General features: G+C 48.4%; 2 protein-coding genes across 2 annotated transcripts in view; one reads left to right on the top strand and one right to left on the bottom strand.

Moving 5' to 3' along the window:
* The window catches only part of OTUD7A (OTU deubiquitinase 7A), a 43,659-nt gene extending 32,422 nt beyond the window's left edge, over positions 1–11,237 (top strand). The window contains exons 9-12 of the mRNA XM_044439031.1: positions 440–589; positions 6,633–6,747; positions 7,202–7,286; positions 9,474–11,237. Of these exons, the coding sequence (XP_044294966.1) occupies positions 440–589; positions 6,633–6,747; positions 7,202–7,286; positions 9,474–10,898 (1,775 nt within the window). The 3' untranslated portion in view covers positions 10,899–11,237. The remainder of the gene's footprint in view (positions 1–439; positions 590–6,632; positions 6,748–7,201; positions 7,287–9,473) is intronic.
* A 23,519-nt stretch (positions 11,238–34,756) lies between these two features.
* Positions 34,757–68,465, bottom strand: KLF13 (Kruppel like factor 13). Its single transcript, XM_044438713.1, has 2 exons — positions 67,624–68,465; positions 34,757–42,626 (listed from the first exon to the last, which is right to left on the bottom strand). Exons 1-2 carry the CDS (start codon positions 68,165–68,167, stop codon positions 42,334–42,336), a joined length of 837 nt encoding a protein of 278 aa, XP_044294648.1. The 5' UTR covers positions 68,168–68,465; the 3' UTR covers positions 34,757–42,333.
* Between the last annotated feature and the right edge of the window lie 2,232 nt (positions 68,466–70,697).

The raw sequence follows: 70,697 nt of genomic DNA, 5'->3' as shown, positions 1-70,697 counted from the left end.
GGAAACTGTCCTTTATTATTGATGTTCATGTTGTGATATAATAAAATGCACAGCACCCTGCATTAAAAGGATTTAAAAAACAGGCAAGCAAATAAATAAATAGCCATACTCATGATCAGACAATGCAAATAAAAAGTCAGCCACTTGGCAAGGTTATCTTGTCTGGTCCCTGACGCATGAGTGTGTGTGGCCAGTGAGTTGCCATTTGACTCGGTAGGACAAGTCCTGCAGGTAGCAGATTCCAGATGTTTTGGCATTTTGGAATTGTGTCCTTCTGTGTTTGCTGATTATCATCTCTGAGAACCTTCTGGCAGGCAAGAATGTCACTCATGTGCGACAAATAAAATGTAACGCCCAGCTTTGAAATAAATGTAATTCTCTTAATTTGCTCCTGCAAATTGTACGCCTTGTTTGCAGAATCTTGGTTTCTCTTTCACAGCATTTGCGCCAATCCCGTTCGGCGGAATTTACTTGCCTTTGGAAGTCCTGCCTAACCGCTGCCATTGTTCGCCCCTGGTCCTTGCCTATGATCAAGCACATTTTTCTGCTCTCGTGTCTATGGAACAAAAAGATCAACAGAGGGAACAAGGTAAGTCGAGGATGGAATCAAATGGCTCAGTAGTCAAGAGGCATTCAGCGATGTGATCCATGAGGAAGTCTACTTTATGCATGGACTTCCATCCGTGGCTGAGCTAAGCTGAGCTGATACCACTCGGTACCTGACCTGTAATCCTGATATGTAGGAATCCCGGAGAACTGTGGCAATATGTAGGCCTTTGTAGGAATCTCGGAGAGCTGTGGCAATATGTAGGCCTTTGTAGGAATCTCGGAGAGCTGTGGCAGTATGAAGCCAGCCAGGGATCCTGCAAAATATTGCCTGGGCGGAAACAAATTTCTGGTTGTGTCTTTTCCATGCTGGCGCTTTTATGTATCAGAAGATGCTGAAATCTCCCACTGAGGTGTTTTCTACCTTCTGCCGGTTTTGTCTTTGAAGGTGCTTTCCCATGCAAAGCACAAGCGTGCGCCTTAATTTCCAGACCCTGCTGTATAAAGTCAGCAACTGCCATGCCGAATATCTATTTATTGAACTTCTGTCCCACCCAACAGGCACAGCTCTCTGGGCGGTTCATCGGTTTTAATCATGGGCTCCTAGCCGATTCATTTCCAGAAGCCTTTATTCATGAATTTGTCAGTTCAAAGGCACAAGTGCTTCTTTCTGTCAAAGGATGGTTTCTCGTAAACGGGGGCATGTGCCATGGCTCTCCTCCCAGTGTTGCTCAAAGCATCCTTTGATTTCAGCAGCACACGCAAATTCTCTGAACAAAGGAGAGGTTGTTATTGTGAGTTGTCTGTTCAGTAGACATTTCCAAATCCATTTGGAAAGATTAGATTATATTTCCTGGCAGTTGTGGGAATTGCAAGGCAAGAACAAAGAGTGAGGGCAAATGAACTGTACCTTTTTGTTGACGTGTGTCCATTTGCAACCTCGGGGTGTCTGGCTCTTTCTCGGAGTAAGAGCAAAGGTGCATCTCGCATGGGTAAAAGAGCCTTTCCATGTTTGAATGCAGCCCTCAAGTCGGTCTTTCCAGCTGTAATCTTCCTTCAAATGCTATAGATTAAGCTTTCAAAGTTTCGCCGCTGCTTTGCTTGAAGATGGGTAGTGCCTTCCAGAATTTATCTTCTGCCTGACATAATTTAGTTCAGTGGTGTTGATCTGTGTGGTTTTGAAGCCACTCTGACATTTGGTTAATTCTCAAGGATGAGAACTCCTCTAGCCGGCTGCATCTCACTGATTAGTGTAATTACCTTCGTGCAGGCGCCACTGAATATGCCTAAGATTAAAAAGGGAGGCTGCTTTTGAGCTTCCAGTGCCTCCTGGTTCTTGCGTGAGTACACACACACACACACACACACACACACACACACACACACAAACGGGTCTGCAACTTGCTGCTGCCCTCTCATCGGTCGCTAGATTGAGCAATATGCAACATTCGGAGTTCTGTGGTGGAAGATTTATTGATTAATAAATACTGATTTCTGAAACTTCCAGGAGAGTTGTTATAGGCTTTTATGGGAAATACAGTACACTTCACAGAGTCCTGCCAGATTGGAACATAGCTTGGCTTTTGTCCTAAAGGGTGAGGGATGGAAGTTATATATGCAAAGAACAAAATGGAAAATGCAGCGCACTCTCTTGTGCACCCAGCCAAGAACGATCCAGGGCATCCCTCATAATCGTAAGGTTTCCAGGCAGGTGCAATGTGCACGGTAGGTTTTTGGTATGCTCTGCTGTCGTTTTCTTACCGGGTGCTTCAGAGCACCTTCTAGTGCATCGTGTACCATGTGAACATTAGAGGTGCAATGGCAGATTTATTTTACTTTATTTTTTACTTTATTTATCTATTTTTATTTATTTATTTATTTTATATTACTTATTTGTTTATTTATTATTTAATTTAATTTAATTATTTAATTATATTTATTATTTTATATTACTTGTTTTATTATTTAATTTAATTTAATTTAATTATTTTATTTATTTATTATTCTATTGTATTTATTATTGTATTTATTTATTTATTATTGTATTTTATTTTATCATTTCATTTTATTTTATATTGAAAGCTTTCCTAACCCGTCCCCTACAAATGTCTCTGGACGGCTTACAATAAATGAGCAGAATAAAACAAACACCCCAGCATCCGGCAGTTAACATGCTAAAACCCCAGTTAGTGCGAGTCCTGGTGCATGAGGGGTTAACCAGATGCCCATGGGGAGTGCACAGATGGGCAATGACGGCAGTGGCCCCTTCTGCCACGGTTCCTGAGCAAGCCGGACGCTGGGGCTGGCACCTCTGAAACCGGACACTCCCCGTCGCCCTCACGAGAGCTCTCTTTCTCTGCCCGCCCCCCAAGCTAGCTAAACTGGTGGCCCTCACCACCTTCTGGGGTGCTGAATCCACCCGCCCCCCGTTGCCTGTTCTGATTCCCCTAATGCTCCACTTCAGAGCGTGACCTCAAGTCCTCGTAACAGAGGAGAAATTCCCTCCACACCGTGCATCATGTTGTTAATTCGTTTTATATTTTTAGTGTATTATATTTTAATGGATGTTTTGTGAGCCGCCCCGAGGCTTCGGCGAATGGGGCGGCATAGACATTTTCTGAATAAATAAATACATAATAAATAGACCTCTCCCTTCTTAGAAAAAAAAAATTAAAAGCTCCAGCAGCTGTAACTTTCCCGCGCAATGGCGTTCCTCCAGGCCTGAGATCACTGTGGTCGCTCTTTTCTGCACCTTTTCAGCCCCGCAGTGCCGCTTGCGCAATGTGACAACCCCAGGGAGCATCCCAGACTGGCAAAAAGCGCTAGGCTATTGGTATCCCAACCCTTCGGTTCCTTGTGCAATGAAGTGATCCTGTGCATCGAGTTAGTTGTCACAACCCAAAATTCCCTCCCATGGCCAGTCTCTGCTACCTTAGCGCCCTTCAGTGTAATTTGAGCTGCTTTGTTTTGTCAGCTTTATTAGTAATTACCAAGATAGCAAATATCAATTCACTGTTCTTTCTCTTTCAGCGTTTGTAATTGCTTATGCTTCTACAGTCAAATGAGTAAAATTTTACCCATTTTCTTCTTATTCTTTCTTTGTAAGAATCCAATCAGTAATGGACCTTTTCTGTTCTTGTACAAATACATAATTTTTGGGAGAACAGGATAAAACATGTGTTCTGGGGACAAGCCAGGCTGAGTATGGATTTCCATTTTTCCTTTCTCCCACTGTTTGGGGTGATTTTGTTTTTTACGTAATAAATAAATAAATAATGGACTCGGGTGGCATTTAAGCGTGGAAGAAGAGTGAGATGCTTAACCTTTTACCCTCCTGCCGTTTGCCTTTAAACAGCCGCTTTCCAGCAACTTGTCTTCCTTCAGCGAAAAAAGTGGTGGTAGAAAAACAGTGTAGGTTTTCGAGGCGGTTGCCTTGGTGTGGCTTTGGGGCTTCAGCACGTTCACATCAGGAACGGAAAGTGCCGTGAAGCTGCTCCCCCATCTGCCCCCACTCTTTGCATCACCAAAACAGTGGAAAAAGGAATCACATGACTGAGTTTCACGGGCAGGTTAGGTCTCAAGACGACGGATTCTATTTGGCGGGGTGAAACTTTCTGAAGCTGGCGTTTAATGTTCCAATGTTGCCATTGAACTCTCTTTCTGATTTTAAGTCTTTCAACATGGCATATTTCCCAGCAAAGCCATACTCGTATCCCGCTTTGCAGGTCATAATTGCTCCCCAAAGCATCTTATGTCGTTAAAAATGATAAACCCTTTCATCAGGCTCACAAACGGAAAAGTCAAGACATAAAAGGGAAGAGAGTAGAACGAAGAAGAGGGAGGAAGTTGTTCAAGGCCAGAGCAAGGTGCTGTGGGAGGAAACCGCTTCCCTCGCTGCTATAGCAAATGAGGCCGTTGCTCCCCAGGCCAGTGGATGGAGCCCTGCAGGTTTTCCTCCTCCTTCCTCCGGGAGTTCCATGGTGGACCCCTGTAGGAACTGGGTGCACTTTCTGGCAAGGAGCAGGGAGGCGAAGTCCCTGCTGAGGTTGGTTCCCCTCTCAGATCGATTTATTCCAACAGGTAAGGAAGCCCCCCCCCCCCCCCCGGTCCCAGTGGTCCTGGGTTCCCCAGCTGATTGCAGAAGCCAGAGCATGGATCCCTTTGGTTCTCTGGTTCCGTGCAGCTTTTAGATTGCAGGGTACTAAGATTGCAGGCTTTATTAAGATCGGTTAAAAATAATAATAAAACCCCGTGTGACAGCTTTGGGTTGCTTTTGCACAGCTGGATGAGTACTTAATCCAGACAGGAAGTACAACCATCGAAGGATTCGTGCTGCATGTTCTCTAAATTAGAGTGCGTTAGTGAATTACGCATTCTGGTGCCATCTAGTGAAAGACTTTCTGTGCTACAACCTGATAGATCTTTTCTGTAATAACCGCAAGCTGTGTTAACTGACTCTCCAAAGTATTTAATGTTTTTGTGTATGGATGGCTGCTATTCACTGTTTTCCACTACATGTGAAGTACTTTGAACATTTGGAGGTACCATGCAAATCTTGCTGTTGTTCTCCTGTACTTTTGCAAGTTCTGGTGGTAACTGGCAGATAAACAGGCTGGTACGTCACTCTGTCCCAGACCTAAAGCTCTGCCTGGAAGAGTGTTTTTCTACCCAGCATCTCATTTTGGATTCAGCACCACGCCGTACAGGATTTTAGGACAATCATCCTCCGGGCCAGAACTTTCCCATCTTCGGTCCCAAGGTTGGCGTTCACAGTCTGCTTTGAATTTCTGTTTTTGTCATATGGCCCCGAGAAGCAGCGCTGGCCTGCCAGGATAGACAGTTCTGTAGAAGCAAGAACTGCTCCGGGACGCTGCATCGTGGCCACCTATGTGGAGGTTTCTGCCAAATGGCTTCTGCCCTCAGTGCCTTCCCAACCATCCGCAAAACGTTGGCTTGCAGCCTGTCCCAGTGTGTGACGAAACACATTAACTGGGAAAAAAATCCAACTTCTTGAAGCAGATTCAAGCTCCGACTCAGGAATGTAAACTGAATGCATTTCAGGCAATGTTTGCTGTTCGCATTTTTATGTTTTTTTGGTGCGAGGCACACCACTAGAGGGCGCGACTCAAATCACGAGGCCAGGCAAACGGCATCTTTCCAGTCACAGAATGTGCCCATTCACACAAAGCAGGAGACACTTCAGTGCCCCTCTGTTTATTGACCCATCGTTACAATTAAGGAGTCTTTCCTGATACCCACATGGAAATGAACTTTGTTTTTCTGCAGCAGTATTTTGCTTTCACAAGGAAGTGTTGACGTCGGCACAGGGTTTTATTTTTTCTCCCTGCTTCCGCTGCATGTGCAGGAAGAGTAAATAGTACCCAAAGGGGGAAGGTCGGCTACACTATCATCTTTGCTAAAAGTCAGTTTCTGATTCCTTGTAATCAGGTATGAGGAAATGTGAAATGGGCTTAGATAGCAGGCTTAACACCCCTCATTGGCACGCTTTCCCCAAAAGGGAAGGCTTGTAGTGCTTCTGCAATATGCTTAGGCTGGGCAGGCAGTGAGTCTGCAGCTGGACCAAACGTTCAGATCTGGGAGTCTGGCTTTGACCATCTCACGAGAAACCGAGGAAAGCAAGGAGACACAGAGCAAAGTTGGAGACGGTCAATAAAATCCATATCCATTAAAATATAAGAATAGCCACCTTGGTGTCTGGTAGTTTTCTTCACCATCAATATGTACCATGTATGAAAACATCGCTGTTTGCAAAAAGAAACATTCCTTCTAAGTTTGTTTGCTTGCTCGCTCGCTCACTTAGTTTCTATTCCTCCCAATAGCCAAAGCTCTCTGAGCGCTTTGCAACAACAGATGAAAAACACAATATAAAATCCACCCTATTCAAGCATGGTTTAAAAAGTTCTTAGTCGCCTAAGAGAAGACAAGGTCTGCCTTAAATGCAGCCTTTTGAACGTGAGCCTCTCAAATGCTGGTTTTCTTTTTCCTTTCTTTGTACAGTTCGTATTTCTCACCCTTTCCTAGCCAAACTAACGCCTTCACTTCTGGTCTTCTCTTCTCTCCTTCAGCGGTGATTCCTCTGACTGACTCTGAACACAAGTTACTGCCTTTGCATTTTGCAGTTGATCCAGGGAAGGACTGGGAGTGGGGGAAGGATGACAGTGATAACTCCAAGCTGGCCAAGTAAGACCTCTTTTTAATAACGAAATTAACTTGCCTTGAGGACACCCGTGTCCCCACGATGCTTGGTAGCCCTTGCTCAGTCCGTGCTTTTGCAGCCGTTCGAGGACGCGCCGTCCCATCGCATCTGTGCGCCATGCACCACTTTTGCATAGCTAGTGGGTCGGCTGTGAAATGTTGCGTCTGGTGAAATTCTGGTGGGTTGCTTTCCCTTGCGCAGAAGATGCTTTGACTGACAAGAACAGGGTGAACTGTACTCTGTATGTAGCTGGTTTCTCGCCGTACATCCAGGAGGGGAAAGGAGTGCAACGTTTTCCTTGCATTTTTGCTGTCAAGAGCACGGGTGTTTATAGCTGATACAATGATGTACTTTCTCTTGATTATGTGTGAGTGATCTACAGCTGTACCTTTTGAGTAATCACATGGTGTCATCTTTCCTTCTTTTCTCCTTTCTCAGTTTGATTCTCTCTCTGGAGGCAAAGCTTAACCTTCTACACAGTTACATGAATGTAACCTGGATACGCATACCATCGGAAACACGGGTAACCCTTTTACTCTGTATAAGCAGCTTGAGCAAAATAACTCCCAGCTTGTGCTCAGGGTGGAGCTCATGAAAACAGGCCATCTTTGGATAGGTTAGCTTTAGCCATTTTGGCTAAAGGGGTGGGATAGGAGTCTAATAAATAGACAGGTTCCCAGCACAAGAGAATGGCTTGCATCCTTGCTCTGTTCCTTCTGCGTTGCTTTTGTGGCGGTGCTTATGGAAAGCTCCCGCGGAAACCTCTGGACAGGCCAGGCGTCCAAATTCTGCTACGGCTAAACGGGCGACATAGGATTGACCTATTCGTCACATAACACGCATGAAGGCCACAGAAGAGAAACCAGTGTGAAATTCGCAGTCCTCGTCTATCGCTGTGTGATGTTGAACGCTCCAGCTGCCTCCCACTCTGTTCCTCTCGTTCTTCATGCCCCATCTGTAGATCACCCACCTTGTTTGCCTAGCACGGAATGGCTCCTTTATCCAGCGATGCCGCGTCCTTGCTTGCAAAGCATCCCTCGCTGTGGCTGAGCAAACTGGATTCCCCGCTCGTGTGTACTTTGCATTTTGTTAATGGCAGGGAACCGTGTTGATTAAGCTGGAACATCTTGGTTAACCAAAATAGGTAGTGCAGCATATGGAAACGTTTAATGTCACAACAGCAGCTGTCTTTCCCGCCCGCTCTTGGCTGGGAATTCAGTCCTTCATCTCGCTGCACGAGTTCAGCTGAGGCAAACAGGGTTCAGCTTAGTGCAAATGTGCAGCTGGGCAAACCCACCTGGTCTTGGTTAGGGAGAAGCGAGCAGCAGGGACCTCTCCCTCCGGCATTTGGGGTCTCCATGCGCAGGCACGAATATCGGAATGTTCTACACCCAGATGGGCCCAATTTGCACCAGTGGGTATTTTTAGCGTACAAAAAGAAGCCAGGCTTTGGGGACACCAAAACTACTCTCTAAGCGGCCCTCACAGCTTTTTCCTTTATACCATTTTGTTTACGTTTGCCAACCACTCTCAGAAAATGTGTTGGCACATATAGAAAGCAAAAGGTGGCATGTTCCAGACAATCAGGAGTCAAGTATTCGTTGTGATGAGATTGTAGTGCCAACCAGCATGTCTTCAAGGTGCTTGAGGCATCTTGTTCATGCCCAGTGTCTGTTGGCTTGATGTGGAACGAGGGCAGCACTTCCTGCTCTTGAGCAAATGGGTGGACTTTTTTTTACCACATTGCGGAGGCCTCCCTCTCTCTCTCAACGCCTATCTATCTGTCTGTCTAGAGAGAGAGAGAACAACCCTTCCTTCACCTCATCCAGAACCATTTCCACAGGGTTTTCAAATGATGCTGGAGCTGGGGGTCAGACTAGATGGCCCGGGAGGCCCCTTCTGACTCACTCTGTTTCTATGTTTCTATGCATGGCTATTAATCAGAGCAAGTGTCTTCATACTGCTTTTGCTCAGATGTCTCGTGCTGAGTGCAAACTTCCGTTGAGCTTTCCCTTCCCATGTATGGAAGGGTCATTTGGGGAAAAAAGCGCCCCCACAAACATTAATAATTTTAATGATCCCCTTGCATGACATCAGCTGATTTGTGCAGTCAGTGGGTGAGCAGAACTGTTTGAAGAACAACAGATGTTTCCATCTAGAACGATATCTGAGTGTCCTATCGAGGAGGTTTGAGATGCATTCAATAAAACACTTTCACGGTTAGAGGAGGAATTGCTTGCAGGACGTTCCGTGTTTTCTGATATACACAGAAGTACAATGATTCTGTTGCATGATGTGGAAGAGCTGGAATATGGCTACATGTTTTTTCACAGTGATTCCTGTGGCCTTCAGATAGGAAAATATATGCAAAACATCTGTGCCCTTTTTGGATTTGTTCACCAGCACTTCTGATGTGATCTGGGCATCCACAATCTTAATCAGCAGCACCTCAGGAGAATAACTTCCCAAACGTTCAGTTAGGAAAGTCCTTCTGAAGATCAGACCACCTGTAAATACCACTTTTATCTTTGGACTGGCCTTGTATTAACCTTATACAAAGAACCCTAATTTTAAAGGCTTCCGTTTTTTCGAATTCGTAACTTCCTGAAAAATGCACGTATTTTTTTGGATATGCAGAGGTGTCTTGCTAAGACAATTCACTGCGTGCGAATGCTCGTCGTTTCTAATTGTCAACTTGCTTCCCCATTAGGCTCCTCTAGCACAGCCAGAATCTCCTACGGCATCCGCAGGAGAAGATGTCCAATCTCTAGCTGATTCCATGGACTCCGATAGAGATTCCATCTGCAGTAATTCCAATGGCAATAATGGCAAAAATGGGAAAGAGAAAGAAAAGCAAAGGAAGGAGAAAGAAAAAAACCGGGCCGATTCAGTTGCTAACAAACTAGGAAGTCTCAGTAAGACGCTCGGCATCAAGCTGAAGAAGAACGTGGGTGGGCTCGGAGGGCTAGTTCATGGGAAAATGAGCAGAGCAAATTCCGGAAATGGGAAGAATGGGGAGATCCTCGAGAAAGGTAAGGAGAAGAAGTCGAAGTTGCGTAAAGGAAGCAAAGAGGAGTCTGCCCCCTCCACAAGCACTTCTCCCTCTGAGAAGACCACCCCCTCCCCCACCGAGAAGGCCAGTGTCTCACCTGTCGAAAAGACGAACTCCAAATCCCCTTCGGACAAGCAGCCCGACCCGTGGAAGTACAGCACGGACGTCAAGCTGAGCCTCAACATCTTGAGGGCTGCCATGCAAGGGGAGCGCAAGTTCATTTTTGCTGGCCTCCTCCTGACCAGCCATAGACACCAGTTCCACGAGGAGATGATCGGCTACTACCTGACCAGTGCCCAGGAGCGCTTCAGCGCTGAGCAGGAGCAGAAGAGGAAAGAGGCCGAGAAGAAGGCTGCAGTCCATGGGCCGCTGTGCAGGAAGCCGGAGCAAGAGGCGTGTTCGAGGGAGAAGCTGGACTCCTCTCCTCAAGGGCGGGCATCCCCAGTCTTGCCCCAAAGCCATACGACTCAGCTGGTTTTAAAGTTTAAAGACCGCACGAGCCCCATCCCAGGAGGCTTTTCTTCGCCCAGCAATGGCGGAAAGAAAAGTGGACCCATCCCAGTATCTGCCCACTACAGCCATACTCCTCCCATCCAAAGGCAGAGCGTCATCCACTGGCATGAAGTCAACTCCAAGCCGTCCAGCTTCCAAGACGATTCCTGCAAGCCCGTCGTCGGCACCCTGAAAACATGTGCCACATACCCCCAGCAGAACCGGTCCTTGTCTTCACAAAGCTACAGTCCAGTCCGGATAGCAGGCATCCGTACTGTCAACACGGTGGAGTCCCTGACCTACGCCATGCCTACGGACCACAAGTCACAGACGTACACCAATGGGTTTAACACCAGTGACATTAGAGACTGCTTAGAGTACGCGGATGAGGACGCACCTCAGACCTGGTTGAACAATGACAAAAATCGGGGCCGGAGCACCGTTTGCCCGATATATACTCTGCAGCAGAACCGGTGCAAGAAGGAGAACTGTTCCTTCTACGGTCGCCCTGAGACTGAAAACTACTGCTCCTACTGCTATAAGGAGGAGCTAAAACGCAGGGAACGAGAAAGTAAAGGCCACCGGCAGTGAAGACGGTGGATGGCTTCCCACGAATATTTATTTTCTCCATTTTCTTACGTAGGAAGTATGTGGCAAAGAATTACAGGGAGAAGGAGAAGGAGCTCCTATTGGGGGATCTACAAGGAGAAAAGTCTAGTTTATTTTTTTTTCTGGGGCGATACAAAAAGGATTAATTTATCATAAAGAGTTTATTATTTTCCATTTTGTCAGAGTCTTTTTTACATACTCTGGTAAGCTGAAAGGTTGTTTACTCTTTTGTCAGTGCTGTGTTATGTGCGGTCAAAATTTTACTAATGGTGCCTGAATTTACACTGACATCACTCAGGTAGTAGAAAGATAGGGAAAAAGTCATAATAAGTGAAGATTTGGTGTTGTAATAAGATTGTGTCTGCCTCATTCTATAGAGCCATTAAAGAAATTTAACTTTACGTAGCTCATCCCCTCCAGAAACACAAGCGTTTTTAAAGATGGGGAGGAATAGTTGTTTTCCATCTTGTGCAAACTAACATGCTAACACCTTGCTATCAACTTTTCTATTATTTTAATACGACTGTTTTTCCGCAGATACATGAATGAAGGTCTGGATTCATGAGCACAACTTTTCTTACGGAACACAAACCCATGGATGGGTTCCGTGATTTAAGCAAGCGCTACTTTGGCACTGTGTGTTACCAAGAAGGAAAGATCCATGCACAAAATGGCATGCTCCTGGGCAAAAGGTGCCCGGGGGGTGGGGAGTTAATGGCACTCCAGCCCTCCTGGGTAAAAAAAAAAAGCCCTTTCCAGTTTCACAAGCGGGCCGTCCTTGCACAACCCTGGCATTGCGTTGGAGTCCTGTCCTTCAAGTGCAAATCCCTCAGTACTGAATGCACAGCCAGTGTCCTGTACCTCGTCCACCAAATCCTTGGCGTGGTAGTTTTGGTCCCTTGAGCAAAGCTTCTTATTAAAGCAACGTCACTTAGCACTGATTCCTAGGATACCTTGGAATGAGGGCGTATGTACAGACTTCGAATTTTTGTTAGTCCTGCAGCCCAATACAGAGCTGTTGCCACTCCATAAGAACAGCTGCTGTTCATTTGTGTATTTGTTTTAAATATCAGCATACTTAAGAAGCTTCCCTTTAGATTTCTTTAATATATGCACGGCTTACTGTAACATGTCTGCTCATAAATTTGGCCCTGTGAAACAAAGGTTAGAAAATACAGAGGACGCATTCTGAGTTCCATTAAATAGTAGCGCAAAACAGCTAGATAGTCTGGATAATATTTAGAGGTTATTGAACTATTTTGGCATAGATCTAATACTGTATAAATGTAGCACTCAAGTTTGTTTGTTCGTTTACTTACTTAAGAAAATGCCATCTTTTTTCCAAGACTGCGTACAACATATAGTAGCAACAATTTTGAAACTATAGCATTCTTAACAACAACACGACAGCAATGAGGAATAAAACCAAACCAATTGGAGATCACATTCATTCAATTTTAGTCTCTTTCAGCCAGGCAGATTCTTAAAACAGGGCCGATAGTTTTTATTTAAGTGCAGACCAAACAACTACTGCCGTCATCTTTGGTTCCAACTGTGCTTTCAGGGATATTGCAAAGCCCAGAAGGATCCCCAAGATTCAGGGGGCATGTGATTCCACACAGAACCAGTTGAACCTCCTATTGGGAGCAAATAAAATTCTCCTACAAAAAGCATCTTCATCTTCCGGAACCTGCAAAGGCCCTCTTCTCCCCTGTCCATTAACTTAATCCATACTGCTTCAGTTACTGTCACTTTTGCATTCATCCCGACCTTTCTTCCTCTTGGAAGAAACCCAGTTGGAACAAATAGGAACCTGCTTTGCCCCCTTTCTTCTCCCTCCCTCTCCGAGGCCATTATGGACGCCCAATAGCATGGTCCACCATTGGGGCCCTACTTTTTAATTCCTATGTTCAGAGGTTCACTCATACATTTTGTGGATGGTTCTGCACCCTTGAACTGAGATGGATGATTCCTCTTGTCCCCTGAGCATTCACCCACAAGTCGAAATTGCCTCACGGTGGAGAAGTGCAGTTGGAACTCCTCAGTGATACACACCCAAGGACAAAACGAGTTGAGAGGTGCCCCTCAACATCTCTCCGAGAAGACTTTTAAAAAGCCTTTTCAGTTGAGTTGAGTCCTCACCAACATGACTTGACTAGCGTTCTTCATGAATCCAGGCCTGATGTTTATGCATCTTTGGGAAATTTACAGAATGTATCGTATTCCTGAATGAACAGTGCTTTCCCCCAGCTGAAGCTCTGTTACCGCACTCACAGCACCAGGTGTGACAAGGGTGTACACAGAGGTACTGGTTGCTCATCTGTCATGGGAAGTGTGACCACCACCAACGGGCTTTGCTGTCCTCTTGACCAGCTGTGCCATCTCTGTGCTTTCACGCTGGAATCTCGGCACAATGCTGATTCGGTGAGTGGTGCCCAGGATTAGTACGCCTGTAACCTTTGCTGTGAGTCGCTTGTCAAACAATCCTTCAGCATCTGGATGTTCTTGGCTAATTGCGGTAATTGCTCGTAGGTTTCTTTGGCCAAAGAAATATGTGAAATGAGATGGAATTACTTGTGGTTATATTGTTACAGAGAGAGAGAACAATCAGGCATAATTTGGAAAAGGGTCTGGAAAGCAAATTTTGGTACAAATGGATTAGAATAAGGATAGCCTTTGATGTCCCCATGAATGCTTCTCTAGGTGAATTTAGGAATAAAACAAGTGCTATTAATACTTTCTGCTTTCCCCTTTGACTCAACTAGGATGCATCTGAATGAAAAGCTTTTTGTAAAATGGTTTTGTGAGGTAGAATGCTATTTAAAAAAATAATAATATAGAATACAGCTGTCCTCATTGGGAGAGTAATTTTTGCAAATCTAGTATATTGTTTTGAAATAATAAACCATAACTGGGCAGAAATAGATTCAGCCCAGATAAGAGTATCAAATGCACTGATTATCTTTTGAAATCACATCAGTGCTACCCAGTAGTAGTTGTGAAGTAGCAATTCTATAATTTGATCTTTGGTTCCATAGCTAAGCAGTGAAATGTTTCAGGGAGTGTTGTTATAGTCTCTGTGAACAAAGAAACTTTATTATTCGTGGAATAAGAAAGAATGCAAGACTGCAGCAATTCTCAGAAAAATGGCATGGACAGATTCTCTGAGTTTCATCAACTACACCTCAGAGTAAGACCACAGCCAGATCCAGACATGGAGTGGGTCATTTCCACTTCAGGGTTCTAGATGTCAGTCACTGGAGTAAGAGTAAAGACTGGTGTTGAAGAGTCCAAAGATAACCTTTTTTGATTTAAGGGCAGGAAAGAGCAGACGATCAAGCTTCTAGGCTGTGCATCTCCTGATTTCTTTTTGTGTCTGAGCAGGATTTTGAGTACCTGGTAGCTTTTGAGTTCTGATCCAAGCCTATAAACAGACTAAAAGTTTTTGTGGGGCACCAAAAACCTCTGGCTTATCAGCCTTTTGAAGACAGACGTGTAAGCTGACTTTAGTTCATGACAAAAGGGGCAGAGAACATTTAGTGGGGTTGGTTACTGGCTCGGCTTGATCCTAGACTGAAACTCTAGGGTTCTTTTTGAAGCTTCTTGCCTTCCTGACAACAGATGCAGTTGCTCAGATACAACTCATCCGGGGGTGAGTTTATAAATTTAAATTCTCTGTCCCATTATCACTGATCATTATTTCTTGCCATCAGAAGATGGAAGCCAGTTTCATATAATTATGGTGAAGGAACCATGCAAACTACCAAGGTAATTGGCAGTTATGAGTGATCTTGCCCCCAGTAATCCGTTCCTTTCTCTCTTTTCTGAAGCATAAATAGCCCCTTGCTTAAGGCCTGAATGAAAACCAGTGAAAAGAGTGATATAGGTGGCAACTTCCTTCTTGCCAAAAAATTAGCGTCTATGGGATTCAATGCTCCAAAGCTAAAACATGGTTTGATTATGTTTATTCTCTCTCTCTCTCTCTCTCTGCGTGTGTGTACATACACACATGACGGCCATCTCATCCAGCTCTGTTTGTGCCAATGATCTCTGGGTTGGTCACCTGATGGGGAACAGGTGGTTATTACAGACAATTCAGTATATATAAAGGGCTAAGAGGGTTGTGGGAGGTTAAATCCAGGTCACGAAGGTAGGGCTGTGCAAAAATGATAATGATAATAGTAATAATAATATCCGTTGTAGAGGAGGTAATTCAGGGGTTCCATCAAAGCGTGTTTTGCCAAGAGGAGGCTGAGGTCACTGTGGTGTCCTTCACGGGACCCGCTAAAACCAAGAGGAGCAGCGTGAGAACCTCGGTGTGTTGGCACAACTTGGTTTTGTTTCCGTGGAACTTGTGCAAGAGACTCTCTGACGGATTGCCCCTGTTGTTTGGTGCAGTGCATCAGAAACCCGAAACATGGAACAGTGGTTGAATGTAATAAGTGTTGCTAACTTTTCTGGGGTACAGTGTGCTGTTTTTACAAATGAACAATGCTTAATTGTTAAAATAATAAATTATACAGAGATGTTGCTATTATACACTAACAGACATTGGGAAGTGTGGGGGGGTGTATGCGGGGGTGGGCAGGACGTGTGCTTAAATTGTTCAAGCCACTAATCCAAAACTTGTTCGAAGACAAGGAAATATGCAAAGGTTGACTTGTGGAACAAAGGCTCTTAGCTAAGGGTTGTTAAGAAAATGGTACATAGGCATTCTCACACTTTGTAATAATACATTTAAAAGAAGTATAAAAAGGGCTAATGAATGAATAAAACATGGTACGTGTTTACAGATGTGTTGTGTGTTGTAGGTGGCTTAAGCAGGTTTGCAGAAGGTTGTGCAGTTGGTCACTGCAAGCAAACATTTGGACTCGCCTCGAGTCTAACAAATTACGCTCTAATGCCAGTGTGTATTCTCACTTTCCCAAAATCAGAAGATCATGCAGATTCCTTACCTTAATCAGTAGCAGAGCCCCTTCTCTGCTTAAAAGGAAGGGTTGGCATAAGGAGTGTGGGTCATTTGTGTCTTATTTTTTTGTAAGTCCCTGGGCGTTGCTTCTGCACTCTTGGCCTGAACTCATCCTCCCTTGGAAACAGAAGCATGTTTTCCATTCTGCCTTGTAAGGCATTTGGTGGGTGGGCCCATATCTTCATAAACACTGAGGGCAGGAAAATTGGTCCAGAGCCACGTAGGACAAGGAAGAAGGGGTCCAGTCACACCCACCACCCACCTGTCCTACACGTGTGTTTAATTTTTGGTGTGCCCCGATTTACAAAGCATCAGCCACACCTGCTGAAAAGCAAGTGTGGATAGATGTTTAATCACCAGGAGGACAAAGGGGCATCACAAAACAGGCGTGATCCTTTCCCAAAGAGCTTACAGCCGGCCAAGTCTCCCTCCCCCTCTCTCTTTCTCTTTGCCTGCATGCTGCAATTCTGTGGAAGTGCAGAAAAAGTGCAAAAAAAAAAAAAGTGTATCAGATGCAGAGTTCGGCTTGGTGAGAATTTCAGTTTGCTTTTTTCCTAGCCCTAACAGCTGCAAAGATATACTTGAAAGAGTGTTGGTAGCACCTGCTTAAATCTCAGAATTCAGAGAAGCAGCTGAATAGCTGTGTGGCCCTCACTGTGACTGGACAAGCCGGAAGCATTCGTGGAAAAAGGAGAATGCATTATGCAAATTAAGATAACGTGTGCAAATGTGTTCTGTTTGCCTAATTTATAGCAGTAGGAGAATGCAGCTATTCTGGGCGCAGAATTTGGACTGATTGTGTGCAGAATTTTTATCTGTTCATCCTGCCTCTTGAGAGCAAGCCTATAGACCATGTTACAGAACCTGGGCTCCCTTTAAACATACGAGAAACTGTGCCGGTTTGAATGTCAGAGCCGCATTTGGAGTAATGTCTTCATAACAAATCCCCGAGAAGCCCACCTCTCTTCTTTTCAGTAATAAACTTGGGTCCTACTAGTGTTGCCTGAGGCTTATGCTGTGTTTTTGAATTTTAATTGCAGTTCTCACTGTTATCGTGGCATTATTCCGTTAAGTTAGTGACAAGTTGTAGCAAATTTGTAAAAGGAGAAGATATTTTATTTGGACTAGAAGGCCTTAGGTTGGTGCCATGTACCCTTTGGAGTCTTGCCATTCTTTGATAGGTTTTGATCTGATTTGCCCCATTTTGATCAAAAAGAAATGTATTTCTATTTCCAAAAATCGAAAATGTGCTTTAAAGTATGTAATTTGGGTTGGATGCAGGTATCATCAAGCTAAGAATAGCTCCATCTCATTGAGCAAGACTTAAATGAGTCGTGAGCAATTTAGGTCCCACTGATTTTACTGGGTCTCTTCTGGACGTGTCTCCATCTGCATCCGGCCCGGCGTATCATTAAATAATTCTGGTGGGTACCAAGGAATACATTTCTGCACTTCTGAGGAAATGCACGTGCTCTTGTGATGACAGATGCAAAGCGGGAGTCTTAAGAGCTGACCTTGATTGTTAATGACTTTTCGGCTCAGACCACACCTAGATCTTTTGCAATGTACAACTGTGTCTTTTGATTTGAAGGTATGGCAAACTCGATAGAACGATGGCCAAATAGACCCTGGTCTCGAATTTAAATGACTTCAGTAACTTGTTTGCACATTTGCTTTTCTCTGTACATGATTGTTCTTTTTTTAAAAAACAAAAGAATAGAATACTCTCAGTGTTGCTGTGTTTTTTTTTTTTAAATACCCTGAAGAAAGGTGTTTGTAAGCGTGTTCTGTTTGTAGACATAAACAGCTGTGTTGGGTTGGAATTTTCCAAGCCAAGTTTAAATTATAATATAGAAATTATTTTTATATTATTTTCAAAATATGCTACAAAGCAATATTCTGCGCCTTTGTTATAGAGTCATCGTCCTTTTAGTAGGTTGACGTGAGAGCTGTGGAGCACTAACCTTGTGAAGGAAGCTTTGTAAATGTTATGACACATTCTGAATGCTCGTATGTATGCCAATGTCTATTGAAAGTTGGAATACAGAATGGTTTTTATTGAAAAGCTTTATATGGTGGTTTTATATATTTTGGTAAAAATAGACTTTTGTCCCTCTTTATTTCTGTATGGAATTCTCTTTTATAAGAAAGTTGTGAACCCAAAGTCTATCACCCCCCTTTCAGTTCTGTCTCCACAACTTGAGCAGTGATTCCCGTTTTCAACAGATTTACAACGGAGATCCATGTGAAAAATAGATACATGTCTCTTGCATGGCTGTCAGATTCCTTACTCCAAAACATTTTGGCTCATCAGAGGACGGTGTCGCACACAGATCTAATCCAGCGTCATGGATGTGTATTTTCGCACTCTGTTTGGAGAAATACACCCGTCTTTCTCTCTTTTTTTTCCAGAAAAATGAGCTATTCGGAAGCATATATTCCTAAGTGGAGAAGCAAATTTCTCTGAATTTTAGTTGCTATTCATACTTAGTACCATCAAGTGCTACTGATGGTGCTAACTGATTCATGCGGAAATCCAGATGTTGCTATTAAAATCTTAAGAAATAATGCACCAATTTCATTCAAAAGTTTTAAAAATTGACATGAAGGTGAATTTTAATCAAGAAAGTTTTAATTGGTATCCTAGGATTCCAGAAGACAGTAGATATTTAGAATGCAATTTTAGCATGAATGTAGTGATCCAATTTCATTTTGGCTCTTCTCAGTGGATCCCCCTTTTCCTTTATAATTCCTAATTATAAATACATTCAAACTAAAAAAATAAATAAAAAATACACGAGTGCTTGGTTTAGCTTGGATGCAAAAGGTCCTTGATCTATTAACTTGAATGCTGAAGGAACTGATGTGCGTTTGCTTCCAAGCAATCCTTCTTTGTTTTATTAGTAATATATTCCTACTCAAAACCATAACTGGAGACTTAGTTGCTTTCCTATAAAATTCTGTAGACTGTTCATAGAATGCTTAATTATATATGGCTGTTCAGTACCCTTAATTGTGTGTTGCTTAAAGAGAATTTGTTTTGAAACCTACACATCTTTGATGGCTGCCAAAGTGGCTGGAATCCTCAATGAAAGGGAAGAGATGCGTGATAATTAGGTAGATAATTTGGTATTTGTGGCAAAAGGGAGTTGTTGTGGAGGCGGATATCAAAGGTTAGTGTCTCCCCAGTCAAGAGGCACCCCAGACCAAATCCATAACGTATCATTTTAGCAATCCCACTGCTTAGTTCTTGGCATCTCTTCCTACATCATGCTAGCTGCTGGGGGAAGGATGATGTAGTTTTATTGTACAATTTTAAGCAAAGTAAATTTGCTTTCATGTGGAATAGTATCTCAAAGTTACACGAGCATCATGCGCTTGAAAAAAAAGTCATTGCACAAATGCCAAGAGTACGAGGAGAATTTTTCAGTTGTGTACGTGTTGTTCTGGCAACCATTGTTCTAGTTCAACCGCCACTTGAGCTGGATTCTCCCCACGTGCCTAGTTCAGAACCTATCAGCAGAATGGCTGTCAGATTCGGCTGTTTGCCTTACTCAAAAGTCGCTTCTCTGGGATTTATTGAGGAAAGACTATGAGCATGTTTGCGGGCCTCCAGTGTGAAAAATTTACCTCTGTGTCATACTGCACTTCTGTTGATAACATGGTTTAGCTCTCTGGAAGTCCACAGTTTTGGGAGAGCGTAAATCTTGCCCATAAATATGAGACAACTGAGAAGATGCGGTTCAGTTTAAATGTAGGTTGATAATGGACCACTGTGTACAAATTCTAAAATAGCCATTGATTTCTTTAACAGATTTGCTGCCTGGCACTGGGTTAGGAAGCTGCTCCGGGGCCCCAGAGCTGGTAAACCAAACACAGTTGGCGGAACTGAGGCACTTCCTGCCAAAGCAAGGATTTTGGGATGTCAGAGCAGGTTGGCTAAAGTTAGGACAGACTGCTGAAATCCCACGTTGAACATTTGAAATGCGCAGTGGAGACACTTTGGAGGATGCCAAAAGAAGTTTGGTTTTGCGTTGATAAATGCTGCAGGCCACATTTATGCGGTGTGTTGTGCGCAGCATTGTGGGAAGGCGGTCAGAAGAACAAAGATCCAGAGGAGAAGGGCAAAGATAGGAGGAGGGGAGCTTTCAGTGGGGGCATCGGCATGCAGGATGCATGTCAGACCGAATGATGGGACCTGTCTTTTAACCCGTAAGCGGATGGCGGGAGCTCTGCCACGGAACAAGAGGGGCTCGGGAGAAGGCTTCAGTCGGGAAGGGGTGCTGTTGTCGCAGGGGCACGCCCTGTGCTCCGGATCCCGCGCCGCAGCTCTCCTTCCTGTGCCAGTTTTAACCAGGGACAGACAAATCGCCCCCCATGTTTGCAGAGTGCGCTGGCTTGCGTCTCTTGCGTGCACCGCAGCTCTCCCTGTACATTTCCGCAGCTCTTTAGAGGAGGGTGCAAGTTGGGAGTTCAGCGGGAACAGGAGAAAGGGCTCCTGTGCGAGATCACGAGAGCAGAGCGAGCGGGAATCTGCAGTGGAAGGACTTCTCTTGAAAGGGGGGAGCCACACCCCCACAGGGGATGCATGTCCACATCCGGCTGCCGGCTCCTGAAAGATGTGTGCTGCCCAGACTTATGCTAGGCCTCTAATTAATTCTGGGATTATCTTGAGGTGGCATCAGACCAAAGTTCTCACTGCTTGTGCTGGAATCCAGAGAGAAGGATAAGATACCTTCTTGCTCAGCATAGCTCCTTTTTAGATACACTTGTGGGTTTCTGGGGGTGCGATCAAGGGTTTTTCACCTCTGCTGGGAGGGCACTTCGCTTCTACGCTGGGCAGGTCAGCCCTCTAGAGTTACGCAGCGAGGAGCTGGAGGAAGGCTGGTTGGCTGACGGGCCACTTGCTTTCTGTGCTGGATTCAGGAGAGGCAAAGGACCTTTCTCCGTGCCAGCATGCCAATTTGGTGGGCTGCAGGAGGCGAGGGGCTTCTTGCAGCCCCCTTGCTTGCTTGAGGTACATTCCTAGCTGCCTGCAGTGGCCAGGAAGGTGTGCCATCACAAGAGGGGTTGAGTTGAGCATAGTTGCTCGACTTTTCCTTGTATCTGTTCCTCCGGTGCTGCTTCGTGACAGATTCCCAGTATGTTGACCTGGACATCTGCATGCAGTTCGTGCCAAAGCTGGCTTGTTTGTTTTTAAGGAAGTGAATGAGAGGAAAGGGAATTCAGTAACCTAATAAGCTCAGGGTGTTTTTTAAAAAAATCTGCATTGGAACGGCTGGAAGTCGATCTATATTGTGACACTGATGAGCAGAATAGCACAGTGGTTCTGGAACGACCTTTGGCCGCGCTTGCAGGAGTTTAGCACGCCGGATTGTTGTACCCCCTTGTTAAGTTCCACACTTCCGCGGAGGATGGTGTCAGAGCAAGAAAGGTAAGACAGAGAGAGAAACAACCCACACCTCAGGGTTTCTGTCCAGGTGGATGCTAATCCAGGCAAAGGAGTTTCATTGGCGCCCCTGGTTCTGCTGAGCCCTTGTCCGAAATATTTGTGCTCGTGTTCCTTTCAGTGGCTGTCCTAGCAATGCCCTTTTCGCTTTCTGCCGCAACAAGTCCTGGGGTTCGATGCATCAGATAATTGGTTGCCTTTTGTCTCTGCAGCCGAGGCTGGGATCCAAAGAGTTCCTCTAGGCATGTCAAAGCGCTTGTGCATGCCTGGGAGAATCCTTACTTTTCAATGAAAAAGCAGAGCCCCTTCAGAAGCATTGCTTTCCATACCTCTTCTCTTGTTAGTGTCGACACTACTAGAAACACAAGTCCAAACTTTTCTGGGTCATGTGGAATTGCCCTTGCACAGTTCTTTGTATCCATGCCAAAGTCTTTTTTTAAGTTACTCCTTATGTTATATTTCAATCCATTGTTACAAGAAGCAAGAACACTAAAAATACAAACAGGTGAATGTTTTATTTCTTTTGGGATGCGTATGTCCTTGAAATTTTTTTCTACGTGCAATCTTCCAATTAAAATTAAATGTTATTTTTTATATCCTCCATTCTTTGACCAAGAAGATGTGTAAGAGCTGTTTTTAGCAGTTGGATTGTTATTTTGTAAAGTATGATAGCACTAAACCAATTTTTGCAATAGTTACTATTGAAATCGGGCTTTTGTTTCAGAAAACTTCCAGTTATGACTATCACTCTTTTTATAGAACTGTAATTAATTTCTTTCTTTTGTGAAAGAATGCTACAAGTTACTGATAGCTCTGTATTCTGTGTGATTGGCATCTCTGTTGTTTGAAACAGAGAGGAGCTGTGACAGCTGCTTAATAAAATTAACTTATTTGTAAAATATCCGCTTGTCTGCATTCTTGTGCAATTTTCTGTATGGAACAGCAAGGGCCTGTCCTTCGCACACAGAAGGTCCCATCCTCAAACCCTCGCGTCACCAGGTAGGTCAAGAAAGACCGCGGCCAGAAACACTGGGGAGCCGTTGTAGCTTCATCTCAAGTTTTGACAAGGGCTGCATTTTCTTTAGGGTTTGCAGAAATCTCCACCCTTTGGAAGGTGCGTCCTGACCCAGGAGCTGGAATGTGCTGCTTTAGAACCTGAACTTTATCTAAGACTTTAAGGATCCACTGAGAAATATTTTTACCGTGAAACAAAGCAGGGCAGCCTCTTCCCAACCCAGCAGATGGGAACTGACTGTCATAAAATTTTAAATGAATGAATAAAGGCAACCAAGTGGCAGTGGAAGGATCTGCCCCAAGGGGCAGGACACGTTCTGTGTGCTTGCACATATCCTTGTCCTGGTTCTCGCATGAAGGTTGTCCAGGAACCCGCCAGGGTGGATGGTGTACAAAGTTAATTGAGTTGGGATGCTAAGTGGGCGAATCGCTTCCCAACCTGTGCAGACCGTCCCCCTGAGTTTGTTAGCCTCTATATGTTGGCGACATGCAGGTAAGTGAGGGGGTGTCACACGGAGGTGGGGAGAGACCTGTTCTCCCCTGCAGAGGAAGGCAGGACGCGCTCCAACGGAGCACAGCTCAGGGAACCCAGGTTCTATTTGGATGCCAGGAAGCGCTTCCTGATAGTCAGGACCCCGAGGGTGTGGAATGGGCTTCCACGAGGGGTTGTTGAGGCCCCATCGGTGCGCGTGTTCAAGGATAGGCTGGACGTGCACATGGTGGACATGGCATGAGCGGAGCCGGCTGGTGTCGGAGGTCAGACTAGATGGCCCGGGAGGCCCCTTCTGACTCTCTATGTTTCTATGTTTATGCAAAGCCAGTGCCCAGCGATGCTTCCAGTCTCCTTTCTGTAAGGTGCAAAGAGTAGCTGTACCGGCATTTATTTAATGGTTCGTTTAAGGCTTCTCTAGTCCACCTTTCTAGGTCTGTCATTGTAAGTGTGTACCTGGAAGCCAGAGAATTGTAGAACAGTCTCGCCTGCAAATCCAGAGATGGTTACTGCGCAGTAATGAAAACGCTTGTGCGGGGCAAACTTTTCAGACATGCTGGGACCGAAACCTGTAAACACCAGGATTATCGGGACTTTGAGGTCGAGGCATCTGGCACAGGGCCGGCACATGAGAGTTGTAAGCCTTACTGTGCACTTGAAAAGGTGGATTGTTTGATTGATTGATTGCTTGATTGATTGTAAAGGACCAGCAGCTGCAAGTAGCACTAGCAGGGAATTTTTGCTTGGATGGAGTTTCTGGGCATGCTCCTGGGCCACTGTGACCAGTCTTTTGGGGAACCTGGACTTCCTGTGTAAAAACCACCCATGTTTGCTTCTGCTTCCTCACAGGCGAGTTTAGGGGCAAGAATCATTTCCAAGAATCAATCCCGAATGATTACTGGCAGATGGTTTGATTTCTCTAGGTTCCTTGAGTGGTCTGTCTGTCCGTCTGTCTAATACATAGAAGCCAGTTTCTGATTCCTTTTTGTCAAAAGAGAGCTCAAAGGTTTTCAACCTTCTCTAGTTCAGGGTCCATCACATTTTATTTTCTTCAAAATAGAGTCAGTCAGTCCCTGCTCTGGGACCTGCTTAGATACTGGGCAGGATAAAGGGCATGCCGAAGACAGAGGAGAAAGCCCGGCCATTCACACGAGGGGCCAGGGATCACGGGCCAGCCGGCAGCTTGTCTAGCCCCACCTCAAAGCCAAGCTTTGCTCCTGGGCAGTTCGGGGTGGGAAAAAGGCCCTTTGCAATAAGCTCAGGAGCCATAGAGCCGGACTTGAAGGGCGGAGAGAGTGCTCATTTGAATCATGCCATGGGTGAGAAGCTCAGGGGGAGGTTTCTGTTCGGGGCACGTGATGCTCCCCGAGGTCTTCTGTGCTAGGCTGCTTTTAAGCAGTGCCAGAAGACTTTCTAATTCACTGTAGATAAAGACAGCAGAGATTAGAATCAAGCCGGTGAACAGGTGGCCCATTTGGACCTCTGATGGCGAGGAAAACCTCCCATTCCCCTTAAAGGGCCCTCTTGTTCTGGGGTGGGTTCCCCCTTCATTTGAAGATTTTGTATTTGTTGATGGAAATCAGAGTAGAGGTGAGGGGACTCTTCCTTTTGAACTTTTCTGGGCTGGTCGAAAGGGGGATAGACAGCACTGATCTGCATTTTTCCAAGTGCTATAAACTGGTGACAGATCAAATTAGTGGGGCCATGCAGTAGGTGAAACTGACTATTTGCGCCAGAAAGATTTATTAAGAAGTCTGGTGGAAGATAAAAGCATATGATGACGATGGCAACAAGCTGATTATACATTCCATTTTACACAGTGCTTTTACAAGCATTAACAAGCTCATCTGCCCTGCGTGTGTAGCCTCATGCATCTTAAACAGCTCCTTCTAATATCGCGTTTCTCACGGCGAGAGGCAGTGCCGTAGTTAAAAATGATAAACATTATTCAATAGACGATACAGGGGAGCGCCCAGATCGTTCTTGTATGTATGTATGTATGTATGTATGTATGTATGTATTTATTGGGCTCTTTTTATCCCATCCATTATGGTTTGTCTCTGGACAGCTTCCATATAAAACACCTTAATAAATCATACAATATTTTCCATGGTTTATAACTCAAAGGGGGATTTGAGTAAGGACTGGGGAAGAGGGGAGTTCTGCTCTGGGCCTTTATCCCAAAGTGCACCCCCCCCCAGTTGCTTTCATTCGAAGGAAATTTATTTATTTTTCGATTTATGTCCTGCCTTTTTCCTACAAGGCAGCTTACATCTCCTCCTCCATCTTATCCCCACAACAACAACCCTGTGAGGTAGGTTGGGCTAAGAGACTGTGAGTGGCCCGAAGTCACCCAGTTGGCTCCATGGCCAAGCGGGGACTAGAACCCAGATCGTCTGAGTCCCAGTCCCGTGCTCTAACCACTGCACCACACTGGCTCTGATTCAGAAATTATGGCTCTCGTGTGTAGGTGAGCTCTCAGCTAAGCAGCATTTTTCTGCTTCTCTGGTGATTATGTGCCCTTGGCGAGTAGAAGCTGTGACCGAATCACAGAGCCGAAATTTTGCTTCCCTCCACAGGCTGTTTGAACACGCATGCAGAAATGTTATATCAACGTGTAGGCTTTGGGTAAGTAGATCTGATGACTCATTTGCCTTGCAGGAAACTCTGCTAGCGTGGCATAAACACTGCCTGCAAACAGCAGTCTTACTGAGGCTCCTGACCCTGGGAAGTGATGGGTTCATTTAGCGGAGTTATGCACGCAAGTTCAGGTTTAGCTTGAAGTCTGCCTGTATTTTGGTCTCAGAGGTCAGCTCCTGTGAACTCTGGTGGCTTTAACGCGGTTAGCCATCTCCCGGTTGCGCACAGTTGGTCGTACAAATTACGCGTGGAATCAAAATCTGAGTGATTAACACAAGGAGTCGGCAGCTGAGCTGAGTGAGATAGGAGTGGCATCTCCCATTTGAAGTCTGAAGCGGTACCATCTATTTTGACATGTCTTTGCATGTTTAAGCCAATCTTTAGGCTGCACCAAATGCTCTTTGTTCTTCTAGTCCTTGTATGTCTCTGTTCGGAAAACCCACCAGCTGATTAAGTTCATTTCACTCCTGTCTAGTTAATGTTTCCCAGCCCATTTCTCAGCTCCTCTTTAGCCACATTTGATTTAATAAGCGGGTTGCTAAATGGCCTGTGTGTTTAAATTCCATGAGTAAATCTTGTTTACTACACAGCAAGTGAGTGTTTTCCGTTTGTTTCACAGTACGCATATTACTCAGAAAGGTTTGCTGAGCTTTCTGTGGAATGGGGAAATTTCCTTTAGGCTGCAGCTTTCTTGACTCATCACCAAGAATGTGAACCAAAGTCTAGTCCTTTCAGTGGGAAAAAAGACAAGCCTTGTGTTTGGAAATTTACTGAGTAGTTTACACCTTCGGGAAAGGCTGTCGCTCTGAGCTGGAGCACACCAGCTGGCTCTGCAACTCTGCCCCAGTTTCAGCTCTTTCCCCCTTGACACTCCGGATCCCACGGCTTCTAAACAGGCACAGTCCTGGCTGAATCCATGGGGTGGCTTTCTGGGGGCAGAAGGGCGCTGTTTGAGGTTTGCACTGTGGATTTCTGGACATGCTGAATGGATACCTTCTCCTTCTTTTTTGGCAATCCCATTCTGGCTGCCTGTCTGTCGGCTCTCCGCCTCTGAGTTACCTGCTGAAGCGGTGCCTTGCGTTGGAAACGGCCCAGGCCAAGCCCTGGCCTTTGTGGGAAGAGGGAACGGGCTGCCACGCAAAACCGTCCTCAAACCCTCAACAGCAGCTGTCACTTGCGTTGGACAACAGTGTGACCTGGGTAAGGCCCTGTCCATGTTTTAAGCATCTGCAGCTAAGAGTCACAGAATCCTGGAATGGTAGAGTTGGAGGGGCCATGAAGGCCACCTGCCCTGCTGCTACTGCAGGACACCAAGTGGCCCCCATCCCACTCAGATGGCTTTCCAGTTTCTTTCTGAATACCCCCGTGTGGGAGAGCCCACCACCAGGCTAGGCAGCTGGTTCCACTGCCGTGTTGCTCTGACAGAAACTTTTCCTGATGTCCAGTCTGAATCTGGGTTGTCGCAACTTGAATTGATTGTTCCGTGTCCTGCATTCTGGTATCAGCAAGAAGAGATCTTGACCTTCCTCTTTGTGACAGCTTTTGGGGTACTTATAGAGGGATACCCTGTCCCCCCTCAGTCTTTTCTTCTCAATGCTGAACATGCCCAATTCTCTCAGTCTCTCCTCTCAGGGCAGTGTTTCCAAACCCTGGATCATTTTTGTTGCCCTCTGCCGGATCCCTTCTAATTTACCTGCATCTTTCTGAAATCTTGGTGCCCAGAACTAGACACAGTATTCCAGGTGAGGTCTGACTACTGACGAGTATAGAGGAACTACTGCTTCTTGTGATTTGGAAGTAATACTTCTGTTAATGGATCCCAAAATAGAAGATACGCCGACCTGTTCTTCCACCCGAGCTGAATTAGAGGCCAGGCCAGGCTGGAAGACCGAGGCAAGCCTCTGGGAAGACTGAAGGCTGTTGGCCTGCCTTTCCTGACTCCGTCATGTGTAGAGTTAGGAATGGTGCGGTGAAAGCGGGCAGGGGTATTTTACTTTTCCCTCCCCCAGGACGAGAACCGTCGGGTCATCCGAGGAAGCCGAATGGCCAGAGATTCAGGGAAGGCATTCCTCATGCAGCACAGGGTTGAACTAAAGACATTCGCTGTATGTGTGCAGATAGACACATGCAGCCGGGGGGGAGGGATTTCTGTCATTTTTGGGAAGGTGTGCTGATTGTTCAGGATGGGAGCAAACTGACCGAGAGAGGGGCTAATTCCTCTTGGTGGCCATCTCGTTGCAGTGACCTCCCCTTCCCCCAGAATCGGCCTCCGGCAGACGCTTCGTGATAACAGGACTTCCTTCCTCAAACGCAGCAATGCTGGCTGTCGTGGGGAGGTGCAGATGCTGGAAAAAGATCTGTGGAAGACAAAACGGGTGGCGGAAGAGGCTGGCCAAGCGTGCCCGCTCTCTTTGGCTTCCCAGCACCTGCCCAAATTCAGCCAGAGGCTGAACATCTGGCTGAAATCCTTAGTTTAGATCTGAACGAAATCCTTCATAGTTTAGCTATGAAAAATGGCTTGGAAAGTTTAGCAAGGGCCACAATTTTCCAGGCTCCTGATCTTGCCTTGCGAGGCCTGGTCAGGAGGACGGGGGGGGGGGGTGCTTGTGGAGAAAGCCAACTTCGTGACTCAAGCGGCAAAGTGAGGGGATGTTTGTCTGTGCCATAGATGCACCAGCTCCCCCTCCAAACTGGGCTTTGTTCTTAAGTCTCTATTACATCTGAATCAGTTACGCCTTTATAAATTTCTATCGTTCCATCAACTGGGGACTCTAAAAAGCACCCTAAGGGAGGAAAACGGGAGCCTTGCCCCAGCAAGCTGGCAATCCAAACACCCTGGGTGAAAAGCAAGCCCCAAACATGCCCCGAACCTTTGTCGGAGCAAAAGGATCCCGTCCGAGGCCACCAGATGGCAGTGCCGGTCGCAGCTACAGGAACAGGCTGTCCCGAGAAGGGCAGCCCCCAGTAGGGCTGTATCCCCACTCCTGCCACTTTGAAAGGGCTTTGGCAAAAAATGGCCCTGTGTGACTTCGCTGGCCGATCGGGGCTCGTATGGCTGAAACGCCCATTGCAGACCAGCTTTCTTTAAATGCGAAAGCAGCCCTGTTGTGGGTCCAGGTAGGTTTTGTGTTGCAGGACTGATACCGCATAGCTGCAGTCTGCCTCTCTTTCGTTTCTGCTCTGCATAGGCGTACTGCCCCTCGCCGTATCTTGGTTGTCTTTCCAACAGTCGCATTATCTGTATACCTCTGTTACGAGTCATGTGTCCCCCCATAAGCCCAAGCAAGAGGGACTTTTCCAATCAGCCCCAGTATTAGCTGCTAATATGTTTGTTTACAATACTGCGCATGTTGTGATATTTATACCTGCTTTTTGGTCCAGAAAGTATCCTACAGCTGAATAAAATAGGGCTTTAGCATCTGTAAATAATTTCACCAATTAACAGTAATGCACTGGATCCAAGATCTGTCTGGATCCAAGATCTGCCTTCCACGAAAGGAAGGGACCTTCCAGCCCAATTATGGGGATTCCAAACACACACCACACAGCTTGCGGCATTCAACACCGTCTCCTTATCCTCTGCGGTATTTTCAAGGGTTGGGAGCAAACATGGGAGGGGGGGACAGGAAAGCCCTGTTTTGCCAGCACGGTTGGTTTAGTATCAGTCTGGACCCAGTCCAGCAACCTGGATCATTTGTACTGCCTGCCATCAGGTATTTCCTTGGTGTAAATCAAATCCGAGAGTGGTTTTGTGCCTTCTTGACAATCAGTTCATCATTTTTGAGAAAATGTATGCCATACACTTACAGCCTGGCTTTTAAAAATCAGTATACAGTTGTTAAAAAACAAAAATACAACTGCATAATACAGCAAAGCATGAAACTGCAGACAGTGAAAACTAGGTTCAGTAGGTATTCACCTATCTACAAAAAGGTAAAATGCAAGCCTTCCTAGGGTTGGGCAAGCAGTCTCTTCCCCCAGGGGCCATCCCTCTCTGATTGCCAGGGCAAGCAGTCTCTTCCCCCAGGGGCCATCCCCCTCTGATTGCCAGGGCAAGCAGTCTCTTCCCCCAGGGACCATCCCCCTCTGATTGCCAGGGCAAGCAGTCTCTCCCCCCAGGGACCATCCCCCTCTGATTGCCACCTTCTTAGCATCAGGGGGGAAGGGCGTCTGGTAACTGTAAAATATGACCATCGTCCCAATGGCCATGTCCCAAACAAAACAGTGAACCTATTCGATATCTCCGCTGTCTCCTCGAACAGCAGTGCTTGGCCAGGAAAACACACAAAGTATGACACGAGGACAGAGCAGCTGTACTTTGAGTGTGGCTTCCTGGTTGTGAACCCCCCTCCCCTTGAGGGACACACCTGGCACCAACATCTCAGTGCTTTAAGCGGCAGGTTAAAACAGCTCGGCTTCCCAAGCATTTGCAGCTGGATTGTTTGTCCTTTTGCAGTGGCTTCCTTTCAGTTGCGTTGGTAATTCTGTTTAATGTTTATATGCCTATTATCCCTACGGACAGAGGGGAGTTTATACATTTCATGAAACAAACTTCAAATGCAAGCACACACAGACTGGGGAGGTGAAAAGCTGTCTTTCCTCAGTTCTGTACGTCACACGTTCTCAAGTGTTTGAACACGCCAGTTCCTTTGGCACATACCGGATTCTGACATTTCCCCCCCTTGAGAGGCAGGGCCAGATTCTGTGCAGTTCCACCTAAATTATGGAACCTGGCAGAGTCTGAATTAGCACAATGGAGATTCTCCTAAATCTGCCCCCTGCCATAATTTAGAATATTTCATTTGTTTAATTGGGAAGTGGGGATGTTCTTTTCTCCCCCCGCCCCCAGCAAAAACGCCTCCTATGCTTTTCAAAATGACTATCATTGCTGGACTAAAAAGGAAAGTTGTGTTTGAAGAGTATATAAATATATGACAAATCACTGAGAAAAAAGCATCTAATGATGTGTTTTCTGCAGGAGGGAGGAAAATTCCATAATTTACCCACTTCACTGTGATTAGACTCAGAACAGCCATGTTTCATTCAAAACAAGAACAAATCCAGTTTTTCTTTAGCAGGAGTCTGGCTACATGGAAAGGCCGGAGGGACGTGCCAAGCAGAGGAGTCCTGCCTTGCCAACTTTCCTTTTGTGTTTTCCACAGCAGGCGAGGGGAGGAAAAACCCAGGGCAGCAGTTCACCCTTGCAAAGAGCAAGCTCTCCGAATGGCTCATTGCCTCTTGCGATATGCTTGGTCAGACGTGGTAAAGCAAGAGTTTGGCAGCCCTTAGCCCAGCCTGAATCACGAGACCTAAACTTAGTGTCCTAAGCACAAGCGTCTGCGTTTCATGTTTGTCTTCCTTTCCCCTTCCCTTGTGCTCATCAAAAAGGGTCCTGCGTAAGCAGACAGAAAAGGGTGAAGGCTGTGGACTGCTGAACCGTGACTGTCAGGTTGAGGCTTCACGCCGGTGCCGCCGCCACGATTCACTCCCTGCGCAGGCCCCTTGCACTCTCTGAGAGGGCGTTTAGTGTGGGAAGCAGTAGGGTTACTCTGAGGCCAAGGGAAGAGGGCGAAAGGGGACCCAGGGCTGTACGAAGGGGGCAAATAATCCGCTGGACAACGTACAGCAGTGCCCCTTCTATTTCCACTTGTGGATCTCAGCTTTCCTACGGAAAGCCACTGCGGAGCAAGAAGCTTTGGTGCCTGGTGTCCTCCATTCCGAAATAGGTGCACGGAAAGCCAGGCCAAATCCACCAGCGCTGCCCGGTTCCCTTCCGGGGGACTGTTGAGGAATTAGTTCTTCTTCTAAACATGGCCATCTGTCGGAGAATGAGCAAAATACCACCCTGGATCCGTAAATCTATCCGTAGCTTTCCGTCCAAATTCACTCACCCAGGAGCAAGTGCCACTGAATTTGGTGTGTAGGCAGACACAGTCTTTCAAAACAATTGTGCCTGAAGTTGCGCGGTCCAAAGACCGAGTTAAGCAATGTGAGTCCCATCTTAATACATGCTTCAGCCCAGGATCCTGAACCTCACAAGCCAACCAGGCCTATCAGCCTAACAAGTGCTCAGATTTACCCATTTCTGTGTGTGCACACCCCAATTTGAATCCCAAGCCCCAAACCCCTTGAGCCCATGTTTGTAAATTGCACCGGATTTTCAGCACAGCGCTGGAGATTACTTGAGATGAAATTTCCACATTTTGGTGCAAACAAACCTCCGCTTGGAGCTTTTGCGTAGAATCTCACACACACACAGCCTGTGATTCCGTAGAAAGACGGAAGCTCCCTGCTTCGTTACACGTCGTTGGTAGCAATCTTTAGCTAAAAATTTAGATTTTGAAAATAAATAGAAAACCAAGTGGGAAACCAGCACAGACTGATCCTGCTTGTGCCCTGGCTGGTTGCCCAGCCTGGGGGAAAGTCGAATAAATAGAATGAGAAAAATGTAAGTCAAGTAGCTCCCGTGTATTTGTCTCTTGTTTCTGTTCCACTTTGGCTCTTTAGGTATGTGGCAAGCGTTCCTGCAGCGAGGGGAGGAGGCGAGGAGGCGGACGGGGAGGGGAAGGGAAGGGGAAGGGAAGGGAACGGGGGAGGAGGCGCTGGACTCCTGTTGCTATTGTCCCATTCTGTTTGGTGTCCATGCAATTTTGTCTCCAGGATCTTACAGTCATGACTCATTTGGTGAGTTACCCGCAACACCAAAGCCTGGGAAAGTACATTCATTCACCTCTTAAAGGCGCACACACACTTGCCGGGAAACCCTGGTGCAGGATCGTTTCCAGAGAGGTCTGTCGGTATTTGCCTAGGGCTGGAGTCAGGCAGCGTCCTATTCTGTTCCCCGCACGAGGACACAGTTGAAACGCGGTTGCGATCGGTGCTTTGCACATGGCAGCGTCACCGGGTCCCTGCTCACCATGGCCAGCTGGGAGAGGGGGCAGAGGGGTGTTTTGGCCCTGGCGGGGCCATGGTCGGGTTTGTTGCTGCCTTCTTGCTTCCATTTCTGTCGAAAGTCTGGTTTAGCAGTCGGGTTGGCACGGGATAGAACCTTACACAAAAGGTAGGGAAAGTGCCCAGACAGGTGGCGGCAGGAAGCTGTTCTGGGTAAGCCAGGGGCTGGCCGGACAGCTGGCGCCCCAGTGAGCCTTGGAGACGGGCAAGCGACAACCAGTTCTAGGTCTCATTATGGGCAGAGAGGAGGAAGAAGTGCCCTTGAAGGTGTAATGGGTGTTGGGGAAAGCGCTCTTTCTGCCAGACAGTTGGAGAGCAGCACCCGGCAGAATAGAAAATGCTGGGCTAGCTAGGTTCCGGCATCTTGGTATTTTCTAAGAGGATGGGGAGTAACACGACTCTTCTGACTCTTAAAGAGTTTGGATCCTGGATACCTGAAGGAGCGTCTTCTCCCCATGTGCCCTCCCGCCCCTTGAGACCTGAGGCAGATCTCAGGTCCTTGAAGGAGATCAGGAGGGTGGCTACCCAGAGCAGGGCCTTCTCTGCGGTGGCACCCAGACTGTGGAACATGCTCCCCGGAGAGGTTCACCTGGCACCAACGCGTCTTTCCTTTCAGCATCAGGATTAACCGGTTTTATTTGATGGTTTTATATTTTGACATCAGATGCTGTGCAACTGTCACTCTTATTTCTATTTATTTTATTGTATTAATCTGTTCTAGACCGTCCCGAGACGTCTGTGATGGGACAGGATAGAAAAGTTCTAAAGGAATGAATAAGGTGTTTGGGACTGCATCAAAGCCTAACGTGGGGCTGCGCCCAACAGCTGCCGCAGCGTTTCAGCAGCTGGTGCCCCCGAAGGGGAGCAGTGGAGTGACATTGCCAGCAAAAAAGCTTCTTGAATGAACGTCTGTCTGGTCTTAGCCAAACCGAAAAATGAAAATTGCTTGGAGTTGTTGTGGACAACAGACTAAATATGAGCCAACAAGGCGACACAGGGACCAAAACGGCAAATGCCATTTTGGATGTGTTAATAACTGCGAGAAGTAGTAGCTCTCCTATACTTCCAGTGGATTCCTTGCAATTCTGTGACTGCTTTATTCATTTTTCCCAGTACAGAAGGTAATAGAAGGTAATAGAAAGTGTGTGCCCACAAACACATGAAGCGGTGCACAAGTTTGTCTAGGTTTTGTTTGCAAATCTGTTCTTTGGGAATTTGTGCAAGGTCCTTTCCCAATTATAGCCGATCATTTTTCCCAATAAACAAAGAACTGGGGGGATTCTCACCCCGATTGACTCAGGCTGCTTTCAAATGGGACTTCTCAGAGTGAGATTGGGAGCTACTGTTACTCAGTGGCATGAGAAAGGACCGATTGTACTGGTCTTTTCGACAGCCATTCCTGCTGACCAGGAAATGTTGGGAACTGTCGCTCTGTGGGGAGAAATAAGGACCTGTAACAAGCCGTTCTCAGCATCTTCAATTCAAGGGGAGCCACATTGTTTAAACTGGCATAAAGCTGATATAATTTTAGAGCATAGATGCCGGAAGTGTTCGGTACAGTTAGGCGTGGATCAAAGCCGAAATTCGCTGGGCGGACTGCTTTTGTGATAATCTGGAAGCGGTGCCAACATTGTGACCTAGCGTATAGTGACTATTTTTCCATTGTGTTTCAGCCTCTTGTTCCTTTACGCCATCACTCTTTCCTGCACCGTTGTGTTGTTGGAGCTTTAATTAGTCTCCAGTGATTAGTAGGTGGATACACTCTGGGGTTGTTTCCTTGAAAACCAGGGGTTACGCAACCCTGATTGTGAGACTCACATTCATTATCTCCAGTGCAGATGGATGCAGCCCAGGCTCCTGCAGAATTAATGATAAAGTGTTGAGTCAAGGGCAGAGCAGAAACTCCCGGTAAGCTAACCTGCCAGCTGCATATACAGTCAGAAGCGTGGGTGTTTGGGCGTGGAAAATGCTAACTTTATTGTATCTGGGCAGTGACGGTTGAGAAAACTCTTGCCTAGTTTGTACTGCTCTGTACTGCTTTGTTTGCAACTAACAACACAACCGTGTGTTTACTCTGGAGTAGTTCCCACCAAGTTGTAGAAATTTACTTCCTAGTACGTACGCTTAAAATTGCAGCCTGCGTATTTAGGAAGAGAAGTTAAATAGGTCATATTCACTGGCTTCAAGCACAATCCACCTGGAAGTTATCCTGTGCAAGCCACATTGAAATGAAGGCCCAGGAATGCTCTTGCGCAGCCACCATTGCTTTCAATAGGCCTCATGCAGGAGGATTTGGGGCTGGACGCCGAGCAGAAGCAAGCAACGGATGCCCTTAATTTTCAACTTTATTCAGAAATGCAAACATCACTAATCATGCATACAATTGACATTTGACATTTGTTAGTTGTCTTTTCTGTTTTTTGCATAGGAAACGGGTCACAAGATATAAATCTATGTAGTACAAAAACATGGTTTAAAAAACACACAGATCACAGCAGAGCGAGGAGAGATCACCATACAGCTGTACAACTGCAATACTTCAATGTAGTGATTCGTTTTAAAAAAATCCCACAAAGTAATCCATGAAAGCATCGAGGTGCTGTTGAGAGGAGGGAAATGACGACAGGTACAGACTGCTTTCATCCCAAAGTGAAAATACGTATGTAAACATGTATAATATCCACATACTTCCATTCATGTACTTACGGAGAATATATATCTATATCAATCTATATATTTCTGCCCAAATAACTAAACACAATACCCCCAAGCATAGCTTCAACAGAGATGGGACTTAGAAATGTTTTACGAGTTGCTTTATCATGCCAAAAGCACGCCTCCCCCCCCCACCCCATAACTTTGCAGCCAAGCCAACCCTCATCCCGAGATTCTCAGCCTTCTTTTAGAAAGATTTCAAGAGGACGAAGCCTCGTGACCCAGGCTGGTGGTGATGGAGCCCTGAACAGGCACAGCCTCATCAAGGGTGTAAATGTGCAACGTTTGGCCATCTACATGTCAACAGTGGTGAGAGCTGGGTGGTGAAGGACCAATCCGTCACGCTTCACTTTACACGGGTTCTCCTTTGTCCAGTGTCAGTCCTGATTTTGCACTGGACTGAAATTTTTACTTAAACAGACACACTTTAAAAAGCAAAAAACACATATCTCCATATGCATTTCTTTCCAAAGCTTGCATTTTTCTGTGCGTTTTTTCCAACCATACACATATTTTCAAGTGATTTTTTTGGGTCACTGAATAGCGCATGCTTGTCCACATTTATTTCAAATGTACTTTGTTTTTGAGTGCATATCCTTAAATCTAGGCAGTGTTGTGTAGTTTTTTCCCCTGACTGCATCTCACACTTTAGAAATGCATGGATTTTGGTAGTAAACCATCTTCTGGTTCCCATTTAAGTTCAGGAGTTGCAAATGTGTTAAGTTCTTGTTGAAATACGGACTGAACGAATGCCTCACCCAACCCTACCAAGGGGTGGGAGAGGAAGGGGTCACAAATACTGAGAAGGCAATGGGAAACCAGGAGGTTTCAGGGAATGAGAACGTCCCATCCCTGGGCAGAACACCCTGCCTGCTACGGAGCACATGACTCTTCGTGAGATCCCTTCTCTAAAGGATGCTCTGGCTGATGCTGCCACATGATATGATGACGACAAGGAGAACGGGGCAGAAGTGGAGAGGTTCCTGTGATCGGGCATTTTCCTTCAGTAAGTGTAATATGTAGTTCAGCCCCACGTTGCAGAAGTGCACTCTACTTCTCCAGGGTTCCATGTTTATCCCCAGAGGATTGGGCCAGTCTTATCACTGGCCATACTGAAATGAACCCACCGGCTTGTTCTAAGCAAGGCCTGCCCCCAGTGAGGACTATTTCTCAGCTGCTGGGCTTTGTGGCTGATCCTGTCAGCTCCAGCAAGTGGTAAGTGCTTTTCTTGGGATGGCGCTCATGTAGCAACTGCACATTTGAATGTTCTCCCATTAAAAATGGTCCATGCTCCTGTATATGGAAAATACGACCGTGGGAGGTGGCTCAGCGGGAATTTGCCATGTCCATCAAACATGACATTCCGCTCACCACTCCCATTTTCAACCTGAAGTGGTTCTGTCCAGGGAAAGCACCATCCCTTGGTTCTGTTGATGCAAACCAACGTGGAGCAGTAACCTGCACCCCAACCTCAGTCGATTGTCCCCGTTTTTTATTTTCGTTTCAAGTTCTACATGGGAGTGATAACAGAAAAGGGACTCCTTGGGCAGCTGCTGCCCACCTAAACTAGTAAAATATGATTGTGAGAAGGTAAGCTTTATAGTCATATATACTTTGCATTCTTTATACTTTGATACATAAAACTTGTTTCCAGAAGAAACCCACATTGAATGAACTTCTAGAAGTCTATTCACTACTTCCTGGATGAAGCTAGGGATGAACTAGAGCAGGCTAAAGTGGAAGAGGGCATATTCATTCATTTATTTCTATACCGCCCAGTAGCTAAAGTTCTTCAGGTAGTTCACAGCACTGTGACCTGATTCTATGCCTGGGGCTTGGCCTATATTTACAAAGCACTCTGATTGTTAAGGTAATGAGGTTTTAAAGCCCCAGTGAAAGGTTGCATGGGTGGAAGTTACTATGAAATGCATGCAGTAAAATAGGCAATCTATTACAGTAAATGTGTATAAAATACCAAAACCCTGTTGGAAAGCTGTATTTTCAGTTATCAATATACATTACGATACACCGTTCCCAGAGTACAGCTGTAAAGAGCTATAAATAAGAATGGCAAGGGAAGAAGTGAGGAGAAACTAGATGGGGAAAGGGGAACCGTCCGGTTGCACGGACCCTTCCTGTCTAGAACTTCTCTGGCTGGTTTGCCATGGGCACTTAAACTGGTGCACAAGCCAACGAGCGAAGACGTAGAGGTCTCAACAGAGCTTTCTGCAGGTAGACTCAGGTAGGCAGGTAGCGATGGGGAAAGAAGCACTGTGCGTTTTTGGCATTGTGGGGGCGAGGAATGCATTGAGGTTTTGTGGGAGGCAGAAGAGTTGTCCCCAAACATTCTGGACCATCTGCCTGATGCATTTGGGGCACAGTGAGGTCGTGGCCCATCCCAAGCTTGCTCAACCTGTATCTCCTAGATCTGGTGTCTTTGGAATGCCGGCTATCGAGGTGTCCAAACCAATGGTAATCCTATGCCAATCATCTCACCATGGGATGCCAACACGACCCTGAGTGGACACTGGAATGCCCCATTCGGCATGTTTGTGTTGGCTGCTCGATAGCAGCGGCCAGCAGCCAGGCCAGCGAACGGGCAAGAAGCTTGCGAGACTCTTCTCAGCCAGCCCCGCGTCTGCATGCAGCTGTGGGCTCGGCTGGCGCTGGACTGCTCCCCCATGGAGAAGCAACAGTTCGGCCCTGCTTGACGGAAGCTGGGCTTCCTCCATGACATCTAATTTATACATCCCAGCAATGTATTTTGGGAGAGCATTCGGGCACGCACACTCCCTCCTGCCGACACAAGCAACACAACCGAGCCGAGCCTCTTTGCTTTCGCTTGATACTCGGAGTGCCGGATGCACAGCGCTCCCAACATAATGTTCTCTGGGGCACTGAAGAAAATCTAAAGATTTAACATCTGAGCAGCTTTTACAGTTGACCAGAAAACTTCTTCAAAATGAGAGGAAATCTACCGCATCGTGTGTTCGGCTGGACCGGTGGCAGGCCGCAGCTGGCTCTCCAGGACTGCCGTGCCTTCCTTCCTGGAGCAACTGACTTGCTGTGCTCCAGGCTTTAGCCTCCAGCTCCAGCCCTCGCCTCAGCTGCCCCCGCTGCCTGGATTCAGACGAATACTGTGGGTCTCTCCCACCTGGAACTGGGATGGCCAAGCACCCTCCGGTGTCTTTAAGCTTCCTGAGATCGCTCTGCCTCTTTTGAATTCAGGACCCACTCTTCCTGTTTCAAGCCCAGCCCCCCCTGAGCGGGGTGTGGCAAGGTCTCCACGTGGATGCGGGTCAGGAGCCTGACCCCGCAGAGCACCCGGAGGCTGGGCCCGCTGCTCAGAGGGCGCCGTGCAAAAACAAACTCGCACGCACCAGCACGAGGTGAGGCCTGTCGGACAGACCCACCGGCATGACCCCCTCCTGGCTGGGTGGAGCAACGGACTCACCCACACACCGCACGGGGCACATCCGGCGGGTATTCTGGGTGTGCCATGTGCCCACCTCCCCACAGTTTGCAGATGTGCCCCAGAGCAGAACCAGTCAAAGAGAGACGGAGCTGAGAACCCCGGGAGGTGAAGGCTGTGTGCTTTTTCTTGCACAACTTCTTAGATAAGGGCTGCCTAGAATCAAACAGTCGAAGACAGCATCTGCCCCACTATCTTGCTAGCACCCTCATTTTCTATTTAAAACCCCACAAGTGCTATCTAACTGGATGCAGTCTACCCCTAATGAACAAACAGTCCTTAGCAAGGCTGAAATGAGGTTTTGTCTCCTCCTGTCACCGGACAGGAGGCTGCTATGAGCAAACCCTGAGTGTTGTGATTGTGTTCACTGTGATTTATGAAATGGTAATGAACGGAAACGGTGTTTTTCTAATCTTCGAGGCATGTCAGAAGCATTGTGCTTACTACTCCAAACCCCAAATCAGTCGCATCCCAAACAAACAGCTCTGAAGTGCTTTCCCTTTTGCTTACCTCTCTGAGACTACAGTCCCGTGCGCTTGCATGTTACGCTGAGATTAGCGAGACTCTAATCAGGTTTAAGAGAGCAGCCTGCATGCATAAGCAGCGCCTTGGAAAGCAAAGGTGCCACGTTGTCACCCTGGTCTCTCTGGTGGTGAGACTGGGAGAGCTTGGAGAATTGTCCCCAGTCAGAACGGACGGTATGGAGCTAGGGTGGACCCAGGCTCCCTCCGTACGAGACAACGTCATTTGAGCGCCCCGACACTAATGACTCAAGTTGGGTAGGAATGCCCAATGGCCAATGACTCCGAACTCTTTGGCATAATTCTTGGAGCAGGTATCTGTTGGAGCGCCAGCTGCTTCATCACCCACCCCTAAAATGCAGCCCCTGCGGCTGCTCATGCGGTTGGGCTAGCCCTTATTTGGAGAGAAGTTTCCAAGATCCAACCTTTCATCCTTGCAATTTCAGCTTCTCATGGAAGGGAAAGGAAGGGAAACTCCGTTCCCTTGGAGATACAATAATGACCTTTGAAATATCTCCATAACAAAAGTGATGAAGAAGGTCCCACCTACTGTGTAAATTCCAATTCTTCTCTGATCTTAATGCTGGCTAAGTTCTTAGCAAGAGTTTCTTTTCAAGAGCAATTATTCTGCCTCCTTGGTCGCCCTGCATGCTTCTCAATGCAACCGCTGACACTCATGTCCGCCCCCATCTACCCGAATGATTGGAATTTGATTTTCCAATCTCGCCTCGCACGACCAGTTGCACCAAATGCTGCGAGGGATATCGCCATGCCTCTAGAAACAGAACACAGGCCTCTTCCTAAATCTCCAGAGATACGGAAACCCATCATGCTAAGCAACCAGGGAAGGTGAGCACCATAATGGTAGCCGAAGTGGTCGGTCGGTTGGTCCTGCCTGTGGCTACAAAACCGCACAGAGAAGACTTGCCCAGCTCAAAGGCGAGCTTGGAAGCAAATGCCCCTAAAATACTGGAATACCTCGATTTTGACCTGTGTTCATGAAGTAGGTGGCAGTGCAGAGAAAAGTGGGTCTGATACTTAGAACAATCTGTGTATGTACCTAGAAACTACTTTTTAAATCGATGACATATTATTTTCCTCCAGCAAGTCATATACAGTACACTTTTGCTTTTCGTTTTTGTTTTTTTAACAGTCTGGCAAAACGGAATTATTGCAAAGCATAAAGATCTTGCTTAAGACACTTTGGGAATGTGGAGAGGGTTATATCTATTGTAAACAGCAGTTTGAGATTTGGAGTTCGTTTTACTATGCTACAATGACTGCGTTTGTATTTACAATGTTGTAAAAAAGAGTAGAAAAAGGGAAAAGGAAGGGACATGGTCACAGAAAAAGCACCTGAATGTTGACTTTTCAGCATCCGAACATTCGCAAAACCTCCTTTCTAAGTGTCGGCATTCCCGTGGCCTCCACCCTCCTCCCCATTTCAAAAGCATAGATTAGATTCTGGTTAAAGCACCCATATTTCTTGGGCCTGATGCAGCTGTTTGTGCGTAAAAGCCAGTGGCCCCAGATGTGAATACACATCAAACATGCTTCTAGCCAGTTACATGAAGCCCCGAGTTTCATCAAAATACACCCCTGCACCTGTAATGAACACGGAGGTGGACATACACGAGTCTCTCTTACGGAGTTGTTTGTTTTTAAATGGTCAGAGTCCATTTTTTAACCAGTGTGGAAGAGGGGCAGAGTGGCCAGCTGAGGAGGGGGAGTCTCTGGTGGATCAGAGTCTGGAGATGTGAGGTGAGACCTGTAGAGGAACAAATAGCGGTAGTCGTGAAAATGGGAAGCCTTCCGTGATGTGCGGAGTGACTGCAAGTGCCCGCTCAGGCTGCAGCTGTTGAGCTAGAACACCGTGGTTGTAACACTTTCTGCGTGTGTGTTTCTGTCTTGTTTTCCGAGTGAGAGAACGCTTTCTGAGCACTGCTTCTCCGTTTCACCTTGTTACTGACCGTAGAGCTAAAATGCAGTAATGTTTGGAAGAATTCGAGAACCTGGATTCTGTCTAGGAGACAAGTACCTTGATAAAGTTTTGATGAATTTGAATACACAGCCGTCCCAGGCTTTAAAAAAAATGTTCAAGTGGATACGGCCTGCACACTTATTTTTGTTAGTTGTGTAAGGGATGAGCAGTGCAGGGGTTCAGGGCCCGATCCTCCAGGTGTTCTCCTGTGTGTACCACATTCATTCCTGTGGGACTTTCACAGGAGAACTGACCGCCAGACTCCAAATCGTAATGCCTCCAATGGCGTGATTCTGCCCTTTGGATCTGAATAAACCGTTCCCCAGTGTAAATACATTTACCCATATTTAGAAAATGCGATTAAGGCATCAAATGCGTCATGGTTATTTTTAAAAAGCATTCCCACTGCACCCCCAGAATGAAGAAGAAAAAAAAAACCTTTAAAAAGTATTGAACTTCATAGACAAACTGTGCAAGAGGAAGCAGGTGGTGCTGGGAAGGCCTCCGTGTGAAGCGCCATGGGCAAGAGGAGAAAAAATGAGAGCAGCTGAGTGTGAGAGTACTGGGGCCATGCTCTGGAAGGCCCTGCTCCCCCAAGTGTGTTTACACCAACTGCGAAAGCAACCCTTCGAGCACAAAACGCAGCACTGGCTCCCCCCGCAGCGTGGGAAAGGGACTGTCCTGAGTGCAATCGTGTTTGCCGAGCGAGGCTGTGGGAAGGTGTGTCTTCATTGTACTTACTGTGTAACATAAATACATATCCCTGAGAAAGATGAGAGGAGGAGGAGGTGGGGACATCCCCCCCGGCTGAATTATTTGCAGAGGCATTCCTGTTTTGCATTCTTGTTTCTACAAAATTCGCTTCATCACCTGAGCAAAAGTCTTCTTTAAAAATATATATTTATATGCATGTGTGTGTGTGTTTAAAAACTAGCCGGAGCATCTTCTTAAGGCTTCCAAGGGAAAAAGCAGCAGAAAGTCTTGACTAGCAATCAGTCGCTCGCAGGTGTGTCCCTTCGCCCTTCGGTGACAAATATTTCCTGCTATGGGATTGTGGTGAGAGAAGGTGGCATGGCTTGTCCTTGTCGGTTGCCTCGTCGTCTCGAGAAAGCAAACTGTCTTGGAATCACGAAGCGAGCTGAGCAGTGCGACAAACCGGACTCTGGCGCAGAGAAACGAGGAGGGCAAAGTGCTGGCTTCCAGTGCAGGCAGGCCTTAGGGGGAGCTGGCGGGGCTGATGGTGGGGCTGGAAGCGTCCGAGCGGCTGTAGTCGCTCAGGGATCCTGTCCGGGAGCTGGACCCGCTCCGCCGCTTGAGCATGCTGGGGTGGAAGTTGCTGTGCCGGCGGGCGTGCTTGGTCAGGTGGTCGCTGCGCATGAAGCGCTTCTCGCAGAGGGGGCAGCCGAACTTCTTCTCACCGGTGTGGGTGCGGAAGTGGCGGGCCAGCTCGTCGGAGCGGGCAAACTTCTTGCTGCATTCCTGCCAGCGACATTCAAAGGGCCTCTCACCTGTGCGGGGAGACAGAGAGAGAGAGAGAGAGAGACTCATTTCCTTTGCTTCATTGATTTACCGTAGTTTTATTCTGCCTCCGGTCAAAGAATCCGGAAGCATCTCCCAGTGTTTTAAATCAGTGAGTGGTAAAAATAACTAAAACCAACACGGGGGAAGCCATTTTCCATCTGTCACAAGAGAAGAGCATGCCCATCTTCCCCTCCCACGACACCAGGACCTTGAGACCTAGATACTTGAAACTTGTCTTGGAGAGGGCATGAGGAATGCGCTCTGCTTATGGAAAGCCTCCCGTTTGTTTGTTTGTTTCTTAAAAGCTTTTCCATCCCGTCCCCTACAAACGTAATTAAATTAAATCGACTGAAATGTGTCCAATATCTCCAAGCGGGGGCACCTTGCAGTAACATCCCCAGTCCCTAGCTCCGCAGGCCATCCGGGTCGAAGCTGGGGGGATTCGTTGGCCGAGAGACGGCGTTCCATGCCTGCTCACCCCCAGGGGAATGGGGCATCGGAGCCTTTCCTTGGGGGGCTGTCCAGAGGCCCCGGAACAGGGCTGGCATCTCGGGGGGCCGGGGGGGGGGCACCGCTTCACTCAGGCAGGGCTGCTGCAACTCGTCCAGCTCGGAAGATGGGTTGTGTTTGCCCCAGAGCTGTCCTGCGTCGAATTAGAGCTATTCCACCCGTGCGGCGCAGGGCCCCGCGAGTGTTGGCACCGCAGTCAGCCGCACTGCGCTCGACGGAGCTGCCTTCCCAGCAGCTGTGCTCATTTGGCGCATGGATACAGTGGAGGGCCGTCTGACGGCAGAACAAGAAGGCTTCCTGCCTGGGACCAAAAGCTGTGAGCGCAGGGGGCTAGCCGAAATGTCTGGAGACGCCAAGGCTGCAGAGCGCCCTCCACTGCTACTCAATAGTATTTTATTTCCCCATCATTTTAAGAATTAGAAATTTTAATCGGTTTTAACATCCACAGTAGTTTTTTGGTTTGGTTTGGTTTGGTTTGGTTTGGTTTTTGCTTTTGCTTTTGCTTTTGTTGTTGATTTGCATTTGGATTTTTAATATCATGTTTTTGCTGTTTATGGTGGTCCCTTGCTGTTATTAATTGTTATAATTTTTGCTATTTGTTGTTGTTTTAATTATTATAATAGTGTAAGCCGTCCTGGGACATTTTTCCCATGTAGGGCTGGATATAAATGTTTTGAATAAATAAATAAATAGCATCTCAGGAGGTGAAGCGCTTTGAGTAGGACCTCCAAGAAAGATTGAGTGGTCCAGCAGGTGCATTTCGGAGCAGCTGCTCCGCCTTCCTGTTGGCAGTTCTGGCCTCTTGCACGGATGGGTTTTCCACGTGGGAACCCGCAGTGCCCAGCAGCTGGCTCGCCACCCGAGTCTCCGCTAAGGAGCCTGCTCCACTTTTCCTTTTCCCCGTTTGAACTGTTGCGCCTTATCTAAAATGGTGGCGTTCAGACTTCCTCTGGGAGGGCAGCTGTGCAAAGCCCTTGACAGTGATGGATCTATTTAAAACATTTCGACCCCCCCCGCCCTAGAACTCAAGCAGGCTTATGAAAATAGTAAAATACTACACAGTAAAAATAGCAGTAGTCAAAAGGAAAGAACAGCAGTAGTCAAAAGGAAAGAATAGAATCTACAACGAAGTTTTAAAAGCAACTGTGCAGAGTAACATCTGGGAATGTGATAAAAATGGCAAGATTTAAAAAATAAATAAGGGTAAAGAGCAAGAAGCATTGTGCGTAATTGGCAAGCAGTGATCTCCAGGGACCGAAGGCCAAGGGGCTTTGAGGAAGACCTTTGCAGTGAGTGGAAGGCCAAGGAGGGGCAAGAAGGACCTCCTAGGCAGGGAGTTGCAACGGCTGGCTGCAGTGAGAGGAAATGTCCGGCCGAAACATGGGCTTGAAGATGACCAGAAAGCCCCTGGAGATGATCGTAATAAGTCCTGGGGTCATGTGCTCCCACTCAACATGGCGGACCCTCTGGGCCCTTCCCTACATAGAGCGGTTTGCGCTAGCCCAGCCGTGATGGCATGAAGGTCTTGGCCGCCTCAGCCAGATCTGCCTTCTCTAGAAATGGCCGCAGGTCAGTGGAGACCCGCTTCCGCCATGCAAGCGCCCCCTCTGCAGATGCCTTGCAAACCCACCATGTTCCTTTGCTGCTGGAAGGGAGCAGCAAAGCATTCTGTTGATTTGGACGGATCCTTTTGGGAACTGCGCTATACAACCCCGTCGCAGTGATGAACGAAGTGGCGATGTTCAAAATACGCCATTTGCACGAAAACCTGTTGTGAGGCACTTTCACCAGATGCTGCTTAGATTGTACATTCTCCGATGGGTCATAAAACGACAAAGTATCTCTGTTGCCAAGCTACACACTCCGCGGTTGCTTTCCCTTCCATCATTCAGCCCAACGGCCTGCTTCTACAGAGCTGCCCCTTTCATGGGAGAACTAATAAATACAGCGCAGCTATCAGATTTGTGATCCGTTCCAAGAATGTTGACCAGGAGATGAATGAGGAGGCGTGTTGCGGTTGTCAGCCCCTTTGTCCTCTTGAATTATATCAGACATGCTCCTCTTAATATAACAAGCACTCTGCCCTTTTAATCAAATCAGAACACAGATACTGAAGGTACAGGGCCAAGCCTTAATGATGCTAAAAGTTTACGGAAAGAATATTGGTCAAGTTGTCAGTGTCTAGAGGCAAGTGGAAGAGATAAATAGCCAATCTGTTAAGGAGACCACCTTGGCTAATGCTGCTCAGCCACAGAGTTTCCACTGCCTCCCTCCATCTACCCAGGAAATGTGCAATGTTGCGCTTGATAAGGAAGGATCCCTGAATTGACGGGCAAAGACGCTTGCTGCAGTTCCCAGATCCAAGTATTTCCCCTCTCCACTCCCTCTTAATGTGCTCCCGCTTAGCAGGCTAAGAGCTCTTGCTAGAACTTCGCGCAAGCAGTTTCGGTGCATGACGATCTCTGCCCATGTTATAGGAGCCCTTCCAGCAGTGCTTTTGTTAGTGGTCCTTCGGTGGAGTAAGCCAAAGAGCCGTGGGAGGGGTTCTGGGTGGGGATTCCCTCATCAAGACCAACTAAAAGCTTGCAGAGCAAGTCTTTTGCGGGACGTTAAGGAAAGCTGTTGAAAGAGCAGGGAGGTAATCTAGACATTATAAAAGCCCCTGAAGCTGCCTGAGCTGGTCCTAATAAAATTAGGACTGTAATTTTGGATTCTCGAACAGACCAGCATGCCTGCCTGTTATTCACGTTTGTAGGTTGCGAGCCTAAAGCACCACCTCTTTTCACCTTTGCAGGGTTCCTGGGCAATGGCCTTCATTAAGGGGTGCCTTCCAGGGTTCATTTCAGGTGGCTGTTTGACCCTTCCTTCCAGTCACTGCTCTTTCTCCTGCTTACCTTCTTCCAAGAGGCAGGAGCAGCACTGATTTATGTTCTCTGGTGACCCTGTGCCTGACGCAAAGCATCCTTCGCGTTGCTTTTCCCTCGTGTGCAATGTGCAAGTGATAAGGGTGAGAGGTATACCTGAACTTTTCCATTAGTTCAAGCCACCAAGTGCATGAGCCTTGGTCTCTCAGCTGGACCGAAGGCCCCTGGGAGTGTCTGATCAAGTTGGCAGTGCCGCGGAGTATCAGTTCAGAGTGTGTTTTCATAGCAGCGGCAAATGGCAGAGAGAATGTCTAACCTCGGGGCTCTAATCTGGAGTGCGGCGGACTCAGAGAATAGTAGAATTTTAAAAATGTGAATTACATTAACGTGATGCTTGTTTGATTGTTTGTTTCCAATATTTTTGACGAGGGTTCCTCTTGGGCAGAGTGGTGAGTGATGGGACATGCAATCGTATCGAATCTGCAGAGAGATGCTTAACTTTATGACAGGAGAATCCATCTATGAGACTTAGCAGTGAATTTACAGAAGAAAATCGGGTTCCTTAAAGGTTAATGTGTCATGTGAATGTTCAGCTCTTTTGAAATTTTGCATCATCATCATCCTGAATGCCCAGCTGTTTTTGAGCAGACCTGTTTGGGTTCTTATTATTTGATTCAGTAGGTTAATGGAGGACTTGATGGGGTTCAGGTTTCCTCCTCTCAGGAATTGCTCCTTGGAATGGAAAAACACCTGAAGCTTCACGCCACTTTTGGGGGTCTCTGACCTCCCAGTATGCAGGGAAAACAGTTTCCCTCGGAAGCTCTTGGTGCGGCCAAGAGCCGGCTTGCTCCCTGTAATGGCACCATGCTGGCCTTTCCCCCATTCTGCATTCCCAGCCAGCTTGCTTTTCCGTCAGATCTCGGTCGGTCCGTCCACCCACCGCCCCCAGAGACAGCGCCTGCCGTCTCCTTTCTCGGCTGCACCTTCCAAGGGCTGCGATGACCTGTTGAGATCCATCCTTAAGCTCCCCTCACACTCTGCATGTCCCCATCACCGCCTCCAACCACTGGCGCCAAAATCCAGTTTATCCAGCAGTGCACATACTCTTCTTGTCTATTAAATTAAAAAGGGCGGTATAATTAGACATGGCTGGAGCAGACCTGCCCCTAGGAATATGGCTGGGCAGTGGAGGCGAGACCTAACTTGGCACTGGGAATGCACTGCTATCGGAGATCTCCAGGGCGCTGCCTGAGGTCCGTCTCTGAGGTATGCCACTGTGGAGGCAGGCCCCAGCGCATCCCACGCAGGGAAGCCACGAGGTGTGTCCATGGAGCTGACCCAGCTGGCTCTTTCCCCTTCCTGCCCCCTCTTTATCACCTGGGGGGGAGGTTCCTGCCAGGCCCAGACAGTCCCTGCTAGGAAATGGCGGGCGCCCGTCTTCCATGCACCTGAAAGAACCAACACCTGAGCACACGGCACGTGATACGATCCTGCCCTTGCGGGAAATCCAGCAAGATTTGTGGGCGTCCCTTGGAGAGCAGCCTATAAAGCTTGCCGCGTGTCACTTGACAGAAACCTCCACGGGAGCAAACCTGCCCGAGGGTCTTCGTAAAGCCTCACCAACTCCCTGCATGGAAACTCCTGAGCTTCCACGTCACCCTGGCCTCCCAAACCGGGGCCGAAGGAGGGGATGCGGTTTGCTTTGCAGGTGACAGTACAGAAAGGGCTTTCTTACCGGCAGGAAAGGCACTCAAGGGAAACTGCAATGATCAGAACTCATTGCTTCACGTCTGTTAGGGAACTAGCAGTGTGGCAAAGCCTTGTTGCAGAACGCTTCCGCAGAAGCATGGTTGTCGGCATCTTCCGCAACGCGAGGTTTGCCACCCTGAACGTGGGGAACTGTTGGAAACCAGAAGTGCTCTCTCCTTCCCCACCACATAGTTGGCTGGTAGCCAAAGGGAGGTCTTTGAGCTGGCCAAGAAATTGTTCCTGCCCTCCTGCTCACGGCCGCTCCTGCTTCCTGCCAGCTTCTCATCTTGTGCAGCTTTGCATTAAGGCGGAGATGAACGATTCTAATACTAATATCTTCTGAAATCCTCCGGTGCGCTACAGCAGCCAGTGCCTCTTCCTCTTGGGCACCTAACTTGAACGTCAGGCTCCTGTTGCTCCACATGGGTCAATATTCTTCTTTGCAACGCCTTGAGCCTCACTCGCCTGCGAAATTCGCGCGCGGTCCTCCCTCTTCTTGGGGGCTGGAATGCACACTGAATGTTTCCGGGCTGTGGGCCATTGTTTTGTTCTCCATATTGTTGGCATATTTTTGTTAGACTTGGACCGATTCAGGCTTTGCTGCTTGGAATAGTGCAGTTGGAATAGTTCTGCTCTGGACGAGTTGTTTCTTCCAAATACTTTCTGAGCACTTCAGTGTACATCTCATTTACATCTGCATAATAGAGGATGGAATTCTGACTGTCTCTGCGGCCGATCATGGCACTCCTGGGAAACGCAGGAGGCATGTGGGGTGTTTCTACTTTCCCCAGCTTCACAATACAGGGAAACAGCTTACTGAGTGTTTTCAAAGCATCACTGCTATATTGCAATCCTACACGGGGCAATTCTACACGGAGCAATTCTACATGGGGCAATTCTTCCACCAGCTTGCTGATTAGGACAGCATTTCATAGCTCCTGGCATGCCGCAGAGAGGGTTCAGCCACACATCCAGTGGCCCCTGAGCATCAGCAGAGTTCCTGGCTGCCGTTTTGTACAAGGGGTATAGCAGGGCTCCCCCCAGAGGAATGCGTGCCCGAGTTTTCCTTGCCAGCTCCCTCCCCAGTTCGTAGCTGTGTGGGGAGGTGGAGGCCCTGTGGTCTTTTCTGGCTGCCTGATGGTGTGTTCCTCATTGAGAGCATACGGAGAAAGGCGGGCTCGCCATTCTCGGGGGCTAATTCAGCAGCGAAAGAGGTTGATATGCCGCCTTCCCAGTATTACTCAAAGCTGTTCACAAGAACAGTGAACAAATTTCAATACATACAGTGCACAAATTGTACCATGCTGTAGCAAGGCGTGTTTCATAATGCAATGCAGGCGTTAAGTCTGGAAAAGTGGGGGCCGGGTCAGTAGGAAGAGTTGTAATGGGTGGGTGGTGGGAGGGCTGCCGGGGCCTTTGCAGAAGTGTGTGTCGCATTTCATAGCTCTTCGGCCAGCTCACAACTGAGTCGCGCTGCAGAGCGAGCTGGCGTGGCACCCACCCGGCCTAACCGTGCCCTCGCGTGGTCCTGCCCACGTCTTGTCAAGTCATTCGGAAGGATATTTGGTGGGACCCTCCCGAAGCTCCCTTCAGCTCAGGTGCTCTCCAGTGTCAGTTCCTCGACCTTCTCCGTTTTTGGGAAACTTGGAACAAATGAAACCGCTATTCATATCCGCCGTTGCACGGAGCACCCAAGGGGGGAGGCTGTGCTTGGGAGCTGTGAATCGGAGCACTGACCTGGTGGGCAAACCGGGACTCCCTTCTTCTGATGCTTACTTCAAAGAGCAGCCAGGCTATTCTTGCTCCAGGGAGGAGGAGTGATTGGGATATTTCCAAAGATAGGCTGCTGGTCCGTGATTTCCTGGGCTGGGACCGCGGCCCTCCTTCGACTGGGCAAACCACAGAATATTTTTAAATAAAGCCACTCTAAATAACACTTGGCCTGGCTTGGGAAGCTTTTCCTGCTCCCGCTCCTTTTACATAGGCACTTCAAACTGACCCGCAAGCCAAAGCTCGAACAATCCTCAAAGTGGCGGCAGCATGGAAACCGTTGCTTGGCTGCATAAAAAGTGCTTTCTTTGCAGTGGGCATAAAAGGAAGGAAATGGGTTCGCACTGTCCTCTCTTTCTCTAAACTGGATGCAAAGCTATTTTAAGCACCATAGTGTATTTATTCCTTTTAAAATATCCATTTATCTTTGGGTTTTCCCTTCCCTGTACAGTTGTAAAAACCCAGCAAGTCTCCAACACATACAAATCCCGACCCATGCGTCATCACGGCCCAATTTCAGTTTTAACTTTGCTATTGGCGTTGCTGTTTTTTACTCCAAGATCTGCGCCACCCTGAAGCTGGAAAGATGGCTTGGAAGACCTCCTCTTGTTTTTTCCATGAAAAATTAGAAAATGCAGCCTCACCCATGCCTGCCCATCCGACGAATTACTCATTTGCTCTAGCAGTTCTAGCTTCCCCTTTCCGTGCTCTCTGCAAATATTAATGAAGTCATGCCATCTTGACATCAGAGTTCTTCATTAATATTGGACGGTTCCATATGGAGTGACTCCGAAGTTGGCCTTTTGCAAGCCAGATAAATGATCTCAACTTGTTTGACCCAGGAAAACCAAAGGGGTTTGTTCTCGTGGAGCCAAAGCAAAGCAAACACTCTCTCCCCCACACCACATATTTCTGAAGCCTGGGGAACTGCCCATTCCTGACAGCTGTAGAACAATTTCCAGTCTGGATCTTTTTTTAGTTTTGCTGTTGGCTACGGTTGCACTGAACTGATGCAAAGAGCAAACTTGAAGCCTTGAGGAAAAGCAAGTTTACGTGCCGAGAAGGAAGCCTAGAAGGTACCTTTTCAGGGCTCACAAATATTTCAGTACCTTAGCAACAAAATTTCCCATCCTAACTTTTTAAGAGGTGCTCCTCTTAAATGTAGCGTTTTTGGAGGATTATTTCTAAAGATGTATGGACTTGTGAATAATTCATACACTCTTTAGGCAAGGAAAAAGTTCATTATCTTGGCACTTCAAATTTGATGGGGCAAAGTGGCATACAGATGTATCAATAGCAAAGGGGAGTTGCCGGAAGTGAAAAAGAATAAAACCAGGACAAGTAGACCCCATTATGTTACAGGCTGTGATTCAGGAGTATCGCTTCCCTCTAGTGTTCTTCACAATGCCAGCCAAGAAATCAAGGCCAAACAATTTTCAAACCAACTTCCTCATATTCGAGACAATGCATTGAGTACTGAATCCTCAAACCCTGACATGCTTTGTCCAAGCACTCTGAATTCTTTCCCCCAGAGGCTGAATTTCTGTATAGATTTCTGCAGAACCACATGGTGGTGCTGGGAAAGTGAGTTTTCTCTGTGTGCATGAAAACATGGGGTGGCCAAGGGATACTACCTGAAGAACATCCGCACCAGCCTGGAGGCAACTGGGACCCCCAGGGCTCAGTCCAGCCCCCAGGTTCTTTCCATCTGGTCTCCATCCAAGCGTCTGCTCCAGAAACCTCCCCTTATTCAGTTCCCCTTTCTCCTACTCAGGACGCAGGCTTGTAGCAGCATTCCCACGAATGTTACTTTGACAGAGCTCTCCACCAGGCCCCGGCTGGCATTCGCTCCTTCCCCTGTGCCCATGCGGGGAAGCGAACGGGTGAAGCCCACGAGAGAGTAAGAGCTCTTCCAGAAGCTCTCCAGCTGTTCCCAGATGGAGCAGGGGAAGATCCCTGGGCCCGCACCTCAGCAGCCGAATCCCCGTGCAAAGCCCGTGCCGCCTGCCCTCCCACCATGTGCAAAGCATTCCAATCCCCCCTCCAGATGCTCTCAGCACCAAGGAAATGGGTTTGCTAGGGTTGGTCCCACCCTGTCCATGCAAGCTGCATGTTCTTTGCGTGTGTCAAATTGCAGGCAGCATTTTGGCTAGCCTGCAAACCCGGACCTTCCGAAATCTCCTTCAGAGCTCAGAGGAGGTTTTGGCTAGGGAAACACATGTTCTTAGGCATTCCTTCCCTGCCTTGAAAGTTTAGGGAAGTTAAGATGCATTTGTGTCTAGAAACTGGGCATCACGATAGACAAAACATGAAAAACGGGGCCCTCCAGTGTGACAGAAGACACCTGCCTGCCCTCAACAGGACCTCGGGGTCTGTTGCAGGTATAAATCGTGTTAATTCACCTGCGTTGTCCTCGTCAACCTGAACCCAGAATCCAGAGTGTCCCTTCCTCATTTCCACACCCTCAGCTAGGAAAATTCCTGCCGCTGGGTTGAGTGGAAAGCTCTGCCGGGGAGATGTGCAAAGCCTGGCCTGTAAGACCAGTTAAGGCAGCCCTGTTCCCAATAGCAAGCGGCCACTGAATCTGAAGGACAAAGCCCTTCTGAATTCAGAGCACATGTTGCTGCTTCACCCCAAGTCCACGGAAACCTCTCTCACCTGAAGGTGGGGTGTCCCTTGCCAAGGAATCTTGCTTAGGAACTAAACAAGCAAAGCAAGCAGCCTTCAGAGGCCCTCACCAGCAGCTGCAGCCAGACCACCAGCTTCCAATGGGCTTCAGCTGCAAATTCAAGATGGTGCCTTTGATTTTCACAGCTGTGAATGGCTGTCTTTTGGGGCCTTCTTGGTTGAAGAGTGGCAATGAGATGCCAGGGTGCCAAGCTCCTGAAATATACTTTGCATGGAGGCTTATCTTCCTCTTTACTAGTTATCAGGTAAATACTATCTTTTCGGAAGGCGTTTGGGTCATGTTGTTTGGTATTTTACTCCTGGTGGTTCTGTTGGCATTTTCTGTTTTGTTTTGAATGGTTTTGTTGACTTTGCCACTTCTGCGTTTCTAAGCCGCTTCCAGGGATCAAAAGAGCAAGAATGCAAACAGGTCGATGCCACCACATTTTAAGTGAAATGACAAGGCAAATTAGAAGGATCCTGGTTGGGCCGAGGGGACTCAACATTTGCCTGGCTGTGGAAACGCGTGTGAAGCCCTTCAGACCAAAGGCATATTAGGACAACGGCAATGGCTTGGTAAACGGCCTGTCGGTGTTGCGTCTTCCTCCGCATCCGACCTGCTGAGAGCTGCCACTTGCGTCAGAACAAGCCCTCTCTAGCTCCACTGCAGAAGGGCCTTGCTCACGTTGCAGAGGCTGAGCTTTGAGAGCGGTGGGTACCCCGTGGTATCCACACCTCCCCCGTGGTCTTGGGAAGCCTTCAAAAGGTGTTCACCGGAAGTGTTCTCCACACATTCAGCTGAGCAGGCCCGGGCAGCGAAAGGGAGCTGTTTTGCACTCAGGGCTTTCCCTTCTTTCCCCATTTACACATTTATCATAACTTGTGGAAGGACTGCTGCATGTACAGATGTTACACTGTGTCCTGGAAAAGCTGAAGCTCCCGATCCTTTGTACGGTCTGTGGGTCAAGTGTACCATTAACTCATTAAAAGAGGTCTTGGCAGCAGCCAGTCAGCTAAAGTTGCAGCTGAGCAATCTGACCAGTGAGCAATTCCAAAGCCTTAAAAAAGCAGGAGCGACATCTTAGATTGGAACGAGCCATTTGGGTGTCTTCAGCAGTGTCTGGACTGCCGCCACCCTTTCCATCGGCCATGCTGGCTAGGGCTGATGGGATCTGCACTCCAGAAGTGCCTGCGAGAAGCCCACTGCGAGCTTAAGGTACTCTCTTTAGCAGCCTCGGGAGTGGGCGAAGCAAGTCCACAAGCCTTGAGGGGGTAGGTTCGCCCATCAAGACAACTCTGTATCAGGACAGGGCATGATTTTAAAACACGGCCTGCATTTGTGTAACCTCTTCCGCTTCTCCACGTTCCTTGTGTACCTCTCCGGCCTCAGAACCAGGAGCGTGGCCGAGCCCTGGCGAGGGCGGAAGAAACCGGCTGCAGTGGCTGCAGAGGAGGCTGCCCCACTCCCGCCCAGCTGTTTGAGCAAGATGGTCCCCGTTTAGGCGGCTGCCCGGTCTCCTGGGTTGCAGGTCTGCAATATGCTTGGCGCACTGCAGAGGAGCAGGGCGATGGGAAAGGAGCTTTCTCAGCAACCCTTGGAGTTGGGGCTTTCCTTTCTCGCCACTCGCTGTGACACGGCTGAGCAGGAAAAAGTGTCGTTGGCAAACGACCGGAAATGTGCAAAAAAGAAAGGTCACAGTCCCAGCATATCATTTGGACTTAAAAAATAAATAAAATAAAATAAAGCAACGAGTGGGAAATCAAATGGAAATGCTGCAGGAAGACTTTGTTTTCTGTAAAAGCACTGCGAAACCTATTGGCGTGATATGCCATGAAATATGGGCTACTTTTGAAGGGAGGCTCTGTATTCCGTGAGCCACTTAGAGGGGTTCCTGGTTGCCGAGATGAGCAGGGCATTGCTAAATATACAAGTCGCAGGAAGGAGGTCGTTAACGGCCAGAGCATAAATTAAGAGTGACCGGGGCTCGTTCACTTTTCTTGCTGTTATATTGCTTGCCATGACATGCAAAAGCAGCCACTAGCCCAGCCAACTGAACGGGCCGCGTTATATGGTATTCTCGCTGGGGGAAAGACTGTGGGATGGGGTCCCCCCAGCCACAACATGCTCCAGGGCGGCATTCCCAGTTTCTCCCCAGTGGCTTGTCGTTTCTGGCATTACCAGAATTGCAAGAAGGGGGAAGCCACATGTTGCTGTACGAACTCGGCCGGGCCCTGGGTGTTCTGGAGATCCAGGCTCTGAATTTTGTATGCGCCCGGCCTTGGTGAGGGGTGTGAGTGTTTGCATTCAGCAATCTGCGCACGAGTGGGAAAGGCAGCAAAAGAAACACCCTGGGGGATTGTTCTTGGGTGTTCGCTGAGGACATGAGAGAGGGTGTGCCCAGCAGGGCACGCTTTGTGTGAGGTAGCAAAGTTCATTGCACAAAGAATCAGGAAGCAGCGAGAGAAGCTAGTAGGGTTGGTTTGCAAATTCTGCTTTGAGGAGCTCTACGTTCCCTTGGGAAGTGACCAGGAATTGCCCGGGAAGGGGGCCATCATCTGCAGTGGCGGGCCACCCCCCTCCGATACTCTCTCGCCCCTTATCGTGCAATGCACAACTGCGGGGGAGGCGGGGGTGGGCTCCTGGGCACATTCTCAGCGCCCACAGGATGCTGAGGCGGCCCAGCCTGCTCTCCCAATGCGCCACGCAGCCTGCGGCAGTCCCTCCTACCTGGCAGTGCTCCTGGGCTCCACGGCGGGTGAATGACGGTTCCTCAACGAGGAAGGCCGTGTGCCGGCAGACAGTTGCCCGTCTCCAGTCCTCACCCGCCTTGCCCCACACCACTTCACACAGGAACCCGTATAAAGAACGCACTTCGGTTTCTTGGTCATGTGCTTTGAGCTGGGAGGCATTGAAGTTCAACCGAAGGTGGCTTCTACTGTACCTGTTACCTGGGACCTTCCCCGCCAGCAGTTTTCACTCTGCCCCCAGAATTCCTTTGGAGCTTCTCAGGGACTTTTTGCTAAGAAATCGGTCAGAGTGGACAAGCTTTCCTAAAAGGCCCTCACCCATCCCTGCCAATCTCACAGACATGGATGTGTTGCGGATGTTCTGGAGAGATCCTCGGGGCTGATACTGGGAGACCTTAGGATCTGCAGGTTGTGTGTGTGATCGGATTCTGGCCCCTCAGATGTGCCCCGAGAAGGTCGCTTCTGCCTCCATTAGTGCAGCTAGCGCAGCATGATCTAGCCCCAAATACTCTGTTTCAAGGCTGGAGCAAGACAGGCGTCATCTGAAGGGGCCAGCCCCGCACCCCCAGCTCCCAGCTGGCTCGCTCAGGGTTGCATTAGCAGTAGCAACGTGCACACTTCCAAGCTCTCCCCCTCCTCAGGGTTTGAAGGACGGAGGCCAATGTGCCCCCTCGCCCACAACGCTCTGCTCTGAGGGTGCCTCACTTCTTTAGAGAGAAGGATCAGCTCACCCCATTCCAGAGGACCCAAAGGGAATTCCGCGATCTGCCTTTTTTTCTGCAGCCACCGTGCGGCTGCTTGGTGGGGAGGGGGTGGCAGCGTCGGCCCCATTTGCCTCCCGTCTTAACCTGCCGTCTGATCTCCGACCTCGCCATGGCTCATGGAAGCGCCGGCCCCACACGGTTCCTCCTGCAAAATGGACCGCTTGAACTCCCTGCGCCAAAGGCATCCGTTGAGCTGCAGTAAACACTGCCTCTCGGGCCCAGTCTCCACCTCTAGGCCCACAAGCACCTCTCACGGTGGAGCGTTCTCTTGCGCCAGGAGAACTCGTGGCGCACCTGCCTCCCTTCTGGACCATCTTCCTTCGACCTTGTTCTTGACCTTGCCTGGCTCCGGCAACCTGCTTGGCTCTCTCTGATCCTCATCTGCAGCCTTGCAAAGTGCTTCACTCTCTCGCGCTGGGTCACACGCCCCAGGGCCCCTCGGATGGAGCGCTGTCTTCCTCTGCATCCCAGGACCCTGCTGCTCTGAGGAGAACTTGATTCACGCGCATCGCTTCGGTAGCAGCCACGCTCCACGGCTTCCCTGCAGACTGGCAACCGGCATCCGAGGCCCATTAGGAGCGCTTTGTGTGTGGGCGGGAGGGACCCAGCAGGGTCCACAATAACCAGCCCAAACAAAAAAATCGGTATAAAACAGAAATAGATGTGCATTGAGATTTAAAAATAAACACATTGTTGGAACGGGATTATTTCCCCCGATAAGATAAGGAGTGGTACTCTGAGGCCGTGCAGTACCTACTAAATGCCACCAGTGGGGGGGGGCACGGCAGGCGTGAGGGCTCCGGGGTGCAACGTGAATGCCGCTCCCTGTCTACGATTCCGCGGCATGAAACCTCTCGGGGAGCAGCTTCCACAGCTGGCAGAATCCGGCGATCAGCGCCTTTCTTGTGCTGCAGCTTTCCTGCGTTCTGCATCACAAAGCCCCTTGCCGTGAGAACGAACGGGGCATTTTCCGCGTGCCTCGTGCACGTACACGCGGGTGCGGGGGTGCAAGTGGGGCGGTCACGGGGGGGCCCAAGAAAGCGTATTTTGCTTATTTGGCCGGGAAACTATTTCCCCATGAACTCGACAAAAGCACTCCTAATGAATGCTGGCTTTTCATTGTTCTCAGAGCAAGAGGGTGTGGCAAGGCTTGGTACCAATTACTGGGGGGAAACAACAAGCACTTTGCTTTGGTGATGGCCCCAGCACAGCTTCAGCTGGTTCACAGGCCTACGTGGCGGACTGTACGGCTCCCCCCTGCCTCCAGGGCAGCCCACGACAACTGCCCGGTGCCGCTACCTGTGAAGGACACCTGCTCTTTACGAGGCCACCCCTTGCTTCCATGCTGCCACTGCAGGAGAGCTCTGCTGGATTACAGGCCGGCATAATAAACAAGGACCCAGTCAGACGCTTTTGTCTTCAGCACCAGAATATCCGGAGAGTTCTGCTCTGGTTCATGTTTCCAACTCTTCCTTTAAGCCCCAGTGGATCTCGTGCGCAGAACTGCTAAAGCGGCACGCTTTGCCAAGCACAGGATACCTTTGTCTGGTCTCTATGCCTGCACTTAAATAACCTTCATTGTCTGACGGCTGTCCCACCACAACAGAGTGAGATAATGATCTCACCGACCACGTGAGCTTCGGCTCCGGCAGCCAAGAGGGTGACCAGTAAACAACCGAAATAGAGAAGCAGGCAGAGGAGAGATCGTGCAAGATGCCCTTAATTTGGACTGTGGTTTCTCCTCTCCGTTTGGCTCCGTCAGCAGTATCTCGCAACCAGACGGCTGATCCAGGATTATGTGGAATGGAGACAGGGCAGGGGGAAGGTTCATCCTGCTTAGAGTTATAAAACAGAGATGCCAGCCACGTGGCCAACGCATGCTCTTTCCAGGTTTGGGCATGCCCCAACCGTACGGTGCCGACAACAGACCAAGACGACATCTGCCCTGGGAAAAGTGAGCATAATGCTTTCTCTTCACTTGGTTCCGAATGGCTGTCTCGCATCGATCTTCTGAAGGCCAAATTGTTTGCTTCCTCTCCTCCTAACACACACACACACACATGTGCCTTTCCTCTGCGTGGTGTTGAGAAGTATGAAATCTTATTAAGGGCTGAGATTATCAGTGAGAGGCTCGCAAAGTCACAGCAGAGCGGGACAACGGCAGGGGCACTGGGACCCCTGCCCAGGGAGACTTGCCTCACTCGCCCCTTCCCTGGCCATCTTCTCTGTGGTTTGTGGAGCTCACATCTTAGGAAAGCCTTCGTTGCTTTCGTTTTGCAGAGTTTTTGCACTGGGGCAAGAGTTGACGTGCCATTTGGAGAACTCACTGGCTCATTTGAGCTTGGCTTGTGCTGAAGAGGCGAATGGCACCTTGCATGACGCACACACAATCCAACGCACTGTTCTTTTGGATAAAAGGCAAGTGCGCAAGCCTTGATCTGGACTGGAACCATGGCGTGTGTGCGAGGGCGCTTAGCCACTTTCTCCTGTTCCGTTGTTTCACCCAAAATGGCTCCACACACTGCTGTTTATGCCAAAGGCACCCTTTCTTGCAAACAAAACCCGCTGAGGAGGGTGATTAACTTTTTTCTCATTTTTTAGCACGTACATAGAGAGAGGAAGGAGGACTAATCCCATGCTCATCCCGTATATCTTCAGGTCCCAGTCTGGGTTGGAATCTCATGGCTTTTTATCTAGCAAGAGATGCTTGCTTTCTTTAAATGTGCGCTTAATGTAACTTGCGCTTTGCGCCTCCGTTCTGGTACGGCCTGGAAACAAGTGGATCGTGCACTCTCTGGCTTGTACGGATGGGCCACACAGGCACGGGGAGGTGAAGAGCAAACCACATTCAGGTCTGGAGCAGCCCTGCGTGGGAAATGCATTTCCAAATGAGTCGCCCTGGCTTTTGGCAGACCGTCTGAGAACGTATCTTAGCCCGTTTTTGTCCCCGTGTCTTCTCCGACTGCTGGGCCCGGGCGTTAGAGAAGGGTTTCTCGAGTACACAAGGGCGCTTTCCGCACCCAGCACAAAGCAGATGGCATGAGTCTGCCCCAGAAGGTGAGGTAAACCTGCTAAACTAGTCCTGAACTCACCTTTGGGTGAAATTATTTTGTAAAAAAATGAAAAAGGGGGGGGCAACCCCAGAGGTAGCTCCTGGGATACATTTTGCCTTCTGAGTGTGTGGGGAACAAAGCCCTCTGTCTCAGTCATGAGCCTGCTAAGTTAACAGAGCTAATTAGTCACCTGGCACTCCCTTGTCATTATCACTGGCTAATGTTGCCAGGGAACTGATAGGAAGCAATTTGGCTCGCTCTGGAGAAGAGGTTGTCGGAGGGAGTTGTGGGTGTTCGAGACACAGAAGCCTGGAAGTAAAATCCTTTGTAACTTGTTCTTTTGTCCAAAGGCCAACTCGTGAAATTGAGCACTATCATTCAGGACAATTGAAAGCAAGAGAGCGGGCGGGGACTTCCTCCTGAAAGTTGAGAGTCCAGCAAAATACTACTTCTTTACACGTTACCTCTCTAGATCTACCCTGAAGTGCCCATGTGACATCACAGGCCCTCCAGCGTGTGTGCCATGCAGGCACGTGTGGAGCAGAAGGAAGCACGTGCTCCTGAAGGGAGGGCCCAGTCTCCTTGCTACACAAAGAGTGGGATGGCCCAGGGCAGCTTCCTCCAACCTGATGCCCCCAGATGTATTGCTCTTCAAATCCCATCAGCCCCATCCAGATCGGCCACCAGCCAGCAATTATGGGAGTTGCAGTCCAAAGCTTCCGGATAGCACTCGGTGGGCAAGCGTCGCCTAGTTTTTCTGCTGTGGACCTATCGACCTGTAAGCTGCTACATGGGGTAGACAATGGACCGTGTTATACATAATTTGGTGTACATATGCATGTTTTAAAATATACACCTAAAATGGAAACTGAAGGAGACAGGCGCATGCACGGAAATGAGTCTCGGTTCTCCCGGCCAAGAAGCAGCAAACTTGAGTTTGCTATGGAAAGTGAATGTGTGGTGTGGACCCCTCGCTATCAAGTCCGGTTCCTTTTCCAATGCACGCCATGAATAGATCATCCAACCTGCCCTTGGCCTGAGTCACGCATTTTATGTTTTCATGTTGCTCGCCGAATATCCCCGGCTGTCGACTGCCTATCTGCAAACACGGAACAGACGCCCAAGCAGTAAGTTGGGGTGAAGGAAGCGCGCTGCCTTTTAATACTCGTCCAGCTGCTCGAGGCAAGCAGTGCTGCTTGAGCTGAAGAACAGCGGCTCTCCGTGTGTGGAAGGCCCCCTGCATTCCAGCACAGCAGACTTTGTCGCCGTCAGCGTCTCTGAACCGACGGCCAGGGGATGTGGGAGTCCGCAGAGGTGAGCGGAGGAGGAAAATTAAAACGATCAGGCGCTGAAGGGATGCTTTCTGTGTAGCTCCGAAAAGATGAGAAGGCAGTTCTTGCAGTGGGAAATGCCAAGGCCCCCGTGCTTATAGGCTAATTAACATGGTGGACCACTTATCATAAATTATCCGAGTGACGGACTCTTGGACACGCATGAGGAGCCTTCTATGTGTTCTTGCCCACTTTACTGCTTGGTTTAAAGCAGCCTTTCCCAACCTGGTGGCCTTCAGGGACCTTTGGACCACAACCCCCAGAATTCCCATCCAGCAGGGCCGTTGACTGGGAATTCTGGGTATTGCAGTCCAAACACGTCTGGAAAGCCAAAGGTTGGGGGAGGCTGGTTTAAAGGGCTCAGCTGGCCAGACCTCCCAGTCACTGGCACCCCATTGGTCTGACCTTCCTCTTTTCTGACTTAGTGGCCTCTGAAGTCCTCCGCTGGTCCAGAAGCAAAGCTACCTTGGGGGCCACCAGCAAGAGTAATGGAGAAGCCAGCAAAATTAGGATACCATGAAAACCAAGCTTCAGCTAACGTTTCTAGCTTTCTCTGGTGTCTTTCCATAGGACATCCTCCCAACTGGAATTAGATTTAACTCTTTTGTGTTTTTGAATGTACCTCTTCCCTTGACCTATGGAAGACACTGGGATTTTTGTCAACATGTGTGCAACCGAACTGACGCAAAAAGGAGGTTTGTTGAGAAAATCAAACTGAAGAGGGAGAGAAGAGTGCTTGGCAGGAGGCCAGCTGCTCCCTGGTCAAGGTTTATTATTTATTTTTATGAGTGTGTCAAGCACTGGGGACATTTGCTGGGAAAATCCAGAACTATAGAGATTAACCCTTTGCAGCTGTACGAAGCCTGCTCTGTGCGGATCAGCACTACATTTGCAAAAGAAAAAACTGGAAGAGCTCCAGCTGATTTCCCTGCCTGAGCAGGAAGGCCCGAATTCCAAACTGGCATTCAGCACATGCTCCAAAGCAAGGTTTCCAAGCAGAGTGAGCTAATGCCTTGGATAGGACATACGCCTAGAGATCCACAGCAGCAAGTGAAGAGGAAAAGCAACTTAGCAGGTTTGTTAATCACGCTTCCGCATGGTTTCTTATCTCCCCCTGCTGCTCCTGTATTCCTGCTGGCAAGTTTTTCTTCCACAGAGCCTTTTCCACTCCGGGGACTATAATTAAATGCCACATGCCGTTGATGGGAGAGAGAGCCGGGAGGATATGGGATCATTTTGTTTTCTTTCAAAACCCGGCTGCATGTTTGCCCGTGCGCCAGAGTCTGACGGCAGCGAATGCCAGAAATTGTGGCCACTGAGCCATCTCTTGACTTACAGGCTACGGCTGGCCAGATGCCCGAAAACTGATTGGCGAACCCATTCAAACTCTGATCCATTTGCACCTGGGGTTGTTAGGGCTGCCTTTCGACTGCCAAATTTGCTGTGCCAAATTTGAGATCTAAATGAGACATTGACTCATGAAAGCTGACCGGGTTGCCTCTCCCCACTCCCCACATTCCTGCCTAATGGAATTTTTCCTGATGGATTAATTAAAGAAATGGATGACATGGGGCTACTAAATGCTATTTCAAATCAGCCAGCAGATTCTGTCCAATGCAAATGAACGCCACTTGCCAGATGGTGGAACGGCATTTAGAAACCCGGGTATAAAATGTTACTAAAATATTACTTCACAAGTATTTGGGATGGTATAGAAAGCTAGGCTCCATCTCCAGATCACAACCAGAGTGGGACGAGGGCTTACCCCAGCTCTAAAATGAAATAATATGCTACTTCTAGCACTTCTGTGGGATTCAAATGCTTTGCAAGGCTATAATTTGATGCTATATTTAAAAGTACCACCAGACTTTGATCTCGCAACAGTGGCCTTATTCTTCCAAAGGTTCCTATTGCCTGAGTGCGATGGAAGCTGAAGCAGCCCTCATTGCAACCATGTTCGATCTTGCCCATTTCCCAAGAACTCGGGGGGCTGTTAAACCCTGCTTTAATCTTAAGCACCCCAATGAGGCAAGGTAGCAGGAGTGCTGCTTTCTGGCACGAAGCCCCCAGGCATTATGGATTTCAACTGGAACTCGTCTTGTCTAAATCTAACCCTTCAACCGCCATACCAAGCTGGCTCTCCTACGGAGTCCTTGACTCCTCTTTCTGGAAGGCAGAGGCGATGCTGTGGAACACCCTTTTCTATAGACCCCCGATCCAGATCTCACAAGTACTGGGATAACTGTATACATTATCCATATGAAGCAGATGTGTACGGTCTCTCTTATTTTAATATAATTTCATTTGGGTCTCTTAGTTGCAGTGGGAGAAACATGGAAGCACTCCTGAGATAGCAGCAGGAATTCCAGCTTTATCTTTCGCTTCTCTTCATGGCTGTAAGGAAGGGGAATCTGCCCTTTCTTTCAATGAAAGCTGAAATTCACCGGAAGTCGGATTCTGTGCTCAGTGCCAGCTCATATGCTTTTCTGTGCTCCCGAATGTTTACAGTGTACACCAGGTACTCCCCTCACCCCAGCCTCCAGCCTCTTTCTCCTTCTCGTAAGTGAGCTTATGTCTCTTTGATCATCTCGCAGCGGGAAAAATGCTGTTTATGAGCACAGCAGCAACAAAGAAAAAGAAAAGTTGCCCCATGCAACTCCGTCTCCCTAAAATCTGTCATTATGGGGTAGTTTGCCTATATAGCCTGCAGGGCTTATCTTAACTTGCAATTGTCATATAAAACCTCCGCACGCTATCCAGTCTGGCGAAGCATGTGAGTAGCCCTGCTTGGCACATCCTTGTTCAGGCAGGACCTGAAATGCCCAAGGACAGAAATCGGTAGTGGCTCGCCGCCGGGGCTCTCGGAGCAAGGGACGGATTCTGCTGGCGTTTGGGGGTGCTGGTCAGTGTTTGTTGCCCTGGGCAGACTGTGGCATTCATGCCACGTATTGCCCTTGTTTCGTGCAAATCAGTGTTAATTCCAAAAATGCGAAGATGTCTTTGGATTCGTTGAAGCACAAGTAGGAAACAACTCCCACCTCCCAACCTCACTGAGAACAGTTGTGACCAAGTTCCCTTCCCAGCATCTTCCCAAGGTCATGTTGTCCTAGCCCAGACATCTCCCTCTGCCTGTTTAAACTCCCTGTTTCCACAGAGCCTTTGAAATCCTAATGTTTCATATTTGAGCAAGATGGAGAGGTGCAAGCAAAAAGTGGCATTTTCAGTGTAGAACTTCAGCCAGAGGTTCCCCTTAAGGGCCTACCATTCTGTCAGAGCAGAAATGCCTGGATCTTTGTGCAAACGCTCATTTTATAGCTTCCCTTTCCCACTGATTCTTCTATACTTACAACTTGCCTACATTGCTCCTTTCTGCAAAAATGCCACTCAAGACGGCTTCCGGAACCGATTCAAATAGGTTAAAACAATGCAATGAAACACAACAAAATCATAACTGCACGCACAACGTCCATGCACCGGATGGAGACTTCAAATGCCACAATGCAGTGCAACTGTGTGCAAAGGGAGAATGTTGGAATAGCGGTGGCACAAACAAGTCCAAGCGAAGGGTTAATTCATTTGTTTTTTTAAACAGTTACTAGGTAAAGGAAGTGAGGCACTGAAAGTGCAGAGGTCTGGGTACATCAGAAAGCATTGGGGTGTAACCAGGTGTTAGAAATGGGGAGTTGTCTAGCAGCCAGATGGATGTAACTAAGTTTCCTTTTAGCTTGGCTTTCCTGTTTCTCAGCTGTGGGCAGTATAGAAATACAACAAATAGATAAATGGTCTATTTAAAAAACTAGCTTGTTGAATATGTCCTGTGGAAGTAGCCCTTTCGTTCCGATTTCTTTTGTTCATTGGTTTTTTGTTTTGTTTTGCTGCTTTATACATCTGATTTCTGTTTGCTGCATTGACCTGTCTGCTAACGGCAGCAACTGAACCTGGCCTGTTTGGCAGCCTGGATGCATAATCCATGATGCTCCACCACAGTTTTCTAATTCTAGCTAAATGCTGCCATCTCTCACGCTGAGGCCACCCTATGGGGGCAAGCCTTAGCTCGGCCAGAGGACGTGGTCCATTCACTTTCCACAGGGTACTGTGCACTCTGAGCTCTGCAACCATTTTGCAGGAACATTTGAAGGGGTGTGGTGAGCACAGCATCCGGATCTCCGTGGTGAGCTCTCCCACAAGAGCATGCGCACCAATTAACTTGGCCTCTTTGAGGCAACTGCAATGCATGAACTGGGGCTGAAATGAAAGGGGAAAGATAATTTTCATGGACAGCTTTGTAGCTTTCCACAAATCACCACAAAGGGGGATGAAAGTTTCCGCCTGTTTAGGAACTGTTGCCAAATCTCAGATCAGCTTCCTTGGCCCTGGTGTATGTAACAGGCTACAACCGTGCCCAGGAGTACTGTCCTCACTTGAGCGGAATCTCATTTCTTTATCTATTTATTTTATTAGATTTGTTGAAAGCCACCTGTTAGCATCATGTCATGAGCAACATCCGACCTCAGTGACATTTATTTATTTAAAACTTTTATATGCTGTGCCTTATGCAGGGCATCTTGGGACAGCTCACAATCAGTAAAATCAAATACATTAAAAACAATCTAAACCATGAAGAACATATAACCAATAAAATGCGACTGTTGCATTAAAATACTAACTTTTAAAATAACAGTTAAATAAAAAAGGTTTTGACCTGGCACCGAAACTTGGCGCTGGGCAAACCTCTCTGCGGAGCACATTCCACAGTCTGGGTGCCACCACAGAGAAGGCCCTGCTCGGTACGATTCCTGATAGGCTGGGCCCACTCTGAAGCTGAAGAATGTTCTAGCCAAGATAAAAACAAGGGTGCTAAAGCACTAACTTATCAGGGGAACAACGACCTCTGGCAGAAGGAGAAGTCTGTTCTCAGGAATAAAAGAAAATATTCCATCCTGTTGTCACAACTTCTGTTTTTGCCCCCAAAAACACCGAATGGCAAACATCCAGTCTTCTCCACATGTGAACATTTTCAGTAGCTGATTCCCAACTCAAGGACTTCCTCTCCCTGAAGAGGAAATTTTGACAAAACCATGGCACCCAACGTGGAAGAGGATCTCTCTGCTGGGAATGCCCACTGAACTTTCCGGATAACTCAGCCAAGGAATGGGAAAATCTCAGTGAAGTTTTAACCCAAGAAAATGGTAGACACTTTTTCCAAGAAATGGCAATTGCTTCAGCTGCTGTCCCAAAACTTGGGATAAAACTAGCTCCGAATGGCCAACCACCAAGCGGATTTTGCCACATATACACCTTCCTATTCACCAGGTTTCTTTCTGAGTCAGTAATAGAGAAATGCTCCCCATACAAGAGAAAACGCCACCACTTACAAGCCTGCTAAATACACTCCTCTTTATTACGACTGAGTGCTGCCCAGTCCTTCCTTTCTCTTGCCAAGGTTTGCTTTTGAGCTGGCTTCCCGGGCTGCCCAGAGCAATTCCTCCCCGCGATACACACCCACTGGAATAAGAAGGGGTGGCAGAATTCTTTTGACCTTGACTGCAAGGTCCTTTTGCCATAAAGGAAGATGAGCAGATGGCCTTTTGCCCCTCTGAAACCGCGCAGGGAAGGGCCCTTCCCAGCTTCCCTGCAGGGCCTTGCCTGGTTGGGAAAGTGTTAAACAAAGCCGCGTGGAGACCTTTGGGAATCGGCCTCTCCTGCACTGAACCCTCTCGCCACTTCTGTTTTCCAACTAGTTACACCAGCCGCACAACCAAAGCTTGCAGTCTGGGAGAACAGAGCAAGGAAGGCGGTTAGCACTGAAAAAAACGGCAATAACAAAGAAAGTGTGGCTGAAAGCTCGTGTCCCCATTTGACTCCTGGTTGCTCCGTCTGCTCTCGAATGACGTTTGCGGACGCTTTCCTCCCCTCCCTCTCCCCAGAGAACGAGCTGCCAAACCGCCCTTCTCAGTATCAAAGAGAGGAGTTTCCCCCAACAGCCTCCTCTGCCGAAGTTTCCATTGGTTTTATGAGCCTAAAATCCTTTTGTCTCCATGTTTAAGAGGAAAGAAAGGAGAAGTTTGGGCAAGAACGGATTGGGGCGTGATCCATGGAAAATCTGCCAAGTTGGAGTGCAAAGGGAGGATAAATATTCCTCATTAAACATAAAAGCTGGAGCAAGGGAGTGTGGCAGGAGCAGCAATGCAAAGAATGCTTGCTTGGAAGTAACGCCCTTTCGAGCCAGCGGGCTGCAATTGTGCAGGGAAGCCTTCGGGGACAAGATGTCTCGCCGTTGGGGACATGGCACCTTGGCAAGAGACATGCGCCTTGAGCCACACGGCCTTCACGCTCCCGCGTTCTCTTGGGCTGCTCGAGGCAAGCAAAACTCGGATGCATGAGCCGTACTCGACAGGGATACAAAATGGGAGGAAGGCCGGCCCAGGGAGGGCTGTACCATGAGGGAGCCACTTCGCCTGGTCTCAGGCAGCAGAAATCTTGAGAGCAGTTAAATATGGAAGCCCAGGAGGCAGGGCGGTGCAGCCCATGGTGCATAAGCAGGCCGGAAGCCCTCCCGGGGTAATGGAAGGGGATGTGGAAGCCTCGTGCGCTTGCTGAGATTCTGCGAGGACTGTGTCCTGCGTGAATTGGGTGGGAGGAGGCTGCTATTTGGATTGGCCACCTCACACATCACACAGCCTTGGACCAGCCCTGCGTCATTCAGCATTAATGCACACGAGAAGCCCCATGAACCAGTCTAGCCAGCAGCTGGTTATACAAACTGAAAAACAAAATATATGGGGGAAGAGAGGGGGACACCCAACGGGCATTTACTTCCTGGCAGGCCAACCTTCCATTCCCTTGATTAACGGTTACTCGGTGTGGCTGTGGTTTCCACAAGGGGATTTCTCCTCCATGTGAAAATGTACAGAATAAAAGTGCAGAGAACCTTGAGAACATATAGGCAGTATCTGAAGTTTGCTTTAAGTACTATTTGTTCCACTTCTCTGTGCAGATTGCTCTTTGGCGCTTTCTCTCTCTCTCTCTCTCTAACTCTAACTCTCTCTCTGTGTTTTTATGGGTTCTGTTCCTTGCATCCCTTTGCTTTTAATGCATTTAATTTCTGGGCCATTTTTAACACACTTGTTCTCAGTACAGTTTGTTGTCAACAGTACCAGAACACTCCCAATGTAGACAGCACCAAAAGCCCTCCTTCTCTGCATCAGAAACACGACAGAGACCAAAACAGCCTGCTCTGCTCATTTCAGGGTAATGCCAGAAGCAGAGAAGTGGAAACAATGCCCGGAAATAGGGCACTAGGTTAGAAGAGAGCAGGAAGAAGCAAAGAGAGGGGGAGAGGGAGAGAAGAAAGGAAAAATCGCAGGTAGCAATTACTGTCCAGCGTTCATTAAGTATACGCTTGGCTATGGCAGCAACAGCGGTTATGAGGTAAGCTTTTCGGTTCTCATTAACCTGTCCAGAACTTCAGCTCCACCACCACCACCGAGCAGTGAAAAACAAGCCCGCAGGCCAGCCAAGCACTCACCTGTATGGGTCCTCAGGTGAGCCTTCAGATGGGAAGACTTGCCATAAACCTTTTCGCATCCCACATAGTGGCATTTATGCTTCTTCAGAGGTAATTCGGGGCCGAGCCAGCATTTCCCTCTCCTGCTCCTTTGTTTGGGGCTTGGCTCACTCCTTGCAACCAAACTGATAGGTGTGGCCGTCTTTACTCCTCCACATCTGCCGGCCGGCAAGAGACTTTCTTCCCCAAGTTTTTCGCAAGGCAGGGAAGGATTTTGGTCCTCCCTTCTGCCCACCACCTCCGCTTTCTCCACCTGGGGAGAGGAAGGCTTTGGGACATGCTGGTTCAGGTCGGCCAGAATGCTCGCTACGGCGTACACGGAGGACCCCCCGCCGTTGTCTCTCGCAGCATCTTTGGCCTCGCATGTCTCATCTCGGTGCGAGGCGCTCAGAGGCGAGCCCGTCCCAACAGGTTGCGGGGCTTGTTCCCCCGGCGGGTCGTGTACGATGGCGCGGCTGGACATGGAAACAAGGCACTCGGCGGCGAAGTAGGCGGCGGTTGCCATGTTTCACGCCGCGACAAGCTCTCCGGCTGCGTGGCTTCAAGCACAAACGCACCTGACGACTTGCGCGCAGCGCAGCGAGCGCGGGCTTCGGGGCTCCCGGAATCGTGCCGCGCCGGCGAGGCTCACACCCAGCTCCTCCGTGGCTCAAGAGGACAGGCATCCAGTCAGCCCGCGCAGCAAAGCGAACTCCGTCCGGAACAGCCTGTTGCTGGGAGCGAGATCAGCGGCGGCCGTGCGCAGCGGCAGCGGCAGCAGCGGCAGCCGCCCTCCAGCCGCCTCGTTGCATCCTGACAGCGCGACTGGGCTGGCCCGTTACTGCCGCGCCAGGCGCTCCGGGCCCCCGCGGGGGCGTGGCGGGGCCGCGCATCTGGCCGTGATGTCAGCGGGGAGCCGCGCTCTCGCCGGCCCGGGCAGCGCGCGGCGCGGCTCGGCGCGGCTCGGCTCGGCGCGGGCAGCGCGCGGGGAACGAGCCAGCGGGGCGCGCGGACGGTGTGCGCCGAGCCGAGCCGAGCCGGGCAGGGGCATAAGGGCCAGCCAAATGAAAGGCGCGCCCGGATTGGCCTGGGCCCGGCCAATGGGAGCCCCGCGATGCCCATTGCCACAGTTCCAGGGGCGCATGAATGTCTCTGTCCTCCGTGACCCGGGAGCAGGCGAGGGATCCAAGACGGGGCTTCGGCGCCTGTTACGCAAGAGCAGGAGTCCGCGAGGAGGGTTCGTCCTCCGGCGGGGGCATAAACGGCGCAATGCGAGTCGTGCGCCCGGAAAAACCTCCCGTGCAGCCCGAGACGACGCGGGAAACGTCATGCGGCGCTTATCTCTCCGCATTGTTTCTGCAGCACATTAACAGCTCCGGGGCAGAGTACAGCGCACTGTTTACCGAGAAAAGGGCAAGTGAGCAGGTCTGGAATTTGCAAGGGCCCGTGCGATGCGTGAGTCGAGATAGAAAGGCGACACTCGCAACAACGCCAACCGAGGAATGTTGCTTAGAGTTGTGGAAAACAAACAAACCCACTGGCAACCGGTGCAACAGAGAAGCCTCTAAGGTGATGGCGGTTACTCCGTTCAAGCAAACCCTTTTGACTCCCGTGTGGACAAAACAGAGCACTCTTCCAGGGAGTTCCTCCATCGCCAGCCAAGTGTCCTGGAAGCCATCACTGCTGGCAACCTTCTAGCGCCGTACTCTTGACTGCCACACACAACCTTCATGGAAAACACCCAGGTCCAAACGCTTGGATAGCACAGATGCTTCAACTCCCTCGAGAAATCCTGCAAGCTCATTGAAACATCTTGGCTTCTTTTGAAATTCCTCAAAGGATTTAGTCCTCTGAAGTTAACTTGGAGCAAAATTTGGCCACAATTCTAAAAATAAGCTGTGGACCACACGCCTTCAGGGTGGTTCCAGTCCTCTAGCAATGCCACCAGCTGTTCCTCTACTTGAGGTTCCTCTACTTGAGGCTGTTGCAAAAGAAGACTTGGAAGGAAGCCAAGAATTGATTTTTGTGCAAAAGAACTTGTGGACTTGGGCCTGGTTGCTGAGCACCAAATCCCAGAGCCGCTTGTGCGCTTGGTGCACTTTAATTTTTAGCATATGACTGCTCGCCTGAGCCACTGTTTTGAAGCCCCCTCTGTGGTAGGCGGCAGGATGGACTCTGCTTATCTGAAGTACACCCACCTAGGGGATTCAGCAATCCTCCCATCACTTGCATGTACGATATAACAAACTTTTGTTTTCTTTTGTTCCCTTGTGTTTCCTCTCCTTTTCAAATTTATGTGGAACAAGCATTTTCCCAAGGTGGTGGCTTTCAATCACTGTCTTTAAAAAACAAGAGTATATTTGAAATCATTCAGACTAAGAACTGTAGTGTAGAGCAATTTGTAGTCCTGGCAAATAAAATAATAAAAGGAGCCCTGTAAGTTGAAAAATGCTACCCATGCCAGTGTGGTGTAGTGGCTAAGAGCGCAGGACTGGGACTCAGACAATCCGGGTTCTAGTCCCCGCTCAGCCATGGAGCCAACTGGGTGACTTTGGGCCAGTCACAGATTCTCAGCCCAACCTACCTCACAGGGTTGTTGATGTGGGGATAAGATGGAGGAGGAGAGATGATGTAAGCTGCCTTGAGCCCTTTGTAGGAAAAAAGCAGGACATAAATCAATCAATCAATCAATCAATAAATGCTTTTAAACAGAAGTGGATTGAATTAAAATATTTTAAAGACCACCTAGAAACAAACAAGGAAGGAACCAAAAGAAGTTCCAGGTCTATTGAGCCAGCACTAAAAAGGCCCTGCCTTTTATGCCTGCCGACCTAGAAGACCGTCGATGCTCCTGCAAACAGGACTTCTAACCCTAATGTTCCTGGCCTGAGATGGCCGCCCAGGCAGAGGTGGTTGTTTGGGGCTTAAAGGTCAACAGCAGCATTTACACAGGGCACAAGCCCAAATGGGCGCCAGATGTTTTGTTATGTGCCATTCAATCATTTCTGGCTGATGGACACCCTCTGAGTGAAAGCCCTCCAAAAGCCCAACTGGGG

This window comes from Varanus komodoensis, unplaced genomic scaffold (assembly GCF_004798865.1).
Source record: "Varanus komodoensis strain SLA01 unplaced genomic scaffold, ASM479886v1 scaffold33, whole genome shotgun sequence".
NCBI classification, from domain to species: domain Eukaryota; kingdom Metazoa; phylum Chordata; class Lepidosauria; order Squamata; family Varanidae; genus Varanus; species Varanus komodoensis.
The sequence above is the reverse complement of the archived record's forward strand: the minus strand, read 5'-3'. Positions and strand labels throughout refer to the sequence as shown.

What these genes read in the sequence shown, in the direction of transcription:
- KLF13 (XM_044438713.1), bottom strand. Translation starts at nt 68,167, where the DNA reads ATGGCAACCGCCGCCTACTTCGCCGCCGAGTGCCTTGTTTCCATGTCC. An exon ending in TCACCTGAGGACCCATACAG is followed by an intron (nt 42,627 to 67,623) that starts GTGAGTGCTTGG and finishes CTCCCCGCACAG; the next exon opens with GTGAGAGGCCCTTTGAATGT.